This window comes from Pseudochaenichthys georgianus, chromosome 8 (assembly GCF_902827115.2).
Source record: "Pseudochaenichthys georgianus chromosome 8, fPseGeo1.2, whole genome shotgun sequence".
NCBI lineage: Eukaryota > Metazoa > Chordata > Actinopteri > Perciformes > Channichthyidae > Pseudochaenichthys > Pseudochaenichthys georgianus.
In genome coordinates, this window is record NC_047510.2 from 25,386,147 (window position 1) to 25,458,235 (window position 72,089).

Genomic DNA, 72,089 nt, shown 5'->3' on the forward strand with positions numbered 1-72,089 from the left:
AGCTATAAAGTAGATTTAAAAAACGTTGTATAGAATAAAAGCTCACTGCGGGAAGTTGTAGAAATGCGTGTGTGCAACACGACAAAGGAGCCTCATTCACAACAACATTGGGGTTGTTTGCGTGGTGCCGACACGTAAATGTAACAAAGTTCGTGACTCCACCACGCATTGTGGTGTTAAGGAGTCGTGGTGGAGTCAAGCATTCTGGTGAGATCAGGTTGAATTAGATCGAATGTTATTTATGTAGCCCAAAATCAAAGGTTATACATTTGTCCCTGCGGGATTTACAGTTTGTACAGATCAACAAAAACATGGATGACAGATTAAAAACCTAATTAAATGACACCATAGACAACCATAATAATGTGATCCAGGGGGATGTCAAAATGCTTCCTGCATGGTTTTCATGAACTGCAACACTAACATTTTATTTAAAATCCAAAGTAACAAGCAATGAAGCAAATATATGCACATTTTAAACATGTGAAAACGCCCTTCACCTCTCTCCCAATCAGCCTCATGTATTGAGTTCAGAGTGTGCAGCCAATTAAGCTGATGCGTGTCTGATTGGACGCAGGTGTGCTGCTCTGATGAGGATAATGATCGGCTAGAGTTTAAAAAAGCTCCACCGCTCACACTGAACCATAGGCCTACTGTGAGTCAGTCAGGAAGACAGAGAGCAGCAGACCAGTTTCAGTTATGGAGGCCTTTCATTTTCAGGTTATCCTCCTTGTAGGACTCTGTGTTAGCTCCTCTTTTGCTTTCCCGTCCACACACAAGATGCTTCGTTTCAGAGCCTTGCGAACACAGGCAGGTCAGAAATCGGGCAGCTGAAGTCTCCGGCTGAGGAACCGCAGCAGGTGAATACCATCAGAGTGACCTGTCATCCAGACTCATTGGAGATTGTTATCAAAGCCGATATGTTTGCGGTTGGAGCTCCTGTTGATGGTGACGAGATACGCCTTGGAGTAGAGACCAACAACCAGTACTGCAGAGCTACAGCGTCTTCAGCAGATGAGTACAGTATCAGTGTTGGACTTGTGGAGTGCGGCACCAGACACTGGGTAACTTTAAATTTCATTTCAAATCTGATTCATTAAAGCTTCTAGTTTTAAACACGTCTACTCTCCACAGGTAACTGAGGACTCTCTGATCTACACAAACCTCCTCATATACTCTCCTGAGGCTTCTCCATATGGTGTTGTTCGAATGGAGGAGGCTATAATTCCACTTGAATGTCATTACGAAAGGTCTTTGTCTCTTTTTGTTTTTAAAGCTCACATTGTAAAAATCTTTGAATGATGTCTGTCTTTTTTTAAATGCATTTTTTCTGTTTCTTAGGAAGTACAGTTTGTCCAGTTCTTCACTCATGCCTACCTGGATCCCCTTCATGTCGACCCAGGCTGCAGTGGAAATGTTGCAGTTTAACTTGAGAATCATGACAAGTGGGTTTTGATAATTATCTCATGTTATGAGTTGTCATGGCTCTATTTGCACTTAGTACTTTTTTCTGTCCGTGTGCAGGTGACTGGCAGTACAAAAGAGGCTCTAATGTGTTTCATCTCGGTGAGCCCATCAGCATCGAGGCCTCTGTCAGAATTGGGCATCACGTGGCGCTCCGAGTGTTTGTGAGCAGCTGCGTGGCTACACTGAGCCCTGACATGCACTCCAGCCCCAGGCATGCCTTCATTGAAAATGGGTAAGGCTGCAAATTGCTAAATGGCAAAAGGTCTTTTTCTGACCCTAGAGGGAGCTGTTTAATGTGTAAGGCTCTTCAAGTGGTTTAATTCAGACACGAGCAATGCTGACTCGAGTGACAGGTTAATAAAAGATCAGTCCTTTAGTGTCGTCTTCAAGTTAGCCATTAGCTAAGGCTAGCTGCAGTTTGCTTTTAATCTTTGGTATTCTAGTTCTTCCTTTCTGTGCCACAATTGGCAAAGGCACAGGTCAGATTTGTGCAGTTCTGACTCTAAAGAACTACTTCCAGAACTTGCCAATAGAGAGGCGAAGTCCCGGCCATCTACTTTCGACCCATGGGACCTTATTTCGGGAAAAATTGCGTATTGAAGTCAATGGAGAGAGAAAGATTATCTTTCAACCCCGTTTGAATTGTGCAATGAATTACACATATGACGTTTGTTAATCTTAAAAAATAATTTCCATGTCAAAAAAGTCAGTTTGTAGTAAAACTGTTGAAATATAAGACTATGAAAAATATGCAACTAGAAAGACTACGGGTCCCGCATGCTGGCTCTTAGGAATCAACTAACTCCCCTGTGTGTATGTACAGCTCTCAACATGCCCAGACTTTGAGTGATTTTCAGCTCTTTTAATACTTTTCGCCTCATTCTGAAAGGAAGAAATGAAATGTGCCAACGTGACGGCCGTCTTGGTCTGTGACGCGAGAGGTAGTTCATTGAGCGGTTTCACACAAAAAAAAATGTTACTTCACATTTTTACGACACACTTTTATTTTTTGACTTGCAAAATGATCTTTTAAATTGACAAACGTCTATGTGTAATTCGTGGCATAATTCAAACGGGATCGAAAGATCATCTTTCTCTCTCCATTGACTTCAATACATACTTTTTAGAAATAAGGTCCCATGGGGGTCCCCCGGAAAGGGAGAGACTTCGCCTCTCGATATGACTAGAAATGTTAGCGGTGGAGTTGCATTGTGGGTAATGTAGACTCTTGTTATAGTAGTCAATGAGTGCTAATTTAGTGTTGCACTTTTTGTTTTTCCTCATCATAGGTGCTTTGTTGACTCTCAGCTTCCAGGCTCAAGGTCTCAATTCTTAGCCAGGACACAGGATGACAAGCTCCACATGTCCATTGATGCCTTCAGATTTTATAATGAGGACAGAGGGGAGGTGAGGCTCTATTAAATTGCCTTAAACATGATTGTGTGTGCATGTTTCCCAACACCTCCTTTTCTCATAGCTCTACATCACATGTCACCTGTATGCTGTTCCAATAAATAGCACAGATGCAACAACCAAGGCGTGCACCTTTGTGAATGGAAGGTAAGTGAGATCCAGTCTAAAATATGTGAAATTACACAACAAACAAAGTATTGGTGCTGAATGTTTTTTATTTATCAGATGGCAGTCCGCTGATGGTAATGACTACTTTGTGGGCAATGCAAAAGACCAATTGGAGTTGAGCAAACTCCCAGCAGCCCGAGCAAGTTTAGGCCTCGAGGGTTTGTGAAGCCAGAAGAGCGTGAACCCCTCTGGAGGAGTGGACTGAAGACCAGTACAGGTGGGGAGCTTGTAGAAACTTGTATGATGAATATTGGCTTCAGAATAGATGTCGTCATAATGATCAATTGTGACACATGTTTTGGCATAGGTTTTAGACGTGATGATGGCTGGGTAACTGAATTAACATGCATTGTGCTGGTTTGTGTTAGTGTGGGAACATCAGGCCAGAGTGGGACCGATGATGGTCTTGCCAGCCAAGCAGAAAAGCCGACCCATACCTGCAGAGGAGCCTTCTTCCATTCTTGATCAAATCAGCAGATCTACAATGTATGGCAGCCGAGTGGAATAAACAGAGTTGGTAAGTCAATGCCGGTATTGAATTATTCTTTGTTCATTTGCAGCCTTTAACAATCTCTAAATTGAGATTAAACTGGCCCATAATGAAATCTTAATGTTGAATTGTATTTCTGTCAAAGATCAGAGGAAAGGACTGCTTCCTGATTCATCATCGACCCAAAACCAGGTGGACATTGTGAAAAGTCTTAACTCTTTTTTTTTTTTAAATGGCACTCTGCAATGCACCTTTTACATTAACACTTCTACGACTACAGATGAAGATGCTGAGGAAGTTCCTGAACTTCTAGAAAAAACCTCTACTGAGGCCCACCTGCAGCCGAAGGCAGCGGTGCTGAACAGTACCAACACAGCGGCGCTCGATGAAGTCCTCCCAACTGCTGCGGTTAATGTGTCCAACACCACTGCAACATAATCTGACCTTTCTGAAACAATGGACCCAAAGAGATAATAAATTATTCAAATGTTTGCTTTTTAATGTTTCAATACACAAGGAAAACTGATGACCTGCTCAAAGCAAAAAACAATTAAATGCAAAAGTATTCCATATCACGGTAAACATTTAGGGGGGGACCCAAAATTCAATTTGTCTTCCATGTCTTTTCTTGGGCTTGTATGCTGCTAGAAACGGTACTACAAGATGGCATTTATTTTCTGGGGTGTCATTTGCTTTAGTTGTAACAGCTGTATAAAGGTGATGTATTGGAGGTCAGCCAGTTTATATTTGAACTTCAGTTGCTGCAACAAAGCCTTTGTACATGAGTAGCCTCTTTAAAAGGGGAGTTACCATGGGGTCCTGGCAATATAATGACCTGAACATTAAGATATAAACATGGTCTCATAACTTTGTGTCCATTGGGTTTTCTGACTGGAGACTGCATTTTAATAGGGTACCCAGACCTCTACTAGGGTAGTCGATATGTTTCAGAGGTACAATTTTGATGGTTTACAAAGTCTTGAGTTGTTACTTTAGCTTAGCAAATCTATTCACTCCTGTTTTTGGGGACTAATTAAAAAAAGTGACACTACTAATGTTTAGATAAGTATTGTTACAGATGCCATTATTTCAAGGCATCTGGGGGGAAAACGGAAGCAAGACTTATTGGCTCAATGCTATTCATGACATCACACATTTGTTTTTAGACTAAAACGCCGTGTGGAAGATGAAACTTCCTGGGATGTTTTTTGGTCACTGCAACAAAGTGCCTGTTGGGACTCAAAGCCAGAAACCAGTGAAGCTGTAAATGTGTCAGTTTTTGTTTCATTTTACAGTGGACTGTAACTGAATCGTACTCATATACCACATTAAAACCTACATGCAAAAAATAAACTGATGTTGAATAAAATGGGGCTGCATTTTAAATTGCTCTCCATTAACTGTAGTATATAATAATTCAACATTGATTGATGCATAAGGAAGGAAGCATCAGTGTAACTACTAGATGTAAACCCACATGTCAGGTGTGGGCCAATCACATGCAGGTATTTCGGTGCGACTGCAGCTTTAACTCTCATCAGTTAATGAGTAATTGCTTCCAGCTGTCCTCTCCATGTGATTAGTCTGCACTGGGAAGTATTTGACATTGAGAGTTTGAACCTTCTGCATCTTATTTAAATTCAGTATGGTTTAGATTTCCTAAATTATCACTTGTTCTACTTGTAGTGGTATGTTTGCTTACTTTGCTTTCCTGTTCTGTTCTGATAAAAGAGCACAATGGTGACGGCAGCTCAGCCAGCCTCTGTGGCACTGCTGTCACTTTTTGCTTTGCAGACAACATTCAAACTTTGAGAGATGGGCCAATGATCGATGCTGAAGGAAGGGATTATAAAAATGCTGCATTTGTGTTTGACACAAAGTCAAATCAGTGAACCACAATTCAATGAGGGATCCACTATCAGCGTACAATGCACAGAACTGTCCATAATCATTGCGGTAAAGGCTGACTTCTTTAAAAATTGATGCCTTTTGTCTCCATGGGATTTTTTTTTGAGAGAAGTCAAGCATTCACAGAGCAGTCAGTGTCGACCTGTTGCTGCTGGTGACTCTGAATATGTATTTGAAGCTGGACTACAAGACTGTGACTCCAAAGTGACTAAGTTGTTGATGATTGTTGAGATATAACATACAGACACATGTATAGTGTATGACTCCATGTATTACTGTGTACCATATATTGTTTATGTAAGTAGCTGCGATATATATATATATATATCTATAATAATAATCTATATATATATCTATAATAATAATCTATAATAATAATAATAATAATGTAATTCATCAAATTATTATATGATGAATGAGTAAATAAATGAATCAATGGTCATTGGTATAAGTACTGCATTTTATTGATCTAAATTACTTAACGTAACAAGTTAACCTTCTTCTTTGACGCAGCTATGTATGAAATCAAGTCATGTTTATTTTAAGAGTGCATTTAACGTGTACAGGGTAACAATAACAACAGACAGACAGACAAAAGTCCTCAGTCTAATGGAATAATCCACGAGCTCAGCCAATGAACCTAGCGATGCGAACATGGTAGTCCAGGAATGTTGTTGTAGCTGGAGTTGGCTGATAAACGCTGCTAGCCAATGTTGATTCGATGGTCAACTCTGTTCCCAGATAGTAAAACCTCTCACAAATACCGCGTATATAATGCAAATACCTCGGACTTAGTGATGTATTAAGACATATGACAAAACATGACATAAAACAAGCATACAGCACTGTTTAGAATCCATTTGGTCTGGTTTAGCGTAACCATGTAGGCGGCCATCTTTCACTTCTGTTGACAATATGCAGCTACCCAATTGGTGTAGCACGATCACGTGACGAACCGTGGCACTACTTTTGACCAAGATATTATTACGCTTTGAAGGGGCTAGTTCAGCCAATAATTACGTGCCTAGAAGAATTGACAGGAATTTTAGCGACAAACTTTTTTTGGTGGATAAGCATGACTCGTTCTTTTTTATGAACTAAAGATTATGTAGTTCCACTTCTGTGGAGCGGGATTTCTTTTCTAAAGGACTTTTCGAGGTTCACCTTGCGGCCTAAGAGCTGGGAAATGGTGTATTGCTTAGATTCTGATCCGTGCAAGTCCAATTTTGACTGACTTTAGTTCTAATGTTAATGTTAATTTGATTTCAACCCATAGGTAATTATTTAGATTAACTCAACATTTCACATGATGGATTAGTGTTCTACATTTTTTTTCCACTCATTTGTTGTGCAATTAGGCCAATGGTAAAGAGAGACATTGATGACCTTGTGTCCCTTTTGTTGGTACGTGGTTCCATTTTGTCTATGGCCTTGGACGGCTTCACTAAGAGTCACCCAGTTCTACCCTGCTACAGTCCGGCTGAGTGCAGTCACAGAGATGCTATGGCTGCTCTACATGACATTAATGGTCTGGTCCGAGAATGGACACCATTTCCTGCTCCCAGAGAGAATGACGCTCCTCAAACTGAACATTACAGCCATTGATACTGTCTCATGTGGGTCTGCTCCCCCCCACCGAGCCATGAACTGAAAGCTTGACATCTGCTTTGAATACCTGGAAGCCTCCCTGCCACACCAGCACCAACCCTTGGGTCAGTCAGATGAGACTAACGGCTTCACTTAGGGCATTTGGTTCAGATACATGACTCTCGTTACCGCAGAGTGGGTTTTTTTTTTTAAGGCTATTCATACTGCTATGCAGAGGATGCCTGTAGGTTGGCAAGCTGTTAAAAGCCCCTACTATTTTTAAAATAGGCCTAATGTCAGGGGCCTCTTAGTTCTACATGTTTTCACATTATATGGACCATGTTTCCACCTGGTAAAACTAAAGGCTGCACGGTACTCAGGCTACAATACGACCATTCTGTTCTGCTCTAACGATTCAATTGATAGATTATACGTCAAAACAATTAGCTTTTATTGTTTCCAATGATAACGTCACCTTAAGTGGAGGAATGCAAACCTGTTTTCAAATGTAAGGTTTTGAATTTGTTTGACATTTCTCAGTAATAACACCCTCAGACACCCAATTCCATTCATGCAATGCCATCAGTAGTGACTCAGATGTTAAGGGGGATGAAGCTTTTCCTCCCAAATCAGATATGCTTTGTTTTTCAACAAATGTACATTTCCTGCATAATATATGTTTCTCACAATTGTTTTTTTGTAAGCTGCACACAGGTGATACTGAGTCTTCTCGAGTAATAGATTATAAACTACACCATGCTTAAATAGACTCCTAAATTATTATGTCATATGTGACATATGTAAGAAAAGGGAGAGAAGAGTCAATTCTATTGTGTAATTGATTTTATATTGGAACATTTATTTCTCAAACCTGTTTTATGGAAGAAAAAAAGAACTATTTCTGATAAACTAATATTTTATCAAACAGTAAATGGTGAATTAATATAACATTTAGAATCATTGAGAAGGGGTTATATCCACAGGGACTAGCTCACCTTTAACTTAAAATAAAATGTCTCTGCTTTGGACTGATGAGTATATGATTCTTGCATGTTAAATGACTAACACAAACCTTACATTTATGCATGTGCATGTGTCAGGAAGGCTCCCAAATAATTCTGAGGGGCCTATCCTATTTTTGTATTTAAATGATAATGTGCGAATCCATTACTTTGAGTTGTCTGCACTCAGGAAAACATCCCTATCAAGTGTTAACCCAATAACTAGGACAGCTCTGAAGGCCAAGGGTCAGAGAGAGAGGGTCACACTCTCCGGCTGCAGAGGGCAAGGAGGCACGAGGTCGTTCGAGATGAGAGGATTCTAATCTTCAACTTTCTGAGGAGATGGGATGCTTCTTCATCTTTCTGCTCGGGGGGCTCAAGCAGACAACCCTGCAGGACGACGAGCGAGGGCTTCAGAGGCTACAAGATTCCTTGTTTCTTGGAGGAGTTTGATGTCTTCCTAACCTCTCCCATCATGGGGGGAGACCTGGATGCGCCACATGGAATACGCAGTTGCACTGCTCTCAAGCAGATAGCAGAAGGAATGCAGGAAGATGAGCCTCCGTTTCACTGGGGGATCAACTAGTGCTCACTGAATGAGCCACACAAAAGCAGAGCAATTGGGGGGTTGAAATATGGCGCTCTGATGAACAAGAGTTTGAGCCAATCAGCACCTCAGTGCTAATCTACAGTATCAGGATGCTTTTACACACAACACACACTCTTTGTCATAAAGAGAGGAGGAGAACGAGTCAGAAAGACTGAAGGACACGTTCTTCCAGCTCTCGTACAAAGATGAACTTTGAATTGATTTTATATCTTGGATGTTTACAGATGTACAATTAATGACTGTTTTTATATTTCCAATGACCAGACATGTGTTGAATAGTGATGATTAATATATTTTTGCCGGATCAGATTACACTTTCGCACTAAGCAAAATTAATTAATTAATATTTTCAGATTATAAAGTATTGAATAATAAGCTATTTCTACTATTATCACAGATAATGTTAATATCCTTAATCGTCCAGCAATCAGGCTTAACAACACTACTCTTTAATGTATTGTCCATGCACAGAAAGACCTACAATGATGTTTCAAGTACTGGATTAATTTCAGTTTTGGCCCAAAACAAATATTTTTGCTATTGTTCACCTGTGTTTTATGTGTGTTCATAATTATGCTTTTGACAAAAGATGATCCAAACACTGATGAGAGATGATTTTTCTATTATGATTGGCTGTATCAATCATTGTGATTGAATGTTTCAATCTTAATGTGATTGTTATTGATGTAATTGATGTTGTGTAAGTCAACACTCAAATCTGATGATTCCCATTGATTTAAGTATTGAACAAAATATTATTAGACTAAGGTTTTTAGATTATCAAAATTGATAAAAAGAGAGAAACTGTTGGGGAATATTTTTCCAAGGCCCATAACTTTGACCCAGTTTATCAGTTCAAACTGTCCTGACTGAGCACACGCACCTCGTAACCGTGGCTGCTGTGCTCTCAGTGTTCTGTCTCCCTGCTCCTGCCTGTTGGCGTCAGCTGATAGAGGTGTTATGATTCTATGTTCCTGCCTGTTGACGTCAGCTGATAGAGGTGTTATGATTTTATCTTGTTATGCAGCATGTTGATGATGCTCTCGGAACTAGCTAAATACATGGGTCCGGGGTAGAGTTCTTGAGAATTGACGTGGCAACTCTACCGTGCAGTCAGATCGTGGCTGCTGTGACTTGTGATGTGAATTCTCCGGCCGAAGCTCCAAATAAACCATCAGTATTTGACATCAAAGCTCCTGCTCTTCCAGTGTCTCTTTCCTGGGTCGGTGACTCCCACTGCATTGCTGCTACACAGAAGTTTCCCTTACAAGCCTCATGTCTTGAGTTCAGAGTGTGCAGCCAATTAAGAGCTGATGCGTGTCTGATTGGACGCAGGTGTGCTGCTCTGATGAGGATAATGATCGGCTAGAGTTTAAAAAGCTCCACCGCTCACACTGAACCATAGGCCTACTGTGAGTCAGTCAGGAAGACAGAGAGCAGCTTCCTGTTATCAGTTTCACTTATGGAGGCCTTTCATTTTCAGGTTATCCTCCTTGTAGGACTCTGTGTTCGCTCCTCTTTTGCTTTCCCGCCCACACAAGATGCTTCGTTTCAGAGCCTTGCGAACACAGGCAGGTCAGAAATCGGGCAGCAGAAGTCTCCGGCTGAGGAACCGCAGCAGGTGAATACCATCAGAGTGACCTGTCATCCAGACTCCTTGGAGATTGTTATCAAAGCCGATATGTTTGCGGTTGGAGCTCCTGTTGATGGTGACGAGATACGCCTTGGAGTAGAGACCAACAACCAGTACTGCAGAGCTACAGCGTCTTCAGCAGATGAGTACAGTATCAGTGTTGGACTTGTGGAGTGCGGCACCAGACACTGGGTAACTTTAAATATATTTCATTTCAAATATGATTCATTATAGCTTCTAGTTTTAAACACGTCTACTCTCCACAGGTAACTGAGGACTCTCTGATCTACACAAACCTCCTCATATACTCTCCTGAGGCTTCTCCATATGGTGTTGTTCGAATGGAGGAGGCTGTAATTCCAATTGAATGTCATTACGAAAGGTCTTTGTCTCTTTTTGTTTTTAAAGCTCACATTGTAAAAATCTTTGAATGATGTCTGTCTTTTTTTAAATGCATTTTTTCTGTTTCTTAGGAAGTACAGTTTGTCCAGTTCTTCACTCATGCCTACCTGGATCCCCTTCATGTCGACCCAGGCTGCAGTGGAAATGTTGCAGTTTAACTTGAGAATCATGACAAGTGGGTTTTGATAATTATCTCATGTTATGAGTTGTCATGGCTCTATTTGCACTTAGTACTTTTTTCTGTCCGTGTGCAGGTGACTGGCAGTACAAAAGAGGCTCTAATGTGTTTCATCTCGGTGAGCCCATCAGCATCGAGGCCTCGTCAGAATTGGGCATCACGTGGCGCTCCGAGTGTTTGTGAGCAGCTGCGTGGCTACACTGAGCCCTGACATGCACTCCAGCCCCAGGCATGCCTTCATTGAAAATGGGTAAGGCTGCACATTTCTAAATGGCAAAAGGTCTTTTTATGACCCGAGAGGGAGCTGTTTAATGTGCTCTTCAAGTGGTTTAATTCAGACACGAGCAATGCTGACTCGAGTGACAGGTTAATAAAAGATCAGTCCTTTAGTGTCGTCTTCAAGTTAGCCATTAGCTAAGGCTAGCTGCAGTTTGCTTTTAATCTTTGGTATTCTAGTTCTTCCTTTCTGTGCCACAATTGGCAAAGGCACAGGTCAGATTTGTGCAGTTCTGACTCTAAAGAACTACTTCCAGAACTTGCCAATAGAGAGGCGAAGTCCCGGCCATCTACTTTCGACCCATGGGACCTTATTTTGGAAAAATTGTGTATTGAAGTCAATGGAGAGAGAAAGATTATCTTTCAACCCCGTTTGAATTGTGCAATGAATTACACATATGACGTTTGTTAATCTTAAAAAATAATTTCCATGTCAAAAGTCAGTTTGTAGTAAAACTGTTGAAATATAAGACTATGAAAAATATGCAACTAGAAAGACTACGGGTCCCGCATGCTGGCTCTTAGGAATCAACTAACTCCCCTTGTGTGTATGTACAGCTCTCAACATGCCCAGACTTTGAGTGATTTTCAGCTCTTTTAATACTTTTCGCCTCATTCTGAAAGGAAGAAATGAAATGTGCCAACGTGACGGCCGTCTTGGTCTGTGACGCGAGAGGTAGTTCATTGAGCGGTTTCACACAAAAAAAAATGTTACTTCACATTTTTACGACACACTTTTATTTTTTGACTTGCAAAATTATCTTTTAAATTGACAAACGTCCATGTGTAATTCGTGGCACAATTCAAACGGGATCGAAAGATCATCTTTCTCTCTCCATTGACTTCAATACATACTTTTTTAGAAATAAGGTCCCATGGGGTCCCCCGGAAAGGGAGAGACTTCGCCTCTCGATATGACTAGAAATGTTAGCGGTGGAGTTGCATTGTGGGTAATGTAGACTCTTGTTATAGTAGTCAATGAGTGCTAATTTAGTGTTGCTCTTTTTGTTTTTCCTCATCATAGGTGCTTTGTTGACTCTCAGCTTCCAGGCTCAAGGTCTCAATTCTTAGCCAGGACACAGGATGACAAGCTCCACATGTCCATTGATGCCTTCAGATTTTATAATGAGGACAGAGGGGAGGTGAGGCTCTATTAAATTGCCTTAAACATGATTGTGTGTGCATGTTTCCCAACTTTGCTTTTCTCATAGCTCTACATCACATGTCACCTGTATGCTGTTCCAATAAATAGCACAGATGCAACAACCAAGGCGTGCACCTTTGTGAATGGAAGGTAAGTGAGATCCAGTCTAAAATATGTGAAATTACACACAAAAAACAAAGTATTGGTGCTGAATGTTTTTTATTTATCAGATGGCAGTCCGCTGATGGTAATGACTACTTATGTGGGCAATGCAAAAGACCAATTGGAGTTGAGCAAACTCCCAGCAGCCCGAGCAAGTTTAGGCCTCGAGGGTTTGTGAAGCCAGAAGAGCGTGAACCCCTCTGGAGGAGCGGACTGAAGACCAGTACAGGTGGGGAGCTTGCAGAAACTTGTATGATGAATATTGGCTGCAGAATAGATGTCGTTATAATGATCAATTGTGACTAGGGGTGTAACGGTTCACAGAAGTCACGGTTCGGTTCGTACCTCGGTTTGGGGGTCACGGTTCGGTACAACAAGAAAAAGCAAAAAAAAGTCCCAAATGCATAATTCCAGGTTTGTTGTTATTTATTTTTTAACAGTAGTGCAAGTTTCAGTTTTAAAATAAGGAACTCTGACATTTTGAATAATTAACTGCATTAAACAGTTAACAAACCACAAACGGCACCACACACTCAGATGGCCATAGTATCTATAATGGCTGATGTCAAACTAAAAGGTTTCATCAAGCTGTAAAACTAAAAAGAATGTCTTGAAAATATTACATCATAAATAATAAGAAAGTGTTTCAAGAGCGCAAAGTCGTTGAAAAACATTATGCCAAAAGCTTCCGTTATTTATTTTGGTTTCACGGCTTTCATGTCTATTGGCTTCTTAAACACAGCGGGGATCAGCTGTTGAACAGCTGTTGTCTTTTGTCGGGCTCTGGTGATTGGCAAATCTGGGTGATGCCTTCTGATATGATTTAGCATGTTTGGCGTGTGTTACTATTAGCATACCGCACCGCTATCGAACAACGCCGACACACCGTCCTCTTCCGATCCACCACTCGCACACCTCATCGTTATTGTAGTCCACAGGGAACCCGAAATGTTCCCACACAGCTGATTTAAAAGAAGCAGGTGGGTTCTAGCTCCTGTGTGAAATTATCTGAAATCGCCATACTAACTTTTCTTCTTCTTGTATTTAGTTCGTTTTGTTGTTTCTTCTTGTTCTTCATTTGTTGTTTAAGGGCGGCTGGCAAACAGCTTTTAGGCGCAATACCGCCCCCTGGATTATATATAGTGTAGTGGATACTGCCCTGAATGACAGACTTTTTTCCCACTCGTAAAAAAAAAAGGCGTATTCGCCATGTGACTGCATGTGCCGAACCGTGACGTCCGAACCGTGACGGGACGGATACCGTTACACCCCTAATTGTGACACATGTTTTGGCATAGGTTTTAGACGTGATGATGGCTGGGTAACTGAATTAACATGCATTGTGCTGGTTTGTGTTAGTGTGGGAACATCAGGCCAGAGTGGGACCGATGATGGTCTTGCCAGCCAAGCAGAAAAGCCGGCCCATACCTGCAGAGGAGCCTTCTTCCATTCTTTATCAAATCAGCAGATCTACAATGTATGGCAGCCAGTGGAGGAGTGGAATAAACAGAGTTGGTAAGTCAATGCCGGTATTGAATTATTCTTTGTTCATTTGAAGCCTTTAACAATCTCTAAATTGAGATTAAAATGGCCCATAATGAAATCTTAATGTTGAATTGTTTTTCTGTCAAAGATCAGAGGAAAGGACTGCTTCCTGAGTCATCATCGACCCAAAACCAAGTGGACGTTGTGACTTTAGCTTCTGAGCAGAATAAAGACGAAGAAGACAAAAGTGGAACAGAAAAAGGTAAAATGTGAAAAGTCTTAACTCTTTTTTTTAAATGGCACTCTGCAATGCACCTTTTACATTAACACTTCTACGACTACAGATGAAGATGCTGAGGAAGTTCCTGAACTTCTAGAAAAAAAACCTCCTGAGGCCCACCTGCAGCCGAAGGCAGCGGTGCTGAACAGTACCAACACAGCGGTGCTCGATGAAGTCCTCCCAACTGCTGCGGTTAATGTGGCCGTTCCCCCACTGTCCAACACCACTACAACAGAATCTGACCTTTCTGAAACAATGGACCCAAAGAGATAATAAATGATTCAAACTTTAATTTGTTTGCTTTTTAATGTTGCAATACACAAGGAAAACTGATGACCTGCTCACAGCTAAAAACAATTAAATGCAAACAATTGTTTCCTAATGAGCAAAAGTATTCCATATAACGGTAAACATTTAGGAGTGGACTCAAAATTGTAATTTGTCTTCCATGTCTTTTCTTGGGCTTGTCTGCTGCTAGAAACGGTACTACACCATGGCATTTATTTTCTGGGGTGTCATTTGCTTTAGTTGTAACAGCTGTATAAAGGTGATGTATTGGAGGTCAGCCAGTTTATATTTGAACTTCAGTTGCTGCAACAAAGCCTTTGTACATGAGTAGCCTCTTTAAAAGGGTATTTACCATGGGCTCCTGGCAATATAATGACCTTCACATTAAGATATAAACATGGTCTCATAACTTTGTGTCCATTGGGTTTTCTGACTGGAGACTGCATTTTAATAGAGTACCCAGAACTCTACTAGGGTAGTCAATATGTTTTAGAGGTACAATTTGATGGTTTACAAAGCCTTGAGTTGTTACTTTAGCTTAGCAAATCTATTCACTCCAGTTAATGAGGACTGATTAAAAAAGAAGTGACAATATTAATTTTTAGATAAGTATAGTTACAGATGCCATTATTTCAAGGCATCTGGGGGGGGAAACTGAAGCAAGACTTATTGACTCAATGCTTCATGGCATCACACATTTGTTTTTAGACTAAAAGGCCGTGTGGAAGATGTAACTTCCTGGGATGTATTTTGGTCCCTGCAACAAAGTGCCTGTTGGGACTCAAAGCCAGAAACCAGTGAAGCTGTAAATGTGTCAGTTTTTGTTTCACTTTACAGTGGACTGGAACTGAATCGTACTCATATACCACATTAAAACCTACATGCAAAAAATAAACTGATGTTGAATAAAATAAAATGGGGCTGCATTTTAAATTGCTCTCCATTAACTGTAGTATATACTATTTCAACATTTATTGAAGCATCAGTGTAACCACTAGATGTAAACCCACATGTCAGGTGTGGGCCAATCACATGCAGGTATTTCGGTGTGACTGCAGCTTTAATTCTCCATGTGATTAGTCTGCACTGGGAAGTATTTGACATTGAGAGTTTGAACCTTCCGCATCTTATTTAAATTCAATATGGCTTAGATTTCCTAAATTATCACTTGTTCTACTTGTAGTGGTGTGTTTGCTTACTTTGCTTTCCTGTTATGCTCTGATAAAAGAGCACAATGGTGACGGCAGCTCGGCCAGCCTCTGTGGCACTGCTGTCACTTTTTGCTTTTGGTTTTGCAGACGCCATTCGAACTTTGAGAGATGGGCCAATGATCGATGCTGAAGGAAGGGAATATAAAACTGCTGCATTTGTGTTTGACACAGAAAGTCAAATCAGTGAACCACAATTCAATGAGGGATCCACTATCAGCGTACAATGCACAGAAGTGTCCATAATCATTGCGGTAAAGGCTGACTTCTTTAAAAATGGACACCTTTTGTCTCCATGGGATTTTATTTTGGGAGAAGTCAAGCATTCACAGAGCAGTCAGTGTCGACCTGTTGCTGCTGGTGACTCTGAATATTTATTTGAAGCTGGACTACAAGACTGTGGCTCCAAAGTGACTGTAAGTTGTTGATGATTAATAGGAGATGCTGTATATATAACTGTGGTTGCTTAAGTGGTAGTTTTGATTTGTTGTGTTTTCAGAAGTGTCCCTGATTTCAGTTATTTTGTATTCTCTATAGACATCTAAGGACTCTGTGATCTACTCAAACAAGCTGATAATTGTACTAGTCGCCGGGCAACATGGCATTAAAAGAACGACCCGTGCTGTTGTTCCTGTTTCCTGTCACTATAAGAGGTGAGATGTTTTTATTGTGTTGTGCAGAGAATCTTTTTTGTGACTTCTTCTTCTCGGCTGACTTTGTTACCTTTCCGGGACAGGACAAAGTTTGATGGCAGTCACTCTCAGCAGCCGCCCCTCTCTCTTCCTGCTGTGTATTCAACCAACCCAGTCTCATGGCATTTCGTGTTCACCAACACGATTTTTAATCTATGGATTCGTGTTCACCAACACGATTTTCCCCTTTTTTTTCGTGTTGCACAGCACGATTTTAAAAGCAATGTATTTCTACTGGTAATGTGTTTCGTGCCTGCAGGCTGCAGCACGTTTTTTTCTCCGGTTGGGTCGTGGAAGACCGGAAGCTGTGTGGTTCATAAAAACATGTTCTTACTCAATATCAAGCCACAGTTATTGCTTTTATTTTAAATCGTATAATTTCGGACTTTTGTTGCTGTCTGTGAGGAAAATAAATGGGGCTCAGAGCCTCAGAATACTGAAATCTGTATTTTTTAAATCTTTTTTTCCTTCTAATTTGTGATTCTTTTCAAAATAACACACTGTTATTTACTCACAGTGATGCAACCTATACTAAATTCTATAGAATGATATAAAACTCGTCTTTAAATTGGAATAGAGAAAATCATAGTAATCTACATCATTTTGTGGAACTGAGCTGCTTTGCAAAAGCTGTACGGGTAGATCCCTTTGAAATCTTTACAACCGTATACTGGATTATGTGCCCAATTAAATTATGTAACCTATACATAACCATATACAACATATTGGAATGGAACTCTAAACTGAATGAATGTCACTGTCCTTGTATTCTGATGTAAATGCTCCAGAATTTCTGTGACTGCATCTGTATGTATACGTTGATCACTTTTGTTATGTAACTAATTATCTGTTACAACTGGAGATTAAAGCTAAGTGACATATAACAATATCTATTGTTAGTGTGAGTCTGTTACAAACAACTCATTGGAGTCTGCAGTACTCTACTCTGTTTTGCAGTCTATTATACACTGTAAAAAAAGATCGTAATTTTACAGGAAATAACTGTAAATGTTTATAGTAATTATCTTGTTTTTTTAAATAACTTGCAAAATCCTGTAAAATGAGAGATATTAACTATAAATTAACAACCCAAAACATTATTTTAAGTATTTTGACAATAACAAATAACGTTTATTTCCTTTTTTTTACAGTACATTTACTATATAATATTTACAGTATTTTTGCACTTTCAGAAAATACATGCAGATGTACGTAAAATAAGTATTATCTGTATTATCTGTAATTAAATATGTAACTCGTAATATAAAAGTGTATTACTATTATAAGACTTTAAGATATTTCTTTGTAATTTTAAGGTAAACATAAAACTGTCAAAAAAAAGCGTAAGATGTAAGTAAAACATTTTTACATAAATCATTTTCTCAATATTCGATGGAATCCAACACAAACACAAAATATCCAATGTTGAAACAAAAGTAAATAAATATGTTCTCATTACATTTCTAACTTACTATATTGTAAACATCTACAGTTGACAATATCATTACAAAAAATAAAAATCATAGAAAGTGGAGAAATGTCTGCAGGGAGGACCAAGGTTTAAAACACACACTGTTATTTACTCAACAATAAGTCACAGTTATCCTTGTTTTATTTATGTGTTCTGTTGCTGTGTTTTTTTTCCATAGGTCAATATACCGTAATAAGCCTAAATTTTACAGTATAATATATGGTTTTCGGATTCTGGCCGACAGCTACGGCACTTGAAATAGAATTCAGCCGAAACACGGCAGACAAGTCGGGCATGTTTGGAATGAGTCCACAACACTCCTGATTGGTTAATATAAACATAATCGAAGAAACCTGCCAATGAGAACTGTCCGTGCCTGTGGTTCACATTTGAAACATCCACATCAGTTTGAGCGGGTCTCCTCCTGCTAGCTACAGCTGTCTGTGTGTCTGCTGCAGGAGTTCATGGAAATATCGGGATCGTTTTACATCTACATGTTAAATATGAGCATCAGGACGTCAACACAGAACAGAATACTTGAGATCTGGTGAGTCCTGCAACTGTAATGGAGTTAAATATGTATTTAGATAATCCTTAGTTTGTGAATGTTTTATTTTGTATTTAAGGTTACGTTTCTTCTTCTAGTTAGCTGAGTTTCTTCCCGTTAAGTTGGTATGTATCATTAATAGGTTGTTAAATGTTAAGAAGCCCTGAGATGCTGTTTCTTGCAAGATGTTGCGCCCGGGAAACCTGGCTTAACAAGTGGCTGCTAACGTTAGTTTACAGCTTATTGCAGTGCTGCCCCCCCACCCTCTCGTCTCCAACACGGGAGAATTACACATAAACATGCAGCGGGGTGTCACAGTGTTGTCGTCAAGTTTAATGTAAAGTTTCACAGCTTTCTTACAGCGGAATCTAGTTTGTTAATGTTCAGTCGCCAACAGCTAGCATAGCATAAACAGCTAACCGCTAACGTTCGGCTAACTTGCTAGTTAGCTCTGCTCTATATATTACAAGCTAACATGACTAGCTAATGTCACACTGTGTGAACTAAAATACTTTTTGTATTACTACATCATACATGCTTGGTCCAAATCACTGCTAAAATTAATTATTTTTGAAAATGTATAGTATAGAAACACTCAGCCATGCATGAAATAACATAGCAAAAGAATACGGGCAATGTTTGACCCATGTTGTGCCTTAGAAGTGTAGTGATACAAACATGATTTTTATTCAAAAAGTAAGAAAGGGAAAAATTAAAATTAGATTTGGTGTTGATCCAAAACAGGTTAATTGAGGAATACCTGGAATCCTGAATGGTTAAAGTAATTTATTGCAAAGATATTTACAATTAAAACTAATTCGGGTCACTTTTGACACATGTTGGTTGTATGTTGTGTAACAAAGGGTTTAACATGACAGCTGTGATGTTCACTCGTTTGACAGAGCACCAGTGGACAGTGAGGACTATGGAAGAGAATATGTGATGGCTTTGTGTGGAAAGCTGCTGATGCCAGCCTGTGTCCCTCTCATCAGTCTCTCCAGGCAGCACCCAGCTATTCTTCCATCTTGCAGAGGAAAATACTTTGATATGTGAGTAATAACTAACTTGTGTCTAACATAATATTGAATGTGGTTTAGTAAAGTATTTAAAAATACCCCACATTGTACATGTACAGGACAATCAGACCTTGTTCAACAAAGATCATCAGACAATTGTTTTGTCTTTGAGGTACAGCTGCAGCAGAGAGTCTGAGTTTGAAGAAAACACTAACATTTTATTTAGTGTTGTTTAATCAATCAATATTTACTGGTCTTGAATTTCCTCAATGGATTACAAAATGCTCGAATCTTATTGTACAGGGACATTATGCAGATGTAATCACCTGAAGACGAAAATATAGATTCATCGATATGTACCATTTTAAGGAAATAAACTGTTAGTGGTATTGACCGAAGCTCCGCAGCTGTAGCTAGGCGTTGCTAATGAAAACTCAAGTGCTCAATTTGTTGGTTTTTCTTTTTTATTAAGAATTGACCAAGCATATCTTCCTCTTCGAAATCCCAGTTTGTAACACGCAGTGCCTGGGAGGGTGCGTTTGATTGTTCCCACCCTTACCTCACTTATGGACTAGGTCATGTTAGACAAGCAATCCATTAGTTAGTTTTAGGGTAACCTCCATTGTTTTATTTTTATTTATTCACTTTAAGAGAAAGGGATTTCAGAAACAAATCTCACAAGTTTAGCTCGAGGTAAAATTAACAAAAGCTAACTGTTGTTAGACTATGTTCCCCCCTTCTGAACTTATGAAATAATCAATGCCCTTGGGATGCTCTCAATAGTGTGTGTGTGTGTGTGTGTGTGTGTGTGTGTGTGTGTGTGTGTGTGTGTGTGTGTGTGTGTGTGTGTGTGTGTGTGTCTGTGTGTGTGTGTGCGTGTGTGTGTGTGTGTGTGTGTGTGTGTGTGTGTGTGTGTGTGTGTGTGTGTGTGTGTGTGTGTGTGTGTGTGTGTGTGTGTGTGTGTGTGTGTGTGTGTGTGTGTGTGTGTGTGTGTGTGTGTGTGTGTGTGTGTGCGCATGCGTGGGGTTTCCCACACATAGACTATACTCGTACGTGACCACGACGCCATCTGCAATCGATTAACTTGTGGACAATGATCCCTCGCTCCCTTGCACTGATCTCGCCTCCTTCTGGCCTGTTAAGTGGCCTGCCTCACACAGGGTGACTGGATGTCCACATGATGTGGCCTGCCGACATGGACACTGTCATACAGATTATAAATCAAAGCCCTTGATTGGTCTCTGTGTGTCATTCAAGCTCGGGATAAGCTCAGCTCAGGTGAGGTAAAGGACTCTCTGGGTGTTTAGATAGTTAACTTAGTCTAAGTTCTCAGTGGGTCTCAAACGGTGTGGTCACCATTTATGTAAACACATATTTCCATTTGAGAGGGTAGTGATTGGTCTAATGGATAGTGAGGTGGGCTGAAGATCGGAAGGCTGTGAGTTCAAATCCCACCAGGAACACCACCACTAGTGTGCCCTTGAGTAAGGCACTTAGCCCTTAGTTACTCCAGGGAGAATGTCCCTGTAATCGGTCATTATAAGTCGCTTTGGATAAAGCGTCAGCTAAATGAAATGTAATGTGATTAGTAAAATATGCATGAATAAATAAATAAAAAGTTAACTGGGTGAAAAAAGGTAAGATACACTTTTAAAACTTGTTGAGAGAAAACTAGTCTTTGCTGCAGCCTCAAAGAGGAGCAGGGGGAGAGGAGGGAGACAGGAGAGGTTGATTCAGGAGCACAGACACACTCACAACTATAAATGAACCAAAAATAAATTAATAAACAAGTTTCAGTGTTTTTTTCATATTGGAAATGGTATGTTATTGGTTATGGCCATGATTTTATGATTATTGAAATGTATACAGTTCTGTTTAATATAGGTGTTTCCATAGATCTAGTCTCTTTATTTTCCCCTCAAAATGCACCAGATTGATGCATTTAATTCCAAAATAAAATCTTAGATTTAAACTATAGGGCTATCATTATGGGCCCTGCCTGTACCTGTTCGCTCTGCCATCGCGTGAAGGGTCTGCTAACAAGCGACCAACAGAAAGGTTAATGTTGTTGCACGTCACCTCAACCCCCCCCCCGCTACCACCACCCCCCCAAGTATATTTAAGATATGTGGGAAACAGATCTGTGGGAAACACTGGCAGTTAATGGACCAGCATCAGAGGTGTTCCCATACACACAGGCGTTGGAGCTGTTCTTCATGAAATCCCAGAAGGATGAAGTGCTCTGACAAACAGTGCCATCTTTGCGCAAAATGATTATACAGGAATGAAAAGTCAATAAATAAACATGTTGTTAAAACTTTTTTTTTTTTTTTTTTTGGGCACCCCCTCCCCGCCTGCTGCCACCACCCGCCCAAGTATATTTCAGATCTGTGTGTGTGTGTGTGTGTGTGTGTGTGTGTGTGTGTGTGTGTGTGTGTGTGTGTGTGTGTGTGTGTGTGTGTGTGTGTGTGTGTGTGTGTGTGTGTGTGTGTGTGTGTGTGTGTGTGTGTGTGTGTGTGTGTGTGTGTGTGTGTGTGTGTGTGTGTGTGTGTGTGTGTGTGTGTGTGTGTGTGTGTGTGTGTGTGTGTGTGTGTGTGTGTGTCTCAAAAGTCCATCATACAAGATGTAGGGGATCTATTGGCAGCTGCTGATAATAACATCCATCATTATGATTTACTAATAGTTATCACTCCACTTCCTCCTCCAGCACCTGGACACAGCAGGAACACCTATTGTGCAAAATAGCCCTGATAACACGTGTTATCACTCATATCATGTAAAATATCTGTACATGTGCATAATTATTTACTAATGCCAAATAAAATGTGACAAAGACAACTATATTACTCATGAAATATTTATTAATGACGTATTTCAGAAATGTATTTGAAACGTTATCAAATTAGGCTTCATCAAAGCAGCAACACACTCATTTAAACCAGACAGGTCACACAATAAAAAATGAGGCAAAGGAAACTCAGCAGAAATTCAGCACAGAGAACTGTCAATGCAAGGAAGCTGCATTGTCCATGGTCCTGAACTACAAATTATAAATGTAACATTTCAGTAATCAGCATTGAAACATGTGCTATTGTAAATATTTTGCCGATTTACAAATTAGTGAGATACATGTGCCTGTCGGGGCGTGCAGATTTTTTTAATCCTTGGTGGCCACTCGCAAGTCCTGTTCAACAGAGAGCCGTGACCTCCTGTTGTTCTTCATGTAAATCAGAGTAGAGAACGCCAACTCCAGAGATGGGGTCGTTACTATTTTTTTTTAATATATTACATATTACTTATGTAATATATTACACTACTTTGTTACTATCTACATAAAGTAACTCGTTACTTTACTCGCCGAGCACGTACAAACTGCGCATGCGTGAGTGGCAATAACTCTCCTTACCAGCAGGCGGCGGTAGTGTGTATTTGTCATTCAAAACAGGCAACAACCGGAAGACAGAGAAGAAGAACAGACCACTACGTGATATAAACAAACAACAAATAGCGTGTGCGTTAGCTGACCTTAGCATGTGTTCTTTGCAGGTGTGTGTTGAGGTTTGACGTGGTGTTCACAGCAGTGGATAACAGCTTCTGGCCTGGACACAGTTTGCACCTCACCGTCACATTCCTGTCTATTCTTCAGACAAACTCAAAATAATGGGCATACCTCCACCCCTCGAAAGTTATCGCTGACTCAGCCATGTTTATGCAGCACTGCACGTGGAGATGTGGACGCGCAGATTACGTACATATAAACCTACAAAGTACTGATATAGTAAATTAAATAATTATTTTTGTGTAGTTGTATATTGCAATAATAACGTATAGTTCAATCAGGAGAGACATGATGTATGGAATACATGTTTATTATCGGTCACATTATATCAATGAAACATAATGATGACAGTTCATCACAAATGAATGAATGTTGTTTTTGCGATTAGGCCCAGGTTTTAGTAGGATATCAATCGGGAAGGGAAGAACCGTTTCCGATGAACCCCCCCGGGTCTAGACACTGGTGGTGGTGATAAGTGGTTAGGTCCGGTTGGAAGGGAGAAGGTTAAGCTTGGTCCTGAGTTCAATCAATCGATCAATCAATGTTTAGTCATATAGCCCAATATCACGAATGTTACATTTGTCTCAGTGGTCTTCACAGTTTGTACAGAATATCAGTATGGCAATACGACACCCTCTGTCCTTAGACCCTCACATCGTATAAGGAAAAACTTCCGAAGAAAACCCAGTTTAAAGGGAAAAAATGGGAGAAACCTCAGGGAGAGCAACAGAGGAGGGATCCCTCTCCCAGGACGGACAGACGTGCAATAGATGCCGTGTGTAAATTGAAAAGATAATACATTTGCAGCATAGGTAGTCCAATGTTTGGAAATGCATGTGTGTGCATGCATGGAGTTGAAAGCAGGAGGCGAAGGGGTGGAGGAGGGTTGCGCGTTGACACCTGGAAGACAGCTGATAGAACAGGGGAGAGCATATATAGAGGGATTAACAGGTGCGATGATTAGGCTTGTAAATGGAGGGGCGTGATAGGTTTAGCTGAGGAGAGGCGCTCCCTGTCATTTAGATGCAGGGAGCAAGTATTGCCATGACGAGCAATACGGAGTGTTAGGTCTTCCTGTCTGAACTTGCGCTAAGCTTCATTTCAATCAGGAGAGACATGATGTATGGAATACATGTTTATTATCGGTCACATTATATCAATGAAACATAATGATGACAGTTCATCACAAATGAATGAATGTTGTTTTGGCGATTAGGCCCAGGTTTTTGTAGGATATCAATCGGGAAGGGAAGAACCGTTTCCGATGAACCCCCAAAGAAGTGAAGTATGATATACTGAGCTGTAATGAGTTTCTTACCTTGTGGGCTGACTGCGGTGATCTATGGATGAAATGAGAGATTAACATGTGGATTAAACAATCGGCAGGAATCACTGCCGGGCTTACTGTACATCATAGGATGCTGACCCAAAGGTCGACGGCCGGAATCGGCGCCGGACTTACGAGAACACTACCACTAAACAACAGCCGGAATCGCTGCCGGGCTTACTGTACATCATAAGATGCTTGACCCGAGAGCCGACGGCCGGAATCAGTGCCGGGCTTACGTACTACCACTAAACAACGGCCGGAATAGCTGCCGGGCTTACTGTACATCATAAGATGCTTGACCTGAGAGCCGATGGCCGGAATCAGCGCCGGACTTACGAGAACACTACCACTAAACAACGGCCGGAATCGCTGCCGGGCTTACTGTACATCATAAGATGCTTGACCCGAGAGCCGACGGCCGGAATCAGTGCCGGGCTTACGTACTACCACTAAACAACGGCCGGAATCGCTGCCGGGCTTACTGTACATCATAAGATGCTGACCCGGAGGTCGGCGGCCGGAATCAGCGCCGGGCTTACGTGAACACTACCACTAAACATTGCCGACACGATGGTCGATGACCTGCGATGCAGGGTTAAACATACACAGATGAACACTACCACTAAAATGCATAAATACCAGGTAAGAGAGATCTTGGATGGCCGTCTGGTTGTTGTAGGGATGAGGAATAATTACCTTGATTGCGGCAGGGTTGCTGCACCTATCCTGGACGAAGCCCTGAAATGCTATTTAAGACACCACCACCAGTTATATGCATGTTTACCATAGGTAAACTGGAGAGATCTTGGATTGCCGGCACGAGTCGATGTCCGGGCGAAGAGGGAGATGTAGACAATCTAATGCGGGTGTTAGCTTGAGTACAATGATACATGAATGTTATACCCTGCTTATCGTAAGCCATGTGAGCATGAAACCGAATATAAATGAGTACAAAATGCGCAGCATAAAATTATGTATGCTTAGGTAAATACTGAAACATGACCCATGATATAGGACTATCTTAATTAGCATTTTAATTACGCCACGGTGAGACATAGATGCACTTGATTGGGTGATTAGACTGTCTTCTATCATCTTACGTGAACTTCTCTTTCTCCCTGAAGAAACTCCCCAAAAACCCCACGGATGGGCAGCATCTGTGAATAAAAACGAAGACTCATTGAGTGTCTGAGTGAGTAGATACGCCGCTGCTAATGTGTGGCGTTAATGCGGGTGGGGGGGGGGGTTTGAAAGATTATTTTCCATGTGGTTCCTGGCGCGAGGTACTGGCAAAGCTGCGTTGCGCCTGGGGCATACAGACCTCGGATGAGCGTCCTTGCAGGACTGCAGGTGTGGAGGAATGTACGATATGGGTGGTAGCAGACGTTTCGTTAAAGTTATGACAAATCTTGTCGTCTTGCCTATGCTGCACCTGACGGCTTTGACTATTATTCCCGGAAAACAGCATGGGAAAGACTCTAGCCCAACAAAATAAAATACTCAGTTACCTCTAATCATTAACCCATGTTTGCATAATTTAGTGAACTCTGTGTGTTGCTGCCAGCATACATGACACCTGAAACGTTACTCGTGGATGGGGCTACAGAGCTGCTAGACAGTCGAAAACGGTGCATTCCTCTGTCTGAATGTGCTGCACTTTTGATAAATGTTTAGACAAAAGCTAAACTCTTATTGCACTTTTGGCAACGAGCATTCTCCACGTCGAGACGGGTAAAGTTTAACCACACCTCGGAGCACGTTCTCTCCGCCACCTCCGCAGAGTGCTCCGCTGCATGTAGCAGCTGCGTGTGTGTAAACTGCCCCGCCCCCTCGCACGCAGACCGGGAGAGAGATCTCGTCTGATCGAAATACATCATAGATGCATTTGTTTGTCTTTTGCATATTAGAAATGAGTTGGCGCCATTCATTTCAGGTAACGCTGTGTTGAAGCTTGAAACTGCTTGAAACTGGGGAACGCCGCCTGTAGCTTAATCCGCCAGACTGCGGAGCTGATGAATAATGCCTGGAGCTGGGACGAAGCCCTGCTGCTGCTTGCGCGTTGACACCTGGAAGACAGCTGATAGAACAGGGGAGAGCATATATAGAGGGATTAACAGGTGCGATCATTAGGCTTGTGAATGTAGGGGCGTGATAGGTTAGCTGAGGATTGGCGCTCCCTGTCATTTAGATGCAGGGAGCAAGTATTGCCATGACGAGCAATACGGAGTGTTAGGTCTTCCTGTCTGAACTTGCGCTAAGCTTCATTAGTCTACCCAGATTCTTTACTCCATTAAAAGTAGTAAAACCACATTGTAAAATCTCTTTTATCTAGTTGAAGTCCTGCTTCTAAAATTCTAGTCAGAAAAAATAAACTTCATCTTTAAAATCTTCTTTAATTTGAAACCAAAAAAAAAGGTCTTCCTTCTCCACCATGATCCTATCTCTACATCAAAGTCCATACAAACTGATGATTTATCTTTAGAAACCATGAGGAATGACAGTTCTCATAAAACACTATTCTTCCTTACTTCAGTTCTAAATCAAATGAGCCAAACAGGGAAACCCCCTTTAACCACTTGCTTATTCTATTCTTTAACTGTTTATCTAAGTTGTGTTACAAGCAGGTTAGATCTGTAACAAAATACAAAACTAACTGTATTTAGCGCTATAATTGAAAAACAAGTAATCTGATCACAGTTAATGAACATATATCTTTGAACACTTATTATTGGTGGAAAGGTTTCCTCACAAAATGTAATCTCCATTACTAAAGCTAAAACCTAAAGAAATCATCACGGAACAGTTTTCTGTCCTTATCAGTTAATTGTCTCAATACAAACTAAAAAGCGTTGTGAAAACTCCCACTCTTGAGAACATCTCAACACTTTATTCCATCTGAGCACTAGTGTTTGACAGACACGCCCTATTAATCCAAAACGGTCTTTAATGGTATCAATTGTGAACTTCCTTAATATGAATTGTAAATGCAACGTATGTTCTCTTTAGGACAGTAGCTGCTGAAACTGGTTAATAGCAGTTTTCTGTCAACCTAGTTAAGCATGTTGTTGTTATATCTAGCAAATATATTTGTATTTCATGTTGACTCTGTAAGGGAATATTTGTATGTATTCATGTAAGGCAAATGTCAGCCTTATGGACGGAGGTACCGTGGGACTTGCCCTTCACATGTACGCGTGTCCGCTCAATGGAAATGCGATGTCAACTTCCGATGTCAAGTTCCTGCCAGCGGCTAGACAGATGTTACCAGTGTTTACCAGTGTTGCGGAACGAAGCCCCGGAGACTTTTGCACTCCCCCGTTGCAATTTACAACGGAGAGGGGAAACGAGACCTCCCCTCCTCCGTCCAAAAAATTCATTCATCTTTTCCAAGCTACCATCTGCACGAAATCGGAAACCCGGTTTTTGAGAGCACTTAGAAAAAAACGAGCTATTTTCACATGATGGGGAAATCATGGAGGAATGTATCCGCCTCATAAGCACTTTGGATCGGATCAAATTGTTGCCTGGAGGACCCCAAATCATGGTTCTCACAAAAGTTAAAGTTTTTGAACTGGTCTCTGGAGGAATGCAAGGGGAGTTGTCAGGGGACTCTATCCGCCTCAAGAGGCACTATTTTGGGATACATTTTATCCATTTTCACCCCTTTTTCTGGTTCTTCCAAAAAGTTAACTTATACTTTTTCCGACTCTGGAGAAAGGTATGGGGAGTTGTCAGGGGACTCTACCCGCCTTTTGGAACACTATTTTCGGATACAATTTATCCATTTTCACCCTTTTCTCTGGTTCTTCCAAAAGTTGACTTAAACTTTTTCCCACCCTGGAGAAAGGTATGGGGAGTTGTCAGGGGACTCTACCCGCCTTTTGGAACACTATTTTCGGATACAATATATCCATTTTCACCCTTTTCTCTGGTTCTTCCAAAAGTTGAGTTGTACTTTTTCCGACTCTGGAGAAATGCAATGGGAGTTGTCACGGAATAACGAGACACTATTTTCGGCTAAAATGGTTGCCTGGAGGGTTGTGTGAGAACCATGATTGGGGGAATCATGGTTCTCACAAAACTTTAAGTTGCGAAACTGGTCTCTGGAGGAATTCAAGGGGAGTTTTCACGGAATAACGAGACACTATTTTCGGCTAACATGGTTGCCTGTATGACCCCCAATCATGGTTCTCACAAAACGTTAAGGGCGTTCTCCCCGGCAACCCGCCAGCAGATGAAAACACCCACCCCTCCGCCTCTCCACCTCTTCCGAGGGACGAGGGAACCGCGCGGGGGTCTGCTGGAGGCTACTGCCGGGTGCTCCGTCCTGCGCCTCACCGGGACCCTGACTCCAGCGCGGTGTGGCGGCCTCGCCCTGGCCGTCCACCGTGCGCCCTCTGGTACCTGACTCCCCTGCCTCCTCCGGGGGCAGTTGAGAGGGGTTCAATGCCTCCCCGGAGGATACTGTTATCCCGGCAACCCGCCAGCAGATGAAAACACCCACCCCTCCGCCTCTCCACCTCTTCCGAGGGACGAGGGAACCGCGCGGGGGTCTGCTGGAGGCTACTGCCGGGTGCTCCGTCCTGCGCCTCACCGGGACCCTGACTCCAGCGCGGTGTGGCGGCCTCGCCCTGGCCGTCCACCGTGCGCCCTCTGGGTACCTGACTCCCCTGCCTCCTCCGGGGGCAGTTGAGAGGGGTTCAATGCCTCCCCGGAGGATACTGTTATCCCGGCAACCCGCCAGCAGATGAAAACACACACCCCTCCGCCTCTCCACCTCTTCCGAGGGACGAGGGAACCGCGCGGGGGTCTGCTGGAGGCTACTGCCGGGTGCTCCGTCCTGCGCCTCACCGGGACCCTGACTCCAGCGCGGTGTGGCGGCCTCGCCCTGGCCGTCCACCGTGCGCCCTCTGGGTACCTGACTCCCCTGCCTCCTCTGGGGGCAGGTGAGAGGGGTTCAATGCCTCCCCGGAGGATACTGTTATCCCGGCAACCCGCCAGCAGATGAAAACACACACCCCTCCGCCTCTCCACCTCTTCCGAGGGACGAGGGAACCGCGCGGGGGTCTGCTGGAGGCTACTGCCGGGTGCTCCGTCCTGCGCCTCACCGGGACCCTGACTCCAGCGCGGTGTGGCGGCCTCGCCCTGGCCGTCCACCGTGCGCCCTCTGGGTACCTGACTCCCCTGCCTCCTCTGGGGGCAGGTGAGAGGGGTTCAATGCCTCCCCGGAGGATACTGTTATCCCCACGTTGTCGTACCCGAAACTGTCGGGTATCCTTTGGGAGAACCAGACTCTGGAGGAACGTGAGGGGAGATTACAGGGATCTCTGCCCGCCTAACGAGTGCCTACATGGGACACCGCACCATGATGCAAATGAAAACAAACACCGATTTGAAGATAAGCTGAGTGCACCTTTCGTGAGTCTTTTCACGCTTCCTTCTTTTTTACCCACGATTCTGGTGACATTTCCCGGTACCGAAATGCTCAAGAATACAGGTCGGATGGCGGTCCGTTGTCCGATCTGTAATAGTTCCTACCGTGCCCTGAGCAAGCACCTTCAGAGGCGCCATGGTGTGCGTAACTTGGATGAAAGAAAAATTCTGCTGTTGTTGGCCAACGGACGGACCAACATTAGGCTCCATCCCTGTACCATTCTGGGATGCGAGTACCGTGGCACAAGGCTGGATCGCCACTTGGCCAGAGACCATGTTGAGCTGGCCCGGGAGGAACTACATGTGGTTCAAAATCAAATGAAAATGACAGTGGCCAAGAAGGAGCTTTATGAACTCCGAATGACAAACCCCACCATAGAAATGATTACCGCTTGGGCTGTTGACACGGTGGCAGATGACGATATACTGTCACAACCTCCACCCTTGTCCCCGGTGAATGAATGTGACAACCCGGACTGCAAAGAATGGAGGCTGGAGGCAAACGCAGTGAGGGCTCAGCGGGACATATATGCTGCTGAGGTGAAATCCCTGCGCTGCAAGTTGCAGCAGAGGATAAAGCACAAGCGACAGAGGATGGATCAGCGGGCCGGGGACATGCCCGCGTTCGATGGGGAGGAACGAGAGCGGGTCATTCTGAAGAAACGACCCCGAACAGAGTCGACACCAACGAGGCTGTCCAAGTCGAAAGGTCCCTCCTGCAGCAAGTCTCCTATTCCCGCCTGCAGCACGTCTCCCATTCCCGCCTGCAGCAAGTCCCCCACTGGCTCTCACACCCATTCATCCAGCTCCTCAGAGCCTGCATCCATGCATACCGAGGCCTCGTCAACCTCCCCTCCCATAAATTCCCCCTGGTTCCGGGGCAGGGGCCGGGGAAATATAATGCGGGACATCACATTCCCACGGATTATGGGTAAGTGTGTTGGCTATGTGACACATGCAGTTTCTGTAACACACCCTGTGTTGTCATTAAAGTACTGTTTATATTTCACAGAGGATTATCTGCAAGGATACCGGGAGCATTATGCAGGTATCGACCCACCAGTGAGGCTCCAGGAAAACACAGTCTCCAAACTAAGCAGAGTGAAGTCGTTCCTCAGTTTCATGGCACACGGTTTCAATCGCCTGTCTGACTGGCTCTTTTTGAGGGATCTCAAGAGGATACGCGGGTGGTCCCGGAGCCTGATGAAGTCAAGCCTTCAGGTCACGACCTCCGACTTCTACATCAAGAATATATCACACTTTCTCAAGTACATGGCCGACACACCGTGCAAGGGGAGCAGGCTCAGCCAAACCGACATGATTTTAATCAAACGGGAAGTAGTTGCCATCCTGAAGTCCCTGAAGAGAAAAGTACTTATCCACCAGATGCAAGTGAAGCGTGACAAGATGGAAGGTCTGCCGAGCCACAACGACCTAATGACATGCTTGACTTCGACCACCACTCGCATCCCTCAGCTCCTGGATGTGATGGCCTGCAATCCGACTACCGCAACCCGTACCCTGCTCTATGGGTATATGACTCTTCATTGGAGCTGCATTTACGGCCACCGTCCGGGGGTCTACTCCAACATGACCAACGCCGAGGTCCGAAAGGCGGATACAACTGGCACTGCCTTCGGCTACCTGGTTCATGTGAGTGCTATTAATCAATGCATTTATTCCGGCAGTTATATGCATGATTGACATTGTATTGACACTCTCTAACTCTGTCATAACAGGTAAGCAACCACAAGACGGCCAACGCGTTCGGGGAAGCGCAGCTGTACCTCACCGTAGAAGAATTTGGATGGATGAAGAGGTGGCTGGAAATTAAGGGTACGCTGACCTGCACCCAGAGCCGTTACTTTCTATACACAGAGGGGAAGAACCCGTTCAGGAAGCTTGCCTACTCCCTGAGGATGGCATGGGCTGATGTAGGGCTCCACGGTCCCATTAACTTCACCGACCTCCGCACAGTCCACGCCGATAATGCGAAGAGATTTCAAGACAAAGGCAACCGCCAAAGAGTGAGTGATTTCATGTGTCACAACACTGCAACTGCGGACAAATTTTACGCGAATAATCCTTCTTTGAAGGAGGCTGCGGACATTCGGTTGCTCTTCACAGAGTCACTGCAAGCAGCGGCGGCGGCATCGACAGCAGCAGCAGCGGGAAATGAAGACACTTTTGCGGGTATTGACATCGACAGTGACAGCTCTGGAGAGGAGCACAGCCCGGCTCCCTACCAAGACTCCCTACCAAGACATGTCCCGAAGAGGGACCAGTCACTGGCCGAACACAGCCCCTCAGACATGGGTGAAGAGAGGGTGCCATACTCTGCCCCAACTTCACCCACTGTTGCCAGTGATCAACTTGTAAATATGCAGTGTGTTGTTGTTGTTGTTGTTGTTGTTGTTGTTGTTGTTGTTGTTGTTGTTGTTGTTGTAATCAGTCCCCTTGTAAATTCGTTATATCCTGTGTGAATGTATTTATTACTGTCAATATTACTGTAAATAAAGTTTGTTAAAATTACTAAGTGTTCTGTTTTTAAAGCCCACTATGGGTTTTTTTCCTTTAAGATCCCCAGGGGCACGATATTCTTGTTCTGGTGGTATCATGGAGGTGTTTAGTCCAAGTGAGGAGTGCTCAAGTGTGGGATGATTTGTAAGGTAGAAGAGGGTAAACAAAGTTAAAGTGTGAACCTCCAGCAGGGCAGGTGGTGCTATGAAGAGGGCCGACTATGGGTGCCGATGGGCGGACGGTAAAGCACCGCAAAGTAGACCCCCTTTAAGTGTTGCCAGGGGCACGATAATACCCTCCATGGAGGTTGGGTGCTGCTGCTGTGAAGAGGGCCGACTATGGGTGCCGATGGGCGGACGGTAAAGCACCGCAAAGTAGACCCCCTTTAAGTGTATCCAGGGGCACGAGAAACATCCTCCATGGAGGTTGGGTGCTGCTGCTGTGAAGAAGGCCGACTATGGGTGCCGATGGGCGGACGGTAAAGCACCGCAAAGTAGACCCCCTTTAAGTGTTGCCAGGGGCACGATAATACCCTCCATGGAGGTTGGGTGCTGCTGCTGTGAAGAGGGCCGACTATGGGTGCCGATGGGCGGACGGTAAAGCACCGCAAAGTAGACCCCCTTTAAGTGTAGCCAGGGGCACGAGAAACATCCTCCATGGAGGTTGGGTGCTGCTGCTGTGAAGAAGGCCGACTATGGGTGCCGATGGGCGGACGGTAAAGCACCGCAAAGTAGACCCCCTTTAAGTGTAGCCAGGGGCACGAGAGAAACATCCTCCATGGAGGTTGGGTGCTGCTGCTGTGAAGAAGGCCGACTATGGGTGCCGATGGGCGGACGGTAAAGCACCGCAAAGTAGACCCCCTTTAAGTGTAGCCAGGGGCACGAGAAACATCCTCCATGGAGGTTGGGTGCTGCTGCTGTGAAGAAGGCCGACTATGGGTGCCGATGGGCGGACGGTAAAGCACCGCAAAGTAGACCCCCTTTAAGTGTAGCCAGGGGCACGAGAAACATCCTCCATGGAGGTTGGGTGCTGCTGCTGTGAAGAACGCCGACTATGGGTGCCGATGGGCGGACGGTAAAGCACCGCAAAGTAGACCCCCTTTAATTGTAGCCAGGGGCACGAGAAACATCCTCCATGGAGGTTGGGTGCTGCTGCTGTGAAGAAGGCCGACTATGGGTGCCAATGGGCGGACGATTAAGCACCGCAAAATACACCCCCCTTTAAGATTCCCAGGGGCACGAGATTCTTGAGGGTGTGATCATCTTGGTTTAGTCCGTGGGGGAGTGCTTAAGTTCGGGGGCCCGGGGACCCAAGGTGCTCGAGGTTCTGGAGGTACATGGGAGGGATCCTGGAGCTCCTCAGTCCGTGTTTTGGGGGTCTTGGAGCGGCCCCGAAGAGGTGCCTTTGTCGGTGTACCTAATGGGTAAGAAAGCCACTCTACACAGGTCGTCAAATGTGATTGAAATGTACAGAGTGCTGTACATTTCAATCACTTTTAATGGGAGTCGTGAGGTGTGGATGAAATGGCCATATTTCCCTTAAATTCACAGCAAAGTTACCCAGCTTTGACACACTGATTGCTGGGTAATAGAGCCATGTGCACCATGCATTTAAAGTAATCTTAGCCAGCTTTCAGACACTAATTCGTGGGTAATAAAGGCCTGTACATCTCCCTGTTTGAAAGGGCCATATCTCCCTTAAATTCACAGCAAAGTTACCCAGCTTTCACACACTAATTCATGGGTAATAGAGCCATGTGCACCATGCATTTAAAGTAATCTTAGCCAGCTTTAAAACACTAATTCCTGGGGAAGAAAGTCACCCTGGTCGGGTAGTCAAATGTGATTGAAATGTACAGAGTGCTGTACATTTCAATCACTTTTAATGGGAGTCGTGAGGTGTGGATGAAATGGCCATATCTCCCTTAAATTCACAGCAAAGTTACCCAGCTTTGACACACTGATTGCTGGGTAATAGAGCCATGTGCACCATGCATTTAAAGTAATCTTAGCCAGCTTTCAGACACTAATTCGTGGGGAAGAAAGTCACCCTGGTCGGGTCGTGAAATGTGATTGAAATGGACAGATTCCTGTACATTTCAATCACTTTTAATGGGAGTCGTGAGGTGTGGATGAAATGGCCATATCTTCCTTAAATTCACATCAAACTTAACCCAGCTTTCACACACTATTTCATGGGTAATACAGCCATGTGTACCCTGCATTTAAAGTAATCTTAGCCGACTTTCAGACACTAATTCCTGGGGAAGAAAGTCACCCTGGACGGGTCGTCAAATGTGATTGAAATGGACAGATTCCTGTACATTTCAATCACTTTTGATGGGAGTCGTGAGGTGTGGATGAAATGGCCTGTTTAATCCGATTTTGAGCACTCTTTTCCCCCGCATAAACTAGTTTAAATCACTGTTAAACACTTATTTTGTTGATGTCTATATAACCGACTTCCCGCTATGCATTGCGGTCGGTTATATGGACACAACTACCCTGGCACTAGGCAGACCGCGGCCGGTAGTAAATGTCCAACCAGTGTTCCACCTGATCCCTAGAGTATGTTAGGGTTGTGGCGGCGGAGCCATGGGTAACCCAGGATAAGCGGGATATGTGGAGACCGGAGAACATGAAACATGACGCAAATAGTCTCGTGATGGTTCCCAGACAGGAGCATGTGAACGGGTACAGTCTGATGAGTCACTGTCCCCAGCAGGTGACCGTCTAAGGCGTTGGCTGGAACTGGGCGAGATAAGAGAACCCGGTCTATTCCCAACTGCAGCATAAGCTCTTCATCCATAATACTCGCGTCCGAACCAGAGTCAATAAAAACTGCAAGAGCCTGAGAGCTATCCGGTAATAGCAACCCGGCGTGGCTCAATGGTCTCTGAGTGGGAACAAATCCAGGGGTTTGGCTCACCAGTATGTTCCCCATTACTGCTGAGCCTTTTACCGGGCAGTGAGAAACAAAATGGCCGGCCAGGCCGCAGTAGAGACACAGGTTACGACGTCTGCGATGCTCACGTTCCTCCAAAGTGAGGTTGGTGCGACCCACTTGCATGGGCTCATCCCCCCCTGGTTGCGGCTCTGTAGTGAGGTGAGGAGTCGCAACCAAACTCGGACGTCGGGGCGCCCAGGCATGTTGAACTTCTGCCGATCGTCGCTCCCGTCTCCGTGTCTGGATGCGCCGATCCATGCGGGAAGTCAGTTCAATCAACCCATCCAGTGAATTGGGCAGATCAAACGACACCAGCTCGTCTTTAATGTAATCCGCCAACCCACGCAGATAGGCGTCACACTGGGATGCAGAATTCCAGTTTCTGAGGCGACTCCGGGTGCGAAACTCAATGGCATAATCCACTATAGATCCATTACCCTGGCTCAGGTCCAATAGTCCTCCTGCAGCGTCTGGACCCACAGACACGGGTCCAAACACCTTGCGCAGCTCCGCAGAAAAAGCGGGGAACGAAGAGCAGGCGGGTGTTTGTTGCTCCCATTCCGCTGTGCCCCACAGTCGGGCTTTCCCAGTCAAATGATTGACCGTGAACGCCACACGAGCAGCTTCAGAAGCGAAAGTGTGTGGCTGCAGTGCAAACAGGATAGAACAGTTCGTAAGAAACGGCTGCAGCCCTCCGGTTCCCTGGCGTAGCGCTCCGGAGTTCCCACCCGAGGCTCCGGGGTAAATCCCATCAGAGGTGATGCAGAAGCGGGTGTCGACGGCATAGGAAGAGGCGCTGGAGTGGCCACACCTGCCACTAGCTGCTGCACCGTAGCCGTTAGCTGCTGTAGCTGCGCAGCTAAATAGGTTAGCATCTGGTCCTGTGAAGATGTAGCATGATGAGCCTCGGTGGCCAGGATGGCTATCGAGGCTTCCTGCCTCTGGAGAGCGTCATCAACTCTCTCGAAACGGTCTCTTGGTGAAGAGGAGTGCGCTGGGTCCATGTTCTGGCCAGATTGTTCTGTCACAATCTTAAGGAGAACCCAAATGCAGCACTCGAGAAACCAAGGAGAATTGGTAATATACTTTATTGGAGATTCCACTGGATCGGAGGAATACCAACCGGGCAGTATAACGCACCGGAGGACAGCGGGCAGAAGGTACGATACGATACGATACGATATACTTTATTGTCCCCGTAAGGAAATTTGTTCTGGGCTCCGTCCAGCAGTTCCGCATACATGTACATAATATACAAACATAGTGGACATTCATACACATATCATCAATCATATACCGTTTGAACAAACACAATACACACAGACGCACATACTGACAATGGCGACCTATTGCACAACCCTTATGGCCAACATTTAAAAAGTACATTTCATTACATTTGACTTTTGACTACATTTCATTTCCTGTGAATGTTAAGAAGCTTAACGGACATTGGTAGGAATGAGTGCTTATAGCGGTTCAGCCTGCTCTTGGGAACCCTGAATCTTCTACCAGAAGGTAGGAGCTGGAATTCTGGGTGGAGTATGTGGGTGGGATCAGACACTATTTTGTTTGCCTGTCTGATAATGGACTGCTCATATATGTTTTGGAGAGATGGGTGTTTTTTAACCCCCATAATTTTCATAGCAGTCTGTACCAGGCGAGCGATCTGTGACTTTGACTGCACTGTCAAGTTACCGTACCAGGCAGTGATACCATACCTAATGATGCTCTCCAACACTGCGTGATAGAACAGTCACATGAACTTCTGGTCGACTCCGAAAGCCCGGAGTCGACGCAGAAAGTACAACCGCTGTTGAAGTCTAGAGCACAGACCTTGAACATGCGCCTTCCAGCTGAGTGTATTATCCAGATGGACACCAAGGTACTTATAGGAGCTGACCTGAGTTATGGGTTCATTGTGGATAACCACCGGGCTAAGGTCACCCACTGCCTTTGGGTCCCACACCATCTCCTCAGTCTTCTTCACATTCAGCACTAGATGGTTAAGATCACACCACTGCACAAATCTCTCTATTTCAGAGTGATAAGCCGATGAACTGCTGCCCCTGTGCATTAAGCCAAGGATAGCTGTATCATCTGAGAATTTGATTATATAATTCTCCGGGTGGGCTCTGAGTCAGGGACAGGCAGAGGGTCAGGGAGTAAGCGAGGCGGTCAGCGTGGATACAGGCAGGGTCGGATAACAGGCCAGGCAGGATAGTCCAGGGACAGGCAGGATCAGGAAACAGGCAGAGCAGGCAGGTCGGGGACAGGCAGGGTCGGAACCGGGTAGGCAATCTAGTTTTGAACGCGGGAGAGACAAGCATGAGGCAAAGTACAATCTGGCAAAGAGTGTGTGTCAGGTGCGGGTTTAAATACTGGCAGAAGCTAATGGGTGCAGAAGAGAAAGAGAGTGAGTTAACGAGTGGGTGTGGAAAACAGGTGAGACAGGTGAATGGAAAACTACTGGTGAATGATGGAGCAGACTATGACAGTAGGTTGGTTTTGTACGTGTTTCCCCAAATATCCACACAGTAAATCAGATATGGCTATATTAGTGTGTTATATAGAGTATACAATGAGTTGTAGTCCAGAATGTGTCTGGCTTTTCCCAATATTGCGATAGTCTTAGCCAGTTTTGCTTTTACATGAGTGATATGAGGTTTCCAGCTGATTTTGTGGTCTAAAACCACACCAAGGAACTTAATTTCAGATATTTCTATGTTTATCTAGTATTAATTGCACCTGTGGATTTGTTTTATGTTTCCAAATAACATAATCTTTGTTTTCCTTATATTTAATGATAATTTGTTTGTGTCAAATCAATGTTTTACTTTAATCATTTCTGCTGTTATCACTTCCATTAGCTCTTTATAATTGTCACAAATATTATATTAGTGTAATCTGCAAATGAAATACATTTGAATATATTTTATACTCTGCAAATGTCGTTGATGTATATTATGAACAGCTTTCTTTGAACATTTCTTCAATAATGTTTTTTACTATAATCATATCAATATTATTCCAATCGGTCGAGTATTTGCTTTTACATTTTCGCACAGTATCTATGATTTCTTTTTCTTCGACTGGTGTGAGGAAGAAAGAGCTATTGTTTTCATTCCAGAGGTCCGTATCTTCCCCTTTAGTTGTTTCTACGGTTTTAATTATTTCTGCCAGATCGGGCCCCACATTTACAAATAATTAATTAAAACCATTAACCACATCTTCTGTATTATTAATAACTAGGGCTGTCAAACGATTACACATTTTAATCAGATTAATCACAGCTTAAAAATTAATTAATCATGATTAATCACCATTCGAACTATGTCCAAAATATGCCATTTATTTATGTATATTGTTGTGGTAATGGAAAGATAAATGAAAGAAGGCGGATATATCCATTTAACATACAGTATCTATGTTTATTATAACATTTTTCCGCGTGTCAAAATGAAAGACAGCCCACACACCTATCAATCATCAAACCGTGGGGTCTTAATTCATTACGTGTTGATTTCTATCAACGGGGGAGTACTTCAGGAAAGTCAACAGGGGGGGGGGCTAGTGGAGTACGTCGTGACCACAGAGTGTGAACGTTGTGATCAGCTGTTTTAGCGCAGTTCTCCAGAGAGGGGGGGAGTCTCCCTCCGCAGCCGGTTGGCGTAGTTTTGGCACAGTTCCGTTGTACAGACCGACGTTAACAGCAGCCCTGTCTGTGCACACGGAGACCGACTCTGTCGTCCGGTGATCGAACCGCCTTCTGGAATAGCTTCACAAGTACGTCGGTACGCAAATGCGCTTTGTGACACAAGTGACGCTAAGCATTTCAGATTACATAACCTGCGTACCAGTTATGTGCACCCCTGTACTACAGCAAAAGTATTCTCCGTCGGGACTTCCTGCAACAACACCACGCCGTTATCAAAGATGTTCTATTGAGAAGACGATCACTACGTGACAAAAGTGTTCAAAACCGTGGCTACTGAAATCAATCTTACTAACTGCTGTCTGTGCAATTTACTCCGCGAGTTGGCAGACTTTATTTTGCTTACTTTAACATCATTGTTCATGGTGGGGCTAAGCCATTTATTGGTATGGGTGTCGCCTACACCAGCCATACCCTGGCGCTGCCACTGGTGGCACGTATGGGGCGGGCCATTCTGCACATGCGTTAAATGCGTTAAATATTTTAACGCAATTAATTCAAAAAATGAATTACCGCCGTTAACAGGATAATTTTGACATCACTATTAATAACATTATTTTTTTCCACAGAAAACTCAGGGTAACCTGAACTTTTTGCTCCATTTCTAATGACACTATTTAATAATTTCTTTAAACCTTTCATATTATTCTCTAATATGTTATTATACTATTCTTTTTTACATATCCTCAGAATATGGGTTAATTTATTCTTATATATTTTATATTTATATTCTGCTTCTGAAGTTCTATACTTAATGAATTGTCTATATAGTGTATTTTTCTTTTTGCAGGCATTTTTTAGGCCATTAGTGATCCATGCACTGTGAGTTTGTTTGTCTCTCTCTCTGCATTGTTTCACAGGACGGTTTTTGTCATAAAGTCATTTAAAAATGTTTAGAAATTCATCATAGGCCTTGTCAATATATGTCTCTCTCATATACTACCCTACAATTCTGATTTAGGAAGTCGTTCTTAAATGCAATTATGTTATCTTCAGTTCTCAATCTTTTGTATTTGAAATGGCTGGCGACTTTAGGATTCTTAGAACTGCAGTGATAGATAATAAAAACAGGTAAATGATCACTGATGTCACTATATAATAGTCCGCCTACTGTATTGCTTTCCATAATATCACTGGATATGTCTGGTGTCTGCAAGATGAGTGTGAAAGTGCAGGTCAGGAGGAGAGTCATCAGCAGCAAAGGGGTGGATATATATTATAAGTTAGTGTCCTGTAAACATGTACGCCGATTCAGAAGCTCAGCAATCATAAATAATAATACATTGTAGTGCCGAGAGATAGGGAGTCGGAGGGAGTCTGTAATACAGTGGTCACCACAACATATATATTTTTACAGCTTAGGTTGTGTTTTGAGCGCACCAAAAAAAGCGCTCTTCACATACAAGACAATACAATGTCTCCAAATATAAAAGAGCAAAGGAATAGGAAAGAGTGAAAGAGGTTATGTCAATAACTAGTAAGCCAGTTCGAATCCTGAGCTGGCCGAACATGTCTGGCATGTCCTCCCCTGTCTCCCCCTTTCAACTCTAACATCTACAATAAATCACCAAAAAATACCTGAAAAGAATGAACAGAAAAACAAAAATGAATCAATCAAGCTAAAATAACAGAACATTATCAAAGTATTTAGGCAATAGTACAGGGTGAACTTCTGAAATGGATCATTAAGACTAGCTTTCAACTCTATGGATTTATATTTTTTAAGTCAATTTAAATTAGTTGAGATCTTATTTTATTTTAAGTATTTGTATGCATTTTCAATACTTTCTTTTAGTTTTAACTGCATGGATGGATTTTTGTATGACATGTCTTATGTTTTAAACAAAATATCAAATTAGATCGAATGTTATTTATGTAGCCCAAAATCAAAAGTTATACATTTGTCCCTGCGGGATTTACAGTTTGTACAGATCAACAAAACATGGATGACAGATTAAAAACATAATTAAATGACACCATAGACAACCATAATAATGTGATGTGTACAAATTAAGGATCCAGGGGGATGTCAAAATTAGTGATGTTACGTATTGTGCCGAGGCTTCGGAGCGTGTGTCGAGTAATCCCCGAAGCTTTTTGTGAAGCATGTATCGAGGCTTGTATCGTTTTGGGCCAGTGACGTCATCGATGACAAACGAAGCCTCGCTGCCTGTCGATACCACGTGACTGCTTCAGGAAGCGATTCAGATCGGTTGAACCGTTGAACCCATGGATAGTTGAACCACAGTGCTGATATTACCCATGCCATGGATGTATTTATAAGAACCATATTACCCCTCCTGTACCCGGGCCCCGTGACACGATGGAATTAAGAGAGCTCAGACCCTCACTTATATAGAGGTCAGAACATGTCATAAGTATAAATAGATACAAGCATAAATAAATGTAGGAATAAAAACATGAATAAATATGTTGCAGTGTTTTCAGTGAGATTCAGCGTGTGTGCTGTGGCTCAGCTGGAAAGCAGTTGACTCAACGACTGAACAATATGTATTTTTTGTTGTTTATAAAAGCTACAGCTAAATGAGATAATGTAGTTAATAAATGTATTCTTTGATATGGTTTAGCCTTTCTCAGGCTACAACATGGTTACGTTTAAGAATATTATTAAGGAATACAAATCCCTCTTTGCAATGTTTACCAGCCTCCTTAGGAAGAACTACTTCCAGAACTTGCCAATAGAGAGGCGAAGTCCCGCCCATCTACTTTCGACCCATGGGACCTTATTTTGGAAAAATTGTGTATTGAAGTCAATGGAGAGAGAAAGATTATCTTTCAACCCCGTTTGAATTGTGCAATGAATTACACATATGACGTTTGTTAATCAATGTCAAAAAAGTCAGTTTGTAGTAAAACTGTTGAAATATAAGACTATGAAATATACGCAACTAGGAGTCCCGGTCACGCATGCTGGCTCTTAGGAATCAACTAACTCCCCTTGTGTGTATGTACAGCTCTCAACATGCCCAGACTTTGAGTGATTTTCAGCTCTTTTAATACTTTTCGCCTCATTCTGAAAGGAAGAAATGAAATGTGCCAACGTGACGGCCGTCTTGGTCTGTGACGCGAGAGGTAGTTCATTGAGCGGTTTCACAAAAAAAAAAAATGTTACTTCACATTTTTACGACACACTTTTATTTTTTGACTTGCAAAATTATCTTTTAAATTGACAAACGTCCATGTGTAATTCGTGGCACAATTCAAACGGGATAGAAAGATCATCTTTCTCTCTCCATTGACTTCAATACATACTTTTTAGAAATAAGGTCCCATGGGGGTCCCCCGGAAAGGGAGAGACTTCGCCTCTCGATATGACTAGAAATGTTAGCGGTGGAGTTGCATTGTGGGTAATGTAGACTCTTGTTATAGTAGTCAATGAGTGCTAATTTAGTGTTGCTCTTTTTGTTTTTCCTCATCATAGGTGCTTTGTTGACTCTCAGCTTCCGGTCTCAATTCTTAGCCAGGACACAGGATGACAAGCTCCACATGTCCATTGATGCCTTCAGATTTTATAATGAGGACAGAGGGGAGGTGAGGCTCTATTAAATTGCCTTAAACATGATTGTGTGTGCATGTTTCCCAACACCTCCTTTTCTCATAGCTCTACATCACATGTCACCTGTATGCTGTTCCAATAAATAGCACAGATGCAACAACCAAGGCGTGCACCTTTGTGAATGGAAGGTAAGTGAGATCCAGTCTAAAATATGTGAAATTACACACAAAAAACAAAGTATTGGTGCTGAATGTTTTTTATTTATCAGATGGCAGTCCGCTGATGGTAATGACTACTTTGTGGGCAATGCAAAAGACCAATTGGAGTTGAGCAAACTCCCAGCAGCCCGAGCAAGTTTAGGCCTCGAGGGTTTGTGAAGCCAGAAGAGCGTGAACCCCTCTGGAGGAGTGGACTGAAGACCAGTACAGGTGGGGAGCTTGTAGAAACTTGTATGATGAATATTGGCTTCAGAATAGATGTCGTCATAATGATCAATTGTGACACATGTTTTGGCATAGGTTTTAGACGTGATGATGGCTGGGTAACTGAATTAACATGCATTGTGCTGGTTTGTGTTAGTGTGGGAACATCAGGCCAGAGTGGGACCGATGATGGTCTTGCCAGCCAAGCAGAAAAGCCGACCCATACCTGCAGAGGAGCCTTCTTCCATTCGTGATCAAATCAGCAGATCTACAATGTATGGCAGCCAGTGGAGGAGTGGAATAAACAGAGTTGGTAAGTCAATGCCGGTATTGAATTATTCTTTGTTCATTTGAAGCCTTTAACAATCTCTAAATTAAGATTAAAATGGCCCATAATGAAATCTTAATGTTGAATTGTTTTTCTGTCAAAGATCAGAGGAAAGGACTGCTTCCTGATTCATCATCGACCCAAAACCAGGTGGACGTTGTGACTTTAGCTTCTGAGCAGAATAAAGACGAAGAAGACAAAAGTGGAACAGAAAAAGGTAAAATGTGAAAGTCTTAACTCTTTTTTTTAAATGGCACTCTGCAATGCACCTTTTACATTAACACTTCTACGACTACAGATGAAGATGCTGAGGAAGTTCCTGAACTTCTAGAAAAAACCTCTCCTGAGGCCCACCTGCAGCCGAAGGCAGCGGTGCTGAACAGTACCAACACAGCGGCGCTCGATGAAGTCCTCCCAACTGCTGCTGTTAATGTGGCTGTGCCCCCACTGTCCAACACCACTGCAACAGAATCTGACCTTTCTGAAACAATGGACCGAAAGAGATAATAAATGATTCAAACTTTCATTTGTTTGCTTTTTAATGTTGCAATACACAAGGAAAACTGATGACCTGCTCACAGCTAAAAACAATTAAATGCAAACAATTGTTTCTATGAGCAAAAGTATTCCATATAACGGTAAACATTTAGGAGTGGACTCAAAATTGTAATTTGTCTTTGTCTTTTCTTGGGCTTGTTCTGCTAGAAACGGTACTACACCATGGCATTTATTTTCTGGGGTGTCATTTGCTTTAGTTGTAACGGCTGTATAAAGGTGATGTATTGGAGGTCAGCCAGTTTATATTTGAACTTCAGTTGCTGCAACAAAGCCTTTGTACATGAGTAGCCTCTTTAAAAGGGTATTTACCATGGGCTCCTGGCAATATAATGACCTTCACATTTAGATATAAACATGTGACTGGAGACTGCATTCTACCCAGACCTCTACTAGGGTAGTCAATATGTTTTAGAGGTACAATTAGATGGTTTACAAAGCCTTGAGTTGTTACTTTAGCTTAGCAAATCTATTCACTCCTGTTTTTGAGGACTGATTAAAAAAAAAAGTGACATGAATTTTTAGTTAAGTATAGTTACAGATGCCATTATTTCAAGGCATCTGGGGGAAAAAAACTGAAGCAAGACTTATTGACTCAATGCTATTCATGACATCACACATTTGTTTTTAGACTAAAAGGCCGGGATGTATTTTGGTCCCTGCAACAAAGTGCCTGTTGGGACTCAAAGCCAGAAACCAGTGAAGCTGTAAATGTGTCAGTTTTTGTTTCACTTTATAGTGGACTGGAACTGAATCGTACTCATATACCACATTAAAACCTACATGCAAAAAATAAACTTGAATAAAATAAAATGGGGCTGCATTTTAAATTGCTCTCCATTAACTGTAGTATATACTATTTCAACATTTATTGAAGCATCAGTGTAACCACTAGATGTAAACCCACATGTCAGGTGTGGGCCAATCACATGCAGGTATTTCGGTGCGACTGCAGCTTTAATTCTCATCAGTTAATGAGTAATTGCTTCCAGCTGTCCTCTCCATGTGATTAGTCTGCACTGGGAAGTATTTAACATTCTGCATCTTATTTAAATTCAGTATGGCTTAGATTTCCTAAATTATCACTTGTTCTACTTGTAGTGGTGTGTTTGCTTACTTTGCTTTCCTGTTCTGTTCTGATAAAAGAGCACAATGGTGACGGCAGCTCGTCCAGCCTCTGTGGCACTGCTGTCACTTTTTGCTTTTGGTTTTGCAGACGCCATTCGAACTTTGAGAGATGGACCAATAGAAAACTGCTGCATTAGGGTTTGACACAGAAAGTCAAATCAGTGAACCACAATTCAATGAGGGATCCACTATCAGCGTACAATGCACAGAAGTGTCCATACTCATTGCGGTAAAGGCTGACTTCTTTAAAAATGGACGCCTTTTGTCTCCATGGGATTTTTTTTGAGAGAAGTCAAGCATTCACAGAGCAGTCAGTGTCGACCTGTTGCTGCTGGTGACTCTGAATATTTATTTGAAGCTGGACTACAAGACTGTGGCTCCAAAGTGACTGTAAGTTGTTGAAGATTAATAGGAGATGCTGTATATATAACTGTGGTTGCTTAAGTGGTAGTTTTGATTTGTTGTGTTTTCAGAAGTGTCCCTGATTTCAGTTATTTTGTATTCTCTATAGACATCTAAGGACTCTGTGATCTACTCAAACAAGCTGATAATCTTACTAGTCGCCGGGCAACATGGCATTAAAAGAACGACCCGTGCTGTTGTTCCTGTTTCCTGTCACTATAAGAGGTGAGATGTTTTTATTGTGTTGTGCAGAGAATCTTTTTTGTGACTTCTTCTTCTCGGCTGACTTTGTTACCTTTCCGGGGCAGGAAAAGTTTGATGGCAGTCACTCTCAGCAGCCGCCCCTCTCTCTTCCTGCTGTGTATTCAACAGGTGCTTTCTCTCTAAAGCTGATGACCGGTATGTGAGACCTATTCAGTGTTTCATTGAAGGTATTTTTTAAGTGTGCATGTAGTATGGTGGATGAAGTAGTCACACACTTTACCTCAAGGACCAGTGTGTAGGATATAGTGGCATCTAGCAGTGAAGTTACAGATTTGAACGGAAAACCCCTCACCTCTCAATTTCCAGGCATGTTGGAGAACTGGAGGTTTTTTTTAAATATATAATTTATGTACCTTTTTTAAAGGAATATCACCCACCCCAATGTGTACATTAATTCTCAAATAATACATAAGCAGTGTAGTATTTCGCAGGGCAATTTTTTCTTTATTTTATTTAGTAAACTACTGGAAAAATGGGTCTTTGATTTTCCTGCTCACGTTTTTTTAAGACATTGTCAATGGATGTTTTGCTTTTCTTAAATCCGACCACCATTTTAATTAGAAAAAAACCACCGTTCATTGTTTAATACAAAATGAACATTTATATGTGAAGTATTCCTTATTTATAAGGTAGAGCATTTGTTCAACCAATAAAGAAACCATCAATCACAGTTTCAAAACTCATTACAGAATCACCTAATTCAAAGTTACATGGTTAAATATAATTGATTATACATTTAAATCTACCTAACTTTATGAGTTAAGTCAGGACATTTTTGGGGGGAAACAATATATAACTGAGTACAAGCAGAAATGTGTTGACTTCAATTACGGTGAGAGACGCTTGTATTTAATTGTAGAGGACTGGACAGGAGAGACGCTCACCAGTGTCTTCTACACCGGAGACCTCCTGCACCTCGAGGCCTCTTACAGCGGTCCTGATGCGGGACACAGACGCCTGTTTATCGACGGCTGTGTCGCCGCTCTGTCTCCTGACCCGAGATCAGCCCCCAGATCCTACTTTATCGAAAACCATGGGTAAGAGAAGCTCAGAATACAGTATGATCCTGATAATTGGTTCTTAAATTGCATTCTAATTGTTTTTGTCAGGTGCTTCAATAATGCCAAAGAGGACGGATCAAATGCACTTTTCAATCCCAGAACAAGATCTTCTTCTCTTCAGCTGCAGCTCGATGCCTTCCTGTTCCCACACGACACAAGGAACTCAGTGAGCCACTTCTATAACCTGAAGGACTTTGTCATGTTTGGAAATGCTTCGAAGTTGTATAATGACATTTCTTTGGTCTCTCTTATATTAGGTTTTTATCACTTGCCAGCTGAAAGCGACCTCTGAAACGCAGAAGAGCAGCCCCGTCAACAAGGCCTGCAATTATATAAATTCAAGGTGCTTTTATTACTTATTTTATGAATTGTTGCTCCTTACTGTAATATTGCAAAAGGTTTGTCAGTGTATCATTTACAAAGGCTCATCAGGTTAACAATTATTTATAAGCTAAAACTGGTTAAATTGTTTGCTCTTAATATTTCTTGCTGCTTAAGTAATTAAGTTACTTAATTAAGGAAACATATATTTGTAATGAGGTCCAACGTTTACTGTAAATATAAGGATAAATACTTTTTCTAAAATGAATTTTCCATGCTGTCTCTGTACAGCCAGATCAATGTAACAGTGATGCTTACCTCAGCATTTTGACTGTAACAGTATACATGTGTGAGGAATGTGCTAAATGTAAGCTTTAAGAATATTTTAGAATGTTGACGCTGCCCATGGAGTATATGTAAATAAATGGCTATTATTTCAACATTGGATTTGGGTGTAAATGCCCTCAACTCAAAGCTAAAGGAAAACAATTATTAATTCTGTATACTAATCATCAGATGGATAAATGTCGACTGCAGTGATGATGTGTGTCGATGTTGCGACGATACATGCTCCAGCAACTCTCCCACCGGTCAAACAAACCTCGGAAGTCTGATCCCTGAAGATAAACTGTAAATCCTACAGTTTTATAACCGTATTGTTAAAATACAGTATTTATCCACATTCATGATAATATTTATATATTCAACAAAAATGTCTTCATATTAATAATTAAAAAATCATATGTGTCCGAAAGGGAGTAGGAGAAAGCAAATGCTTATTCATTCCCACCCCTTACTTGATCAATGCTTGTCCTTTAAATCATTATGCAAGTTATTCCTACCTACATTTACATTTATATATACAATCATTTCTCATCTTCAATCACCTCTCTTCATTCTCATAGTTTTCCAAAAAAGTGTTTCAGTACATCCTTTTAAACTGAATTATGCTTGTGCTTTGTTTTAACTCCTGCTCCAAACCATTCACGAAATCAACCCACAGATTGTTATACTCATACTTCTCAGAGTTGTTCTGACCTTGAGTTGTTTAAAATGTAGATTTCCTCTCAAAGTATACCCACCCTCTCTGTCTATGAACAATGTTTTTAATTTCCTATAGTATATTATGTCTTGCTCTGTAAATGATTTGTGCTCTTTTAAAATTAACCAGATCAGTGAACTTCAATATGTGTGACTTCAAAAATAATACATTAGTATGTTCAAGATATCCAACATTATTGATAACTCTTATTGCCCTTTTTTGTAATGTGCATAATGGCTGTAGGTTGGTTTTGTACGTGTTTCCCCAAATATCCACACAGTAAATCAGATATGGCTATATTAGTGTCTTATATAGAGTATACAATGAGTTGTAGTCCAGAATGTGTCTGGCTTTTCCCAATATTGCGATAGTCTTAGCCAGTTTTGCTTTTACATGAGTGATATGAGGTTTCCAGCTGATTTTGTAGTCTAAAACCACACCAAGGAACTTAATTTCAGATACTCTTTCTATGTTTATCTAGTATTAATTGCACCTGTGGATTTGTTTTATGTTTTCCAAATAACATAATCTTTGTTTTCCTTATATTTAATGATAATTTGTTTGTGTCAAATCAATGTTTTACTTTAATAATTTCTGCTGTTATCACTTCCATTAGCTCTTTATAATTGTCACAAATATTATATTAGTGTAATCTGCAAATAAAATACATTTTAATATATTTTATACTCAGCAAATGTCGTTGATGTATATTATGAACAGCTTTGGACCCAACACAGACCCCTGAGGTACTCCACAAGTTATGTTCATGTATTCTGATTTATGTTCACCAATTTCAACAAATTGTTGTCTGTTGCTTAAATAATCTCTCACCCAGTCCAGAGCCATATAATAGAAGAGTTACGACAACGGAAGTCCAAAAATGGTTATCGTCACGTGGTTCATGTAGACGAGGATGTGATGGCGGGCAATGTGAATGCAATGATAACAGGAGATAGAACTACGATTTTTGGTAATTATTAGTGAATAAAGGTTTTGATTTGCAATATTTATACAACAAATCGATATGTGTATGTATTTACATCAATATGTTTTAAAACATAAAATAGAATTTGCTAATATTAAGTGATAATATTAGGATTAGTGTGAACAACTAGTTTACATGTTACTAACAGTGCCTGTTGTTTATTTATAGCTTTGAATTCTTTAAAACAATATTATCTTCTTAAACTTGTATGGTAGTCAGGAGCATCACTTTCTAATGTGTATTGATATATTTAGAGGGAGGGGATCTAAAGTAATGCTTTAAAATTCAGATTAGATTAATTTCTACCATTTGCTTAAATTCATGGTAGTTTCAGTAATCCCATGGTAATTGAGGACACAAGTTATCTAAATGACTAATGTCATCTTTATGGCTTTCAGAAAGGACAGGAGACCGACAGGTGACTATCAAAGGACTAGCAGCAGCAGCAGCAGCAGCATGATGATGATGATGATGATGATGATGATAAATGTGTTGTTTTAGGAACATCCATTGCAAATACATGGAATTCAATAAACATTGAATAGCATATCATGCAGTTTGTCTGTGCCTTTTCCTCCGTGTTGTCCTGGTTTGCTCTGCTGCCTCCTAGTCGCCACCAAGGTTTGCTGTGCTGCCTGGGGATGCTCAAATCACTCCGAGAAAGGAGTACGAATGTACGGCTTCCCCACTGACACGGAGCGGAGGAAGCAGGAGCAATTTCACGACCAACAGCAAAAAAATATGTGATTTATATACAAACACTGCATTTGCACTTTTTCACAAAACGAAAACCACACCATTGGGAAAGCTTAATGTTTTGTTTAATACAAAAAAAAACAGGGAAAGGCTTGAAAAACACAGAGTTGAGACTCAGGGTGCAGGGTGAGGGTCTCAGTGCAGGTATTCAGGCTCCATTGAATCCCCCTCTGGTTCTTGTGCTGAAAGAGGGAGTAACAGACAGGAGAAAAGGTTATACACACCTATATAGCACACCTATTGGATGGGAAATTGCCTTGGGGAGATAAGGTGTGGTCTCTGTTCCCAACTGAAGTTATGGAACTTTATTATTTGTGAGTTTAACAAAGTATGACAAATGGCATCAGTAACAGATGTGATATGAATTTCAATAAAGTTGTCTCACATTCTTGGTCATATTTTATATACAGTATGTAATGAGTATAACATGTCCAGTAAGTATAAAGTGTTTCCTAATACTGTGTATTCAACCACTATGGAATATGTATGTGGGCAGACAAAACTGAGTTGTTCTGTGTGTGAAGTAACCTCAAGTCACTCGTTTGTCAAGACAAAAAAGGGCAAGACTAGGCTGAGAGCAGAGGCTATACCCACCATCTTCGTGCATCGCCCTGTGGTTAAAAAGAGAAGGGCCCCTGTATCTACAAAGCCCATAGCTCATGATCACAGCGATAGTGTGAAAGGTGAGACAGGTATAATAAGTATGAACTCTTAGTAACAAAAGTAATATTTGTTATTTTTAAGTGGTATAATATTTTAAATGTTCGAACATTTACAGTGCCATGTCTTCTACATACTCTAGGGACCAGGTGGTACACTGGTTGGACATTTACTACCGGCCGCGGTCTGCCTAGTGCCAGGGTAGTTGTGTCCATATAACCGACCGCAATGCATAGCGGGAAGTCGGTTATATAGACATCAACAAAATAAGTGTTTAACGGTGATTTAAACTAGTTTATGCGGGGAAAAGAGTGCTCAAAATCGGATTAAACAGGCCATTTCATCCACACCTCACGACTCCCATCAAAAGTGATTGAAATGTACAGGAATCTGTCCATTTCAATCACATTTGACGACCCGTCCAGGGTGACTTTCTTCCCCAGGAATTAGTGTCTGAAAGCTGGCTAAGATTACTTTAAATACAGTGTGCACATGGCTGTATTACCCAGCAATCAGTGTGTGATAGCTGGGTAAGTTTGCTGTGAATTTAAGGGAGATATGGCCCTTTCAAACAGGGAGATGTACAGGCCTTTATTACCCCGGATTTAGTGTCTGAAAGTCGGGTAACATTACTTTAAATGCAGGGTGCACATGGCTGTATTACCCAGCAATCAGTGTGTGAAAGATGGGTAAGTTTGCTGTGAATTTAAGGGAGATATGGCCCTTTCAAACACACCTCACGACTCCCATCAAAAGTGATTGAAATGTACAGGAATCTGTCCATTTCAATCACATTTGACGACCCGTCCAGGGTGACTTTCTTCCCCAGGAATTAGTGTCTGAAAGCTGGCTAAGATTACTTTAAATACAGTGTGCACATGGCTGTATTACCCAGCAATCAGTGTGTGATAGCTGGGTAAGTTTGCTGTGAATTTAAGGGAGATATGGCCCTTTCAAACAGGGAGATGTACAGGCCTTTATTACCCCGGATTTAGTGTCTGAAAGTCGGATAACATTACTTTAAATGCAGGGTGCACATGGCTGTATTACCCAGCAATCAGTGTGTGAAAGATGGGTAAGTTTGCTGTGAATTTAAGGGAGATATGGCCCATTCAAACACACCTCACGACTCCCATCAAAAGTGATTGAAATGTACAGGAATCTGTCCATTTCAATCACATTTGACGACCCATCCAGGGTGACTTTCTTCCCCGGGAATTAGTGTCTGAAAGCTGGCTAAGATTACTTTAAATACAGTGTGCACATGGCTGTATTACCCAGCAATCAGTGTGTGTGATAGCTGGGTAAGTTTGCTGTGAATTTAAGGGAGATATGGCCCTTTCAAACAGGGAGATGTACAGGCCTTTATTACCCCGGATTTAGTGTCTGAAAGTCGGGTAACATTACTTTAAATGCAGGGTGCACATGGCTGTATTACCCAGCAATCAGTGTGTGAAAGATGGGTAAGTTTGCTGTGAATTTAAGGGAGATATGGCCCTTTCAAACACACCTCACGACTCCCATCAAAAGTGATTGAAATGTACAGGAATCTGTCCATTTCAATCACATTTGACGACCCGTCCAGGGTGACTTTCTTCTCCAGGAATTAGTGTCTGAAAGCTGGCTAAGATTACTTTAAATACAGTGTGCACATGGCTGTATTACCCAGAAATCAGTGTGTGATAGCTGGGTAAGTTTGCTGTGAATTTAAGGGAGATATGGCCCTTTCAAACAGGGAGATGTACAGGCCTTTATTACCCCGGATTTAGTGTCTGAAAGTCGGGTAACATTACTTTAAATGCAGGGTGCACATGGCTGTATTACCCAGCAATCAGTGTGTGAAAGATGGGTAAGTTTGCTGTGAATTTAAGGGAGATATGGCCCTTTCAAACACACCTCACGACTCCCATCAAAAGTGATTGAAATGTACAGGAATCTGTCCATTTCAATCACATTTGACGACCCGTCCAGGGTGACTTTCTTCCCCAGGAATTAGTGTCTGAAAGCTGGCTAAGATTACTTTAAATACAGTGTGCACATGGCTGTATTACCCAGCAATCAGTGTGTGATAGCTGGGTAAGTTTGCTGTGAATTTAAGGGAGATATGGCCCTTTCAAACAGGGAGATGTACAGGCCTTTATTACCCCGGATTTAGTGTCTGAAAGTCGGGTAACATTACTTTAAATGCAGGGTGCACATGGCTGTATTACCCAGCAATCAGTGTGTGAAAGATGGGTAAGTTTGCTGTGAATTTAAGGGAGATATGGCCCTTTCAAACACACCTCACGACTCCCATCAAAAGTGATTGAAATGTACAGGAATCTGTCCATTTCAATCACATTTGACGACCCGTCCAGGGTGACTTTCTTCCCCAGGAATTAGTGTCTGAAAGCTGGCTAAGATTACTTTAAATACAGTGTGCACGTGGCTGTATTACCCAGCAATCAGTGTGTGATAGCTGGGTAAGTTTGCTGTGAATTTAAGGGAGATATGGCCATTTCATCCACACCTCACGACTCCCATCAAAAGTGATTGAAATGTACAGGACTCTGTCCATTTCAATCACATTTGACGACCTGTGTAGAGTGGCTTTCTTACCCATTAGGTACACCGACAAAGGCACCTCTTCGGGGCCGCTCCAAGACCCCCAAAACACGGACTGAGGAGCTCCAGGATCCCTCCCATGTACCTCCAGAACCTCGAGCACCTTGGGTCCCCGGGCCCCCGAACTTAAGCACTCCCCCACGGACTAAACCAAGATGATCACACCCTCAAGAATCTCGTGCCCCTGGCAACACTTAAAGGGGGTCTACTTTGCGGTGCTCTATCGTCCGCCCATCGGCACCCATAGTCGGCCTTATTCACAGCAGCACCACCCAACCTCCATGGAGGATTTTTCTCGTGCCCCTGGCAACACTTAAAGGGGGTCTACTTTTGCGGTGCTCTATCGTCCGCCCATCAGCACCCATAGTCGGCCTTATTCACAGCAGCACCACCCAACCTCCATGGAGGATTTTTCTCGTGCCCCTGGCAACACTTAAAGGGGGTCTACTTTGCGGTGCTCTATCGTCCGCCCATCGGCACCCATAGTCGGCCTTATTCACAGCAGCACCACCCAACCTCCATGGAGGATTTTTCTCGTGCCCCTGGCAACACTTAAAGGGGGTCTACTTTGCGGTGCTTTACCGTCCGCCCATCGGCACCCATAGTCGGCCTTATTCACAGCAGCACCACCCAATCTCCATGGAGGATTTTTCTCGTGCCCCTGGCAACACTTAAAGGGGGTCTACTTTGCGGTGCTCTATCGTCCGCCCATCGGCACCCATAGTCGGCCTTATTCACAGCAGCACCACCCAACCTCCATGGAGGATTTTTCTCGTGCCCCTGGCAACACTTAAAGGGGGTCTACTTTGCGGTGCTTTACCGTCCGCCCATCGGCACCCATAGTCGGCCTTATTCACAGCAGCACCACCCAACCTCCATGGAGGATTTTTCTCGTGCCCCTGGCAACACTTAAAGGGGGTCTACTTTGCGGTGCTTTACCGTCCGCCCATCGGCACCCATAGTCGGCCTTCTTCACAGCAGCAGCACCCAACCTCCAGTGGAGGATATTCTCGTGCCCCTGGCAACACTTAAAGGGGGTCTACTTTGCGGTGCTTTACCGTCCGCCCATCGGCACCCATAGTCGGCCTTCTTCACAGCAGCAGCACCCAACCTCCAGTGGAGGATATTCTCGTGCCCCTGGCAACACTTAAAGGGGGTCTACTTTGCGGTGCTTTACCGTCCGCCCATCGGCACCCATAGTCGGCCTTCTTCACAGCAGCAGCACCCAACCTCCATGGAGGATCTTTCTCGTGCCCCTGGCAACACTTGAAGGGGGTGTATTTTGCGGTGCTTTATCGTCCGCCCATCAGCACCCATAGTCGGCCTTCTTCACAGCAGCAGCACCCAACCTCCATGGAGGATTTTTCTCGTGCCCCTGGCAACACTTGAAGGGGGTGTATTTTGCGGTGCTTTATCGTCCGCCCATCAGCACCCATAGTCGGCCTTCTTCACAGCAGCAGCACCCAACCTCCAGTGGAGGATATTCTCGTGCCCCTGGCAACACTGGTAAACACTGGTAACATCTGTCTAGCCGCTGGCAGGAACTTGACATCGGAAGTTGACATCGCATTTCCATTGAGCGGACACGCGTACATGTGAAGGGCAAGTCCCACGATACCTCCGTCCATAAGGCTGACATTTGCCTTACTTATATAAAACAGTAGCATTAAACTTACCTTGTGTTTTCACTAGGGCTGTCAAACGATTACAATTTTTAATCAGATTAATCACAGTTTAAAAATTAATTAATCATGATTAATCACCATTCGAACTATGTCCAAAATATGCCATTTATTTATGTATATTGTTGTGGGAATGGAAAGATAAATGAATGCAGGCGGATATATCCATTTAACATACAGTATGTATGTTTATTATAACATTTTTCTGCGTGTCAAAATGATAGACAACCCACACACCTATCAATCATCAAACCGTGGGGTCTTAATTCATTACGTGTTGATTTCTATCAACGGGGGAGTACTTCAGGAAAGTCGACGGGGCGGCGGCGGCTAGTGGAGTACTTCGTGACCACAGAGTGTGAACGTTGTGATCAGCTGTTTTAGCGCAGTTCTCCAGTGAAGGAGGGAGTCTCCCTCCGCAGCCGGTTGGCGTAGTTTTGGCACAGTTCCGTTGTACAGACCGACGTTAACAGCAGCCCTGTCTGTGCACACGGAGAACGACTCTGTCGTCCGGTGATCTAACCGCCTTCTGGAAAAGCTTCACAAGTACGTTGGTACGCAAATGCGCTTTGTGACACAAGTGACGGTACGCATTTCAGATTACGCACATAACCTGCGTACCAGTTATGTGCACCCCTGTACCAGAGCCATATTAGTACTATTATATGGCTCTGCCCTGTACTACAGCAAGAGTATTCTCCGTCGGGACTTCCTGCAACAACACCACGCCGTTATCAAAGATGTTCTATTGAGAAGACGATCACTACGTGACAAAAGTTTTCAAAACCGTGGCTACTGAAATCAATCTTACTGCTGTCTGTGCAATTTACTCCGCGCGAGTTGGCAGACTTTATTTTGCTTACTTTAACATCATTTTTCATGGTGGGGCTAAGCCATTTCTTGGTATGGGTGTAGCCTACCCCAGCCATACCCTGGCGCTGCCACTGGTGGCACGTATGGGGCGGGCCATTCTGCACATGCGTTAAATGCGTTAAATATTTTAACGCAATTAATTCAAAAAATTAATTACCGCCGTTAACGCGATAATTTTGACAACACTAGTTTTCACACTCACTTAAGTCCCTCTCCCTTTGCCATCAATCCAAAATCAGCTGAGCTGCAACATTATACACACAGGTATTAATCAACATAATCACAAGGACACAATATGGCTCTGCTAAAAACACTCACTCTTACACGCACCAAAGTTATATTTATCTAATATTTAACTCCCTCCACCCCCGCTAGGGTTGCCAACCGTCCCGTATTTGAGCCAAAAGGGGCGTGTCCCGTACGGAACATTGTTTGTCCCGGATTCCCGTTTAAAGGGAAAAATAAAAAATATGTTTCTGTTTGCACGCAATGCAGTGTGTCTGGCTGCGTGCCTGTGTGTTTGTGTGCTGTATGGAAAGGGCGCTAGGACCGCTCAGTTGACAGGGCAGGCACAATACTCGCACGTGTGTGTGTGTGTGTGAGATTTTCTCCAGGAAAATGAGCGCTGCCGGTGGAGGAGGTGATAATGAAAGAGGAGAAGAGAGAGAGGATGTGGTTCTGGGCCCTGGCCCTTCTAAAAAGAAAATACTTGTGTCTTACAGCAAACAGTGGAAGAAAAACACAGTTGGGTAAAGCCTGTGAGTGGAGATCTGTCTCGGGTCGTGTGTGTGTGTGTGTGTGTGTGTGTGTGTGTGTGTGTGTGTGTGTGTGTGTGTGTGTGTGTGTGTGTGTGTGTGTGTGTGTGTGTGTGTGTGTGTGTGTGTGTGTGTGTGTGTGTGTGTGTGTGTGTGTGTGTGTGTGTGTGTGTGTGTGTGTGTGTGCGCGTGCGTGCGTGCGTGTGTGTGTGTGTGTGTGTGTGTGTGTGTGTGTGTGTGTGTGTGTGTGTGTGTGTGTGTGTGTGTGTGTGTGTGTGTGTGTGTGTGTGTGTGTGTGTGTGTGTGTGTGTGTGTGTGTGTGTGTGTGTGTGTGTGTGTTTGGGTTTGGTTGGGGGTAGCCAGATGTTCCTCTTTGTGCCTTTAGGCCATAACAAAAACCCCAATGGTCGCTCTGTGGTCTGCTCAGATTCTCTTCCCCTCCAGAGGTCACTCCTGTCTCTGACCTCGGGTGCAGAACTTTAGGAGCAGAGGAAGGGGGAGATTCCGTCCAAAAATTCAAACCTCTCCATGTGTGAAATAGCACCATTTATTTTTAACTGTCCCTGACTTGTCTTTAAAACGTTTTGTATTAAGTCTTCTGTTATGTAGCGGAAAATCCCATTTAAAAAAAAATGAAGCGCAAAATAGTTTAGTTGAAAGAAAAACTTCTCTGTCTGTTCGGATTTGGAAATGTTTATGATTTATTTTGTGTGCTCGTGAACGAGAGAAGGAGAAAACAACATCTATCTTTGAACTGCAATTACTTATCTTAAAAAGATTGCAACATTATACTCCTTTAAAAAATTGCTCAATTCATTTAAACACATTTATTATGTGCACAATAAAACCTCAACAAGTATATTGATCCTGGCTTAACCAGCGACCTTTACTCTATTGTTCATAAGCTCAGTATTTGACAACTATTAGGATTGTAGTAATGTCTGTATAGACCAATTGTACTAGAAATAATTTGAAACAGTTTAATAATGAATGTTAAACTATATTTAAGCTGTAATTGAACTTCAACGTATATCAATTATCTGATTCCAGTGGCCAGTTGGAAACAGACAATCAACAAGGTTTTCATTTTGCAGCAACAGCGCAAAAAGTTTCAATTACTGTCTTAGTATCATTACATTACATTACATTGCATTACATTGCATTTAGCTGACGCTTTTATCCAAAGTGACTTACAATAAGTACATTCGACCAGGAAGACACAACCTTGAAGAAAACAGAACCATATAAGTACATCAGGTTTCATAGAGCCAAGTACTTCAAGTGCTACTCAACTGGCTATAGATAAGCCAGTCCTCATGTCTGAGTCTGGTTCTGTCTTATCTTCTATGTTTCGGAATGTGTTCAATACATTAAGTGTTGTTATTCATTATTACCATATAATACATAGATTAAGAATAAATAAAACAAATAATACAACATTGAGCTGTTTGAGCTTTTCATCTTTACATTATTTATTTATTTTTCTCAAGTCATTTAATTTTGGTGAGATAACTGAAGTTTAGTTCATTTTACCCTGGCTGTGGACTGATTCATTATGAGTTGTTACAACGCATGCACAAGACGGCGGGTAGACAAACAAACACGAAACAATTATACAAACAAACATGAACACTCTCAACAACCAACGGCTTGACAAAAACTCTTCCAGCCTAGTTTTAATCCGAATTAGGGAGACTTTCAGAGGGGGTTAGAGAAATATCTTGTTTAATTATGAGAGCCTTCTTACTCATAATCTTGTGTTCAGCAATCCATATTATGACATTCTCAAACCACGTATTAACCACTTTTTTTAGTTCAAAAATGGTAATAGTCGCGGAAATAATGACTATGTAACTGTTCCTCTCTCTTTGTCTGCATGCTGCTCTCCACAGGGGGTGGAGAATCGGCACCTCAGCAGAAATGCTGTTGATTTAGGGAATTTATCCTCTGAAATCTCCTAAATTTGGCGATGTGTTTCAATACAAATCTATGACATTGCTTCTAATTCAGAAACTGCACTTTACTGATGCTCTCTTTCAAAGTTTCTCCGAATATTTGCTGTGTGTAATTGTCCGGTGATTTAATTCCGAGAATCACACACATCGATGAAATTCGATATTCCGAGGTTATTTATTAGCCCCAAATATTCTCATAGTTTTCACATGGGCCGTGCTTGCTCGTAGGCACCTGCCCCAGCAACAATCACGGGGGAAATCGGCCAGGACAACGTCCCCCTTGACACCGATTCCCGAGGTTATGATTAAGCCACCGAATGTAAATGAGTAGAGAAACCCAAAAAAAATTGCAGCAGCTCAGTTATTCCAGGAAATGTATAATACCGTCAATCCCAAATGCTGGCAAGCCAATCTCAAAATAGAAATGTACTTACCAGCCTCTGAAGATCTTTTGGTATCCTGTTCGTGACACCAATTTGTGAAGGAAAGTTCTGATCAGCAATGTGAATGGAAGAAATAGAAGACTGGAGTCCACTATACATCAAACATCGGAGTTTATCGAGAGTCTACGGCTGGAGCATTGGCAAGATTTCCACACGACTTCCTCATGTAAATCCCAAGCCAACACTGCCCATTTCAGAGCAGAACAGTGCAATTCTACACAGAGAATAGTGTCCTATATTCGCGCTCTTTCCATCATAATCGATATAACACATGTTTAGAGACAAAGAAAGTCTGTTAAAGTCATCTGCGCGCATGGTCCACAAAAGAAGGCAGGACCTTTGACCTGTGCCCTGCTCTAAGTTGCAGGCAGGACACATGGGAAAACACTAAAATTCTCCCCTGCACAGATGTCATTAAAATATTCTCGAACAGATTGTTATACTCATACTTCTCAGAGTTGTTCTGACCTTGAGTTGTTTAAAATGTAGATTTCCTCTCAAAGTATACCCACCCTCTCTGTCTATGAACAATGTTTTTAATTTCCTATAGTAGATTATGTCTTGCTCTGTAAATGATTTATGCTGTTTTAAAATTAACCAGAACAGTGAACTTCAATATGTGTGTCTTCAAAAATAATACATTAGTGTGTTCAAGATATCCAACATTATTGATAACTCTTATAACCCTTTTTTGTAATGTGCATAACGGCTGTAGGTTGGTTTTGTACGTGTTTCCCCAAATATCCACACAGTAAACCAGATATGGCTATATTAGTGTGTTATATAGAGTATACAATGAGTTGTAGTCCAGAATGTGTCTGGCTTTTCCCAATATTGCGATAGTCTTAGCCAGTTTTGCTTTTACATGAGTGATATGAGGTTTCCAGCTGATTTTGTGGTCTAAAACCACACCAAGGAACTTAATTTCAGATACTCTTTCTATGTTTATCTAGTATTAATTGCACCTGTGGATTTGTTTTATGTTTTCCAAATAACATAATCTTTGTTTTCCTTATATTTAATGATAATTTGTTTGTGTCAAATCAATGTTTTACTTTAATAATTTCTGCTGTTATCACTTCCATTAGCTCTTTATAATTGTCACAAATATTATATTAGTGTAATCTGCAAATGAAATACATTTGAATATATTTTATATTCTGCAAATGTTGTTGATGTATATTATGAACAGCTTTCTTTGAACATTTCTTCAATAATGTTTTTTACTATAATCATATCAATATTATTCCAATCGGTCGAGTATTTGCTTTTACATTTTCGCACAGTATCTATGATTTCTTTTTCTGGTGTGAGGAAGAAAGAGCTATTGTTTTCTTCCCCTTTAGTTGTTTCTACGGTTTTAATTTTTTCTGCCAGATCGGGCCCCACATTTACAAAGAATTCATTAAAACCATTAACCACATCTTCTGTATTATAAATAACATTATTGTTGTCCACAGAAAACTCAGGGTAACCTGAACTTTTTGCTCCATTTCTAATGACACTATTTAATAATTTCCTTAAACCTTTCATATTATTCTCTAATATGTTATTATACTATTCTTTTTTACATATCCTCAGAATATGGGTTAATTTATTCTTATATATTTTATATTTATCTTCTGCTTCTGAAGTTCTATACTTAATGAATTGTCTATATAGTGTATTTTTCTTTTTGCAGGCATTTTTTAGGCCATTAGTGATCCATGCACTGTGAGTTTGTTTGTCTCTCTCTCTGCATTGTTTCACAGGACGGTTTTTGTCATAAAGTGATTTAAAAATGTTTAGAAATTCATCATAGGCCTTGTCAATATCCGTCTCTCTCATATACTACCCTCCAATTCTGATTTAGGAAGTCGTTCTTAAATGCAATTATGTTATCTTCAGTTCTCAATCTTTTGTATTTGAAATGGCTGGCGACTTTAGGATTCTTAGAACTGCAGTGATAGATAATAAAAACAGGTAAATGATCACTGATGTCACTATATAATAGTCCGCCTACTGTATTGCTTTCCATAATATCACTGGATATGTCTGGTGTCTGCAAGATGAGTGTGAAAGTGCAGGTCAGGAGGAGAGTCATCAGCAGCAAAGGGGTGGATATATATTATAAGTTAGTGTCCTGTAAACATGTACGCCGATTCATCCTCCTGGACCTCTCTGCAGCGTTTGACACTATCTCTCACAACAACCTCCTCACCCGCCTCTCAGACCTCCTGGGTGTCACTGGCACAGCGCTGTCCTGGTTTACATCCTACCTCCACAACAGGAAACAGTTTGTCTCCATCAGTGGCTCAAACTCACCCCCGGCCCCAGTCCACCACGGTGTACCCCAGGGCTCTGTACTTGGCCCCCTCCTGTTCACCATTTACATGCTCCCCCTCGGCCAGATTATCCGACATCATGGACTCAACTTCCACTGCTACGCTGATGATACCCAACTGTATCTCAGCACCACTCCATCCTCCCAGCTCCCCCCTCAGTCTCTCATCAACTGCCTGCATGACATCAAGACATGGATGTCATCAAACTATCTGAAGCTGAACAGCGGTAAAACAGAGCTCATGGTTGTGGCACCCAAGGCACTGCTCCAGAAGGTTGGTGACTTCGTCCTTGAGGTCGACGGCTGCTCCATCTCCCCATCTCCTGAAGCCCGCAACCTGGGTGTGATCCTCGACTCCACCCTTTCCTTCCATTCCCACGTCAAGTCTGTGACCAAATCGGCTTTCTACCACCTGCGGAACATTTCCAGACTCCGACCGTCACTCTCGGAGTCGGTTGCCGAGACCCTGGTGCATGCATTTGTCACCACCCGCTTGGACTACTGCAATGGTGTCCTGTTCGGGGTTCCCAACAAAACCCTGGACAGGCTCCAGTATGTCCAAAACTGTGCAGCTCGGGTCCTCACACACACAAAGCCCTGGCAGCACATTACTCCCACCCTCATCCACCTCCACTGGTTACCGGTCAAGTTCCGCATAACTTACAAAGTCCTCCTCCTGACCTACAAGTCCCTCCATGCCCTTGCCCCCCAGTACCTATCGGACATCCTTCACCCGCATGCACCACCCCGGAACCTGCGGTCTTCAGACCCCCCGCACCAAACTGAGAACCTTCGGGGACAGAGCCTTCAGTGTGGCAGCCCCCACCCTCTGGAACGCTCTTCCTGCGGAGATTCGCAACATCCCCACACTGGACGCCTTCAAAAGGGCCCTCAAGTCCCATCTGTTCATCAAGGCTTTCGGCCCTTAAATCTATCTGTTGTTTTGTCTGTCTGACCTTTGTTTTGTTTTGTTTTGTTTGTGCTTGCCCTATTCCTGTAAAGCGACCTTGGGTCCCTTGAAAGGCGCTATAGAAATCCCAGTTATTATTATTATTAGAAGCTCAGCAATCATAAATAATAATACATTGTAGTGCCGAGAGATAGGGAGTCGGAGGGAGTCTGTAATACAGTGGTCACCACAACATATATATTTTTACAGCTTAGGTTGTGTTTTGAGCACACCAAAAAAAGCGCTCTTCACATACAAGACAATACAATGTCTCCAAATATAAAAGAGCAAAGGAATAGGAAAGAGTGAAAGAGGTTATGTCAATAACTAGTAAGCCAGTTCGAATCCTGAGCTGGCCGAACATGTCTGGCATGTCCTCCCCTGTCTCCCCCTTTCAACTCTAACATCTACAATAAATCACCAAAAAATACCAGAAAAGAATGAACAGAAAAACAAAAATGAATCAATCAAGCTAAAATAACAGAACATTATCAAAGTATTTAGGCAACAGTACAGGGTGAACTTCTGAAATGGATCATTAAGACTAGCTTTCAACTCTATGGATTTATATTTTTTAAGTCAATTTAAATTAGTTGAGATCTTATTTTATTTTAAGTATTTGTATGCATTTTCAATACTTTCTTTTAGTTTTAACTGCATGGATGGATTTTTGTATGACATGTCTTATGTTTTAAACAAAATATCAAATTAGATCGAATGTTATTTATGTAGCCCAAAATCAAAAGTTATACATTTGTCCCTGCGGGATTTACAGTTTGTACAGATCAACAAAACATGGATGACAGATTAAAAACATAATTAAATGACACCATAGACAACCATAATAATGTGATGTGTACAAATTAAGGATCCAGGGGGATGTCAAAATTAGTGATGTTACGTATTGTGCCGAGGCTTCGGAGCGTGTGTCGAGTAATCCCCGAAGCTTTTTGTGAAGCATGTATCGAGGCTTGTATCGTTTTGGGCCAGTGACTTCATCGATGACAAACGAAGCCTCGCTGCCTGTCGATACCACGTGACTGCTTCACGAAGCGATTCAGATCGGTTGAACCGTTGAACCCATGGATGGTTGAACCACAGTGCTGATATTACCCATGCCAAGGATGTATTTATAAGAACCATATTTCCCCTCCTGCACCCGGGCCCCGTGACACGATGGAATTAAGAGAGCTCAGACCCTCACTTATATAGAGGTCAGAACATGTCATAAGTATAAATAGATACAAGCATAAATAAATGTAAGAATAAAAACATGAATAAATATGTTGCAGTGTTTTCAGTGAGATTCAGCGTGTGTGCTGTGGCTCAGCTGGAAAGCAGTTGACTCAACGACTGAACAATACGTATTTTTTGTTGTTTATAAAAGCTACAGCTAAATGAGATAATTTAGTTAATAAATGTATTCTTTGATATGGTTTAGCCTTTCTCAGGCTACAACATGATTACGTTTAAGAATATTATTAAGGAATACAAATCCCTCTTTGCAATGTTTACCAGCCTCCTTAGGCTTTTCAATCACAATCATTCAACTGGAATAAAAACATGTTGTTAACATGAAAATATGATTTTATGTTCGTTGTTTAGAGTTATTCTAAGGCTTTACTCATTGGGAACTCGGTATGAGATAGAGCACACTGTTGAGATGTGTAATCTGCCTGTTTTACACACTTTGACCAACAGGGGGGTTTGTGTTCAAATGAAGCCCATGATGAAGCCTCATGAGATGAACCCTTTTGCGAACCAATTGGCTGGAAAGCTTCAAAGCTTCATAAGGCTTCATCTCGCCATCACTAGTCAAAATGCTTCCTGCATGGTTTTCATGAACTGCAACACTAACATTTTATTTAAAATCCAAAGTAACAAGCAATGAAGCAAATATATGCACATTTTAAACATGTGAAAACGCCCTTCACCTCTCTCCCAATCAGCCTCATGTATTGAGTTCAGAGTGTGCAGCCAATTAAGCTGATGCGTGTCTGATTGGACGCAGGTGTGCTGCTCTGATGAGGATAATGATCGGCTAGAGTTTAAAAAAGCTCCACCGCTCACCCTGAACCATAGGCCTACTGTGAGACAGTCAGGAAGACAGAGAGCAGCGGACCAGTTTCACTTATGGAGGCCTTTAATTTTCCGTCCACACAAGATGCTTCGTTTCAGAGCCTTGCGAACACAGGCAGGTCAGAAATCGGGCAGCAGAAGTCTCCGGCTGAGGAACCGCAGCAGGTGAATACCATCAGAGTGACCTGTCATCCAGACTCATTGGAGATTGTTATCAAAGCCGATATGTTTGCGGTTGGAGCTCCTGTTGATGGTGACGAGATACGCCTTGGAGTAGAGACCAACAACCAGTACTGCAGAGCTACAGCGTCTTCAGCAGATGAGTACAGTATCAGTGTTGGACTTGTGGAGTGCGGCACCAGACGCTGGGTAACTTTATCTTCTTTGTCTCTTTTTGTTTTTAAAGCTCACATTGTAAAAATCTTTGAATGATGTCTGTCTTTTTTTAAATGCATTTTTTCTGTTTCTTAGGAAGTACAGTTTGTCCAGTTCTTCACTCATGCCTACCTGGATCCCCTTCATGTCGACCCAGGCTGCAGTGGAAATGTTGCAGTTTAACTTGAGAATCATGACAAGTGGGTTTTGATAATTATCTCATGTTATGAGTTGTCATGGCTCTATTTGCACTTAGTACTTTTTTCTGTCCGTGTGCAGGTGACTGGCAGTACAAAAGAGGCTCTAATGTGTTTCATCTCGGTGAGCCCATCAGCATCGAGGCCTCTGTCAGAATTGGGCATCACGTGGCGCTCCGAGTGTTTGTGAGCAGCTGCGTGGCTACACTGAGCCCTGACATGCACTCCAGCCCCAGGCATGCCTTCATTGAAAATGGGTAAGGCTGCAAATTGCTAAATGGCAAAAAGTAAATTCTTTTTCTGACCCTAGAGGGAGCTGTTTAATGTGTAAGGCTCTTCAAGTGGTTTAATTCAGACACGAGCAATGCTGACTCGAGTGACAGGTTAATAAAAGATCAGTCCTTTAGTGTCGTCTTCAAGTTAGCTAAGGCTAGCTGCAGTTTGCTTTTAATCTTTGGTATTCTAGTTCTTCCTTTCTGTGCCACAATTGGCAAAGGCACAGGTCAGATTTGTGCAGTTCTGACTCTAAAGAACTACTTCCAGAACTTGCCAATAGAGAGGCGAAGTCCCGCCCATCTACTTTCGACCCATGGGACCTTATTTCAGAAATTGTGTATTTAAGTCAATGGAGAGAGAGATTATCTTTCAACCCCGTTTGAATTACACATATGACGTTTGTTAATCTTAAAAAATTATTTCCATGTCAAAAAAGTCAGTTTGTAGTAAAACTGTTGAAATATAAGACTATGAAATATACGCAACTAGAAAGACTACGAGTCCTGGTCACGCATGCTGGCTCTTAGGAATCAACTAACTCCCCTGTGTGTATGTACAGCTCTCAACATGCCCAGACTTTGAGTGATTTTCAGCTCTTTTAATACTTTTCGCCTCATTCTGAAAGGAAGAAATGAAATGTGCCAACGTGACGGCCGTCTTGGTCTGTGACGCGAGAGGTAGTTCATTGAGCGGTTTCACAAAAAAAAAAAATGTTACTTCACATTTTTACGACACACTTTTATTTTTTGACTTGCAAAATTATCTTTTAAATTGACAAACGTCTATGTGTAATTCGTGGCATAATTCAAACGGGATCGAAAGATCATCTTTCTCTCTCCATTGACTTCAATACATACTTTTTAGAAATAAGGTCCCATGGGGGTCCCCCGGAAAGGGAGAGACTTCGCCTCTCGATATGACTAGAAATGTTAGCGGTGGAGTTGCATTGTGGGTAATGTAGACTCTTGTTATAGTAGTCAATGAGTGCTAATTTAGTGTTGCTCTTTTTGTTTTTCCTCATCATAGGTGCTTTGTTGACTCTCAGCTTCCGGTCTCAATTCTTAGCCAGGACACAGGATGACAAGCTCCACATGTCCATTGATGCCTTCAGATTTTATAATGAGGACAGAGGGGAGGTGAGGCTCTATTAAATTGCCTTAAACATGATTGTGTGTGCATGTTTCCCAACACCTCCTTTTCTCATAGCTCTACATCACATGTCACCTGTATGCTGTTCCAATAAATAGCACAGATGCAACAACCAAGGCGTGCACCTTTGTGAATGGAAGGTAAGTGAGATCCAGTCTAAAATATGTGAAATTACACACAAAAAACAAAGTATTGGTGCTGAATGTTTTTTATTTATCAGATGGCAGTCCGCTGATGGTAATGACTACTTTGTGGGCAATGCAAAAGACCAATTGGAGTTGAGCAAACTCCCAGCAGCCCGAGCAAGTTTAGGCCTCGAGGGTTTGTGAAGCCAGAAGAGCGTGAACCCCTCTGGAGGAGTGGACTGAAGACCAGTACAGGTGGGGAGCTTGTAGAAACTTGTATGATGAATATTGGCTTCAGAATAGATGTCGTCATAATGATCAATTGTGACATGTTTTGGCATAGGTTTTAGACGTGATGATGGCTGGGTAACTGAATTAACATGCATTGTGCTGGTTTGTGTTAGTGTGGGAACATCAGGCCAGAGTGGGACCGATGATGGTCTTGCCAGCCAAGCAGAAAAGCCGACCCATACCTGCAGAGGAGCCTTCTTCCATTCGTGATCAAATCAGCAGATCTACAATGTATGGCAGCCAGTGGAGGAGTGGAATAAACAGAGTTGGTAAGTCAATGCCGGTATTGAATTATTCTTTGTTCATTTGAAGCCTTTAACAATCTCTAAATTAAGATTAAAATGGCCCATAATGAAATCTTAATGTTGAATTGTTTTTCTGTCAAAGATCAGAGGAAAGGACTGCTTCCTGATTCATCATCGACCCAAAACCAGGTGGACGTTGTGACTTTAGCTTCTGAGCAGAATAAAGACGAAGAAGACAAAAGTGGAACAGAAAAAGGTAAAATGTGAAAGTCTTAACTCTTTTTTTTAAATGGCACTCTGCAATGCACCTTTTACATTAACACTTCTACGACTACAGATGAAGATGCTGAGGAAGTTCCTGAACTTCTAGAAAAAACCTCTCCTGAGGCCCACCTGCAGCCGAAGGCAGCGGTGCTGAACAGTACCAACACAGCGGCGCTCGATGAAGTCCTCCCAACTGCTGCTGTTAATGTGGCTGTGCCCCCACTGTCCAACACCACTGCAACAGAATCTGACCTTTCTGAAACAATGGACCGAAAGAGATAATAAATGATTCAAACTTTCATTTGTTTGCTTTTTAATGTTGCAATACACAAGGAAAACTGATGACCTGCTCACAGCTAAAAACAATTAAATGCAAACAATTGTTTCCTATGAGCAAAAGTATTCCATATAACGGTAAACATTTAGGAGTGGACTAAAAATTGTAATTTGTCGTCCATGTCTGTTCTTGGGCTTGTCTGCTAGAAACGGTACTACACCATGGCAGTTATTTTCTGGGGTGTCATTTGCTTTAGTTGTAACGGCTGTATAAAGGTGATGTATTGGAGGTCAGCCAGTTTATATTTGAACTTCAGTTGCTGCAACAAAGCCTTTGTACATGAGTAGCCTCTTTAAAAGGGTATTTACCATGGGCTCCTGGCAATATAATGACCTTCACATTAAGATATAAACATGGTCTCATAACTTTGTGTCCATTGGGTTTTCTGACTGGAGACTGCATTCTAATAGAGTACCCAGAACTCTACTAGGGTAGTCAATATGTTTTAGAGGTACAATTAGTTTACAAAGCCTTGAGTTGTTACTTTAGCTTAGCAAATGTATTCACTCCTGTTTTTGAGGACTGATTAAAAAAAAAAGAAAGTGACTATGAATTTTTAGATAAGTATAGTTACAGATGCCATTATTTCAAGGCATCTGGGGGAAAAAACTGAAGCAAGACTTATTGACTCAATGCTATTCATGACATCACACATTTGTTTTTAGACTACAACGCCTTGTGGAAGATGTAACTTCCTGGGATGTATTTTGGTCCCTGCAACAAAGTGCCTGTTGGGACTCAAAGCCAGAAACCAGTGAAGCTGTAAATGTGTCGGTTTGTGTTTCACTTTACAGTGGACTGGAACTGAATCGTACTCATACATACCACATTAAAACCTACATGCAAAAATAAACTTGAATAAAATAAAATGGGGCTGCATTTTAAATTGCTCTCCATTAACTGTAGTATATACTATTTCAACATTTATTGAAGCATCAGTGTAACCACTAGATGTAAACCCACATGTCAGGTGTGGGCCAATCACATGCAGGTATTTCGGTGCGACTGCAGCTTTAATTCTCATCAGTTAATGAGTAATTGCTTCCAGCTGTCCTCTCCATGTGATTAGTCTGCACTGGGAAGTATTTAACATTGAGAGTTTGAACCTTCTGCATCTTATTTAAATTCAGTATGGCTTAGATTTCCTAAATTATCACTTGTTCTACTTGTAGTGGTGTGTTTGCTTACTTTGCTTTCCTGTTCTGTTCTGATAAAAGAGCACAATGGTGACGGCAGCTCGGCCAGCCTCTGTGCCATTCGAACTTTGAGAGATGGACCAATAGAAAACTGCTGCATTAGGGTTTGACACAGAAAGTCAAATCAGTGAACCACAATTCAATGAGGGATCCACTATCAGCGTACAATGCACAGAAGTGTCCATACTCATTGCGGTAAAGGCTGACTTCTTTAAAAATGGACGCCTTTTGTCTCCATGGGATTTTTTTTTGGGAGAAGTCAAGCATTCACAGAGCAGTCAGTGTCGACCTGTTGCTGCTGGTGACTCTGAATATTTATTTGAAGCTGGACTACAAGACTGTGGCTCCAAAGTGACTGTAAGTTGTTGAAGATTAATAGGAGATGCTGTATATATAACTGTGGTTGCTTAAGTGGTAGTTTTGATTTGTTGTGTTTTCAGAAGTGTCCCTGATTTCAGTTATTTTGTATTCTCTATAGACATCTAAGGACTCTGTGATCTACTCAAACAAGCTGATAATCTTACTAGTCGCCGGGCAACATGGCATTAAAAGAACGACCCGTGCTGTTGTTCCTGTTTCCTGTCACTATAAGAGGTGAGATGTTTTTATTGTGTTGTGCAGAGAATCTTTTTTGTGACTTCTTCTTCTCGGCTGACTTTGTTACCTTTCCGGGGCAGGACAAAGTTTGATGGCAGTCACTCTCAGCAGCCGCCCCTCTCTCTTCCTGCTGTGTATTCAACAGGTGCTTTCTCTCTAAAGCTGATGACCGGTATGTGAGACCTATTCAGTGTTTCATTGAAGGTATTTTTTAAGTGTGCATGTAGTATGGTGGATGAAGTAGTCACACACTTTACCTCAAGGACCAGTGTGTAGGATATAGTGGCATCTAGCAGTGAAGTTACAGATTTGAACGGAAAACCCCTCACCTCTCAATTTCCAGGCATGTTGGAGAACTGGAGTTTTTTTTAAATATATAATTTATATACCTTTTTTAAAGGAATATCACCCACTAAAGACTGTGTACATTCATTCTCAAATAATACATAAGCAGTGTAGTATTTCGCAGGGCAATTTTTTCTTTATTTTATTTAGTACACTACTGGAAAAATGGGTCTTTGATTTTCCTGCTCACGTTTTTTTAAGACATTGTCAATGGACGTTTTGCTTTTCTTAAATGCGACCACCATTTTAATTAGAAAAAAAACACCGTTCATTGTTTAATACAAAATGAACATTTATATGTGAAGTATTCCTTATTTATAAGGTAGAGCATTTGTTCAACCAATAAAGAAACCATCAATCACAGTTTCAAAACTCATTACAGAATCACCTAATTCAAAGTTACATGGTTAAATATAATTGATTATACATTTAAATCTACCTAACTTTATGAGTTAAGTCAGGCAATTTTTGGGGGGAAACAATATATAACTGAGTACAAGCAGAAATGTGTTGACTTCAATTACGGTGAGAGACGCTTGTATTTAATTGTAGAGGACTGGACAGGAGAGACGCTCACCAGTGTCTTCTACACCGGAGACCTCCTGCACCTCGAGGCCTCTTACAGCGGTCCTGATGCGGGACACAGACGCCTGTTTATCGACGGCTGTGTCGCCGCTCTGTCTCCTGACCCGAGATCAGCCCCCAGATCCTACTTTATCGAAAACCATGGGTAAGAGAAGCTCAGAATACAGTATGATCCTGATAATTGGTTCTTAAATTGCATTCTAATTGTTTTCGTCAGGTGCTTCAATGATGCCAAAGAGGACGGATCAAATGCACTTTTCAATCCCAGAACAAGATCTTCTTCTCTTCAGCTGCAGCTCGATGCCTTCCTGTTCCCACACGACACAAGGAACTCAGTGAGCCACTTCTATAACCTGAAGGACTTTGTCATGTTTGGAAATGCTTCGAAGTTGTATAATGACATTTCTTTGGTCTCTCTTATATTAGGTTTTTATCACTTGCCAGCTGAAAGCGACCTCTGAAACGCAGAAGAGCAGCCCCGTCAACAAGGCCTGCAATTATATAAATTCAAGGTGCTTTTATTACTTATTTTATGAATTGTTGCTCCTTACTGTAATATTGCAAAAGGTTTGTCAGTGTATCATTTACAAAGGCTCATCAGGTTAACAATTATTTATAAGCTAAAACTGGTTAAATTGTTTGCTCTTAATATTTCTTGCTGCTTAAGTAATCAAGTTACTTAATTAAGGAAACATATATTTGTAATGAGGTCCAACGTTTACTGTAAATATAAGGATAAATACCTTTTCTAAAATGAATTTTCCATGCTGTCTCTGTACAGCCAGATCAATGTAACAGTGATGCTTACCTCAGCATTTTGACTGTAACAGTATACATGTGTGAGGAATGTGCTAAATGTAAGCTTTAAGAATATTTTAGAATGTTGATGCTGCCCATGGAGTATATGTAAATAAATGGCTATTATTTCAACATTGGATTTGGGTGTAAATGCAAGGCAAGTTTATTTATAGAGCACTTTTCAACGCAAGGCAATTCAAAGTGCTTTACACAAAACAAAAACAAAAAAGAGCAAGCATTAAAAAAGAAAAGCTAATCAAATAAACATTAAGAAAAAAATACAGCAACTGTAGAAAAATGTAGAAAATATTACGTTTTCTCCGTAATGTTGTTTCCATAACAACAACAATTTCAATTTCAATGTCAACTGTCCTTCAAAATAATATATTATATCCTTTTTAGTTTCACAGAACACAAATTGGGTTATTTACATAATATATTTACATGATTTTGTTGTGCAATAAAACAAACCGATAGACACACGATAAAGGAAATGTTCAAATTCGGCTGTGATCGTAGCAACATCGGGCCATTCGTGAGGGCATCTTAAGCCATCGTATGACCGCTGGCGGAGTTTCTCAGGCTCCGGCAGCAACTTCGTGAGCGGAGGCAAAATCTTTGGCATGCCAAAAAATTGCCGAAGGACCTTGCGAAGGTTCATTTTCGTGTTGAATTCGTGTGTCAATTTTGCCCTTCGTAAGGCCATCGTGAGGGCATCTTGTTATCATCGGTGCCATCGGGCATTCGCCCCGATCAGAGTGAGTGTGAATGCACTGATAACACGAAGATGACACGATTTGACAAGATGCCCTCACGAGTGCCTTACGAAGTTGCCGCTCACGAAGTTGCTGCCAGAGCCTGAGAAACTCCACCGGCGGTCATACGATGGCTTGGATGCCCTCACGAATGGCCCGATGTTGCTACGATCACAGCCGAATTTGAACATTTCCTTTATGGTGTGTCCATCGGGTGTCAATTTCGGGACAGTGTGTCAGGGCCTTTAAGGAAAACAATTATTAATTCTGTATACTAATCATCAGATGGATAAATGTCGACTGCAGTGATGATGTGTGTCGATGTTGCGACGATGCATGCTCCAGCAACTCTCCCACCGGTCAAACAAACCTCGGAAGGCTGATCCCTGAAGGTAAACTGTAAATCCTACAGTTTTATAACCGTATTGTTGAAATACAGTATTTATCCACATTCATGATAATATTTATATATTCAACAAAAATGTCTTCATATTAATAATTAAAAAATCATATGTGTCCGAAAG

At 42.1% G+C, this 72,089-nt stretch overlaps 3 protein-coding genes and 3 pseudogenes across 4 annotated transcripts; all 6 read left to right on the plus strand.

The window, feature by feature from the left end:
* Positions 1–659: 659 nt before the first annotated feature.
* LOC117450929 (zona pellucida sperm-binding protein 3-like) lies at positions 660–4,029 on the plus strand (annotated as a pseudogene).
* A 6,031-nt stretch (positions 4,030–10,060) lies between these two features.
* On the plus strand, positions 10,061–14,496 carry LOC117450928 (zona pellucida sperm-binding protein 3-like; annotated as a pseudogene).
* Positions 14,497–15,726: 1,230 nt separating this feature from the next.
* On the plus strand, positions 15,727–47,558 carry LOC117450930 (zona pellucida sperm-binding protein 3-like; annotated as a pseudogene).
* LOC139434273 (uncharacterized) lies at positions 29,526–32,231 on the plus strand. Its single transcript, XM_071204143.1, has 3 exons — positions 29,526–30,679; positions 30,761–31,401; positions 31,488–32,231. The coding sequence occupies exons 1-3, from the start codon at positions 29,533–29,535 to the stop codon at positions 32,229–32,231; spliced, it is 2,532 nt and encodes an 843-aa protein (XP_071060244.1). The 5' UTR covers positions 29,526–29,532.
* Positions 47,559–64,501: 16,943 nt separating the features above from the next.
* Positions 64,502–67,251, plus strand: LOC117450931 (zona pellucida sperm-binding protein 3-like). Of its 2 annotated transcripts, none has more exons than XM_071204198.1 (8): positions 64,502–64,605; positions 64,685–64,859; positions 65,905–66,014; positions 66,085–66,167; positions 66,248–66,407; positions 66,557–66,712; positions 66,831–66,944; positions 67,026–67,251. In XM_071204198.1, the coding sequence occupies exons 6-8, from the start codon at positions 66,586–66,588 to the stop codon at positions 67,232–67,234; spliced, it is 450 nt and encodes a 149-aa protein (XP_071060299.1). In that variant the 5' UTR covers positions 64,502–64,605; positions 64,685–64,859; positions 65,905–66,014; positions 66,085–66,167; positions 66,248–66,407; positions 66,557–66,585; the 3' UTR covers positions 67,235–67,251. Both variants share the same exon structure in this region, with proteins under 2 accessions (XP_071060299.1, XP_071060300.1).
* A 1,001-nt stretch (positions 67,252–68,252) lies between these two features.
* On the plus strand, positions 68,253–70,725 carry LOC117451713 (zona pellucida sperm-binding protein 3-like). Its single transcript, XM_071203895.1, has 7 exons — positions 68,253–68,288; positions 68,573–68,842; positions 68,964–69,079; positions 69,163–69,254; positions 69,980–70,157; positions 70,230–70,347; positions 70,439–70,725. Exons 1-7 carry the CDS (start codon positions 68,253–68,255, stop codon positions 70,616–70,618), a joined length of 990 nt encoding a protein of 329 aa, XP_071059996.1. The 3' UTR covers positions 70,619–70,725.
* Positions 70,726–72,089: the final 1,364 nt, after the last annotated feature.

Coding starts and splice junctions, on each gene's coding strand:
- LOC139434273 (XM_071204143.1), top strand. CDS start 29,533: ATGCCTCCCCGGAGGATACTGTTATCCCCACGTTGTCGTACCCGAAAC. Junction 30,680..30,760: donor CACATTCCCACGGATTATGG/GTAAGTGTGTTG, acceptor TATATTTCACAG/AGGATTATCTGCAAGGATAC. Junction 31,402..31,487: donor CCTTCGGCTACCTGGTTCAT/GTGAGTGCTATT, acceptor CTGTCATAACAG/GTAAGCAACCACAAGACGGC.
- LOC117450931 (XM_071204198.1), top strand. CDS start 66,586: ATGATGGTCTTGCCAGCCAAGCAGAAAAGCCGACCCATACCTGCAGAG. Junction 66,713..66,830: donor GAGTGGAATAAACAGAGTTG/GTAAGTCAATGC, acceptor TTTCTGTCAAAG/ATCAGAGGAAAGGACTGCTT. Junction 66,945..67,025: donor CAAAAGTGGAACAGAAAAAG/GTAAAATGTGAA, acceptor CTACGACTACAG/ATGAAGATGCTGAGGAAGTT.
- LOC117451713 (XM_071203895.1), top strand. CDS start 68,253: ATGTCAGGTGTGGGCCAATCACATGCAGGTATTTCG. Junction 68,843..68,963: donor ACTGTGGCTCCAAAGTGACT/GTAAGTTGTTGA, acceptor TATTCTCTATAG/ACATCTAAGGACTCTGTGAT. Junction 69,255..69,979: donor CTCTCTAAAGCTGATGACCG/GTATGTGAGACC, acceptor ATTTAATTGTAG/AGGACTGGACAGGAGAGACG.